General features: G+C 45.2%; 1 protein-coding gene across 3 annotated transcripts; it reads left to right on the forward strand.

Moving 5' to 3' along the window:
- The first annotated feature begins 30,713 nt into the window (after positions 1-30,713).
- CABP1 (calcium binding protein 1) lies at positions 30,714-60,295 on the forward strand. Of its 3 annotated transcripts, none has more exons than XM_051972948.1 (7): positions 30,714-30,834; positions 47,970-48,146; positions 53,100-53,130; positions 53,598-53,741; positions 54,311-54,420; positions 56,275-56,422; positions 57,781-60,295. In XM_051972948.1, the coding sequence occupies exons 1-7, from the start codon at positions 30,811-30,813 to the stop codon at positions 57,804-57,806; spliced, it is 660 nt and encodes a 219-aa protein (XP_051828908.1). In that variant the 5' UTR covers positions 30,714-30,810; the 3' UTR covers positions 57,807-60,295. The 3 variants fall into 3 exon arrangements, with proteins under 3 accessions (XP_051828908.1, XP_051828907.1, XP_051828909.1); XM_051972947.1 differs by lacking the exon at positions 30,714-30,834 and adding an exon at positions 41,108-41,368; XM_051972949.1 differs by lacking the exons at positions 30,714-30,834; positions 47,970-48,146 and adding an exon at positions 41,111-41,368.
- The last annotated feature ends 653 nt before the right edge of the window (positions 60,296-60,948 follow it).

Here is a 60,948-nt window from a genome sequence, read left to right on the forward strand (position 1 = left end):
TCAATTCTCTCATTTTACAGAAGAGGAAACATCTTGTTATGTCATTTAGTTAAATGTCTTTTGCTTTAAACTAATCTATGCTCTGATTGGTTTAATAAAAGTACATGCTGATGGGGGCTCATGAGCTTTGGAAAATGACCTGCCTTATGTAGCAGAACCAAGACTAGAACTAGGTCTCCAAGAATCCTAGGGTGGAGATCTTTCTAAAATACTTTCTGGACTTTCAGCTTCTTACTGGTTTCTGAGACATTGTGGCACACTGGGAAAAGCTTAGAGTCAGAAGAAGCCTGGGTTCAAATCCTAGCTCTGCTATTTGTTAGCTAGGTAGGCTTGGTCAAGTTCCTTAACTTTTGAACCTCAATTTTCTTATCTCTAAAATGAAAGAATTGGTCCAGATGGTACTTAAAGTCCTTTGCAACTCTTGGTGTGTTATAAGGGAGAAGGAAAGAGAATATGCATCTATATGGAGCCTACTGTGTGCTTACACTGTGTTAAGCCATCTTTACAAATTGTCCCATTTGATACTATTATTATTCTCCTTTTACAGATGAGGAAATTGAGATAAAGAGGTTTAAGTAACTTTTTGAGATTCACACAACTGGTAAGTAGCTGAGGCAAGATTTGAATCCAGATCTTCCTAATATAGGTATCCATTATACTACCAGCTGCCTCTAAGTTTGTTGTCATTATTTAGTCATTTCAATCATGTCCAACTCTTCGTGACCCTATTTGGTATTTCTTGGCAAAGATATTAGCTTGCCATCTCCTTCTCCAGTTCATTTTACAGTTGAGGAAACCAAGGCAAACAGGGTGAAATGACTTGCCCAAAGTCAAACAGCTAGTAAGTATTTGAGGCTGAATTTAAACTCAGGTAGATGTGTCTTCCTGACTCCAAGCTTCTAATCCATTTCCCCACTCAGCTGCTATTATAAACTGGTATAAATCATTTCAGGTCTCTCACTTTAGATCCAGCCTTTACTTACAACTGGGTTATCCCTCTAACCTTAAGTCCTGAAATTCCCCTCTGGGATAATATTTTCCTGCCCTTCCATATGTCCTCCTGCCTCATCCCTAAATGTATTCTTTGTCCTATTCCTTTCTCCTTGTTCTTCCAGTTCATCACCTTTGTTCTGACCTCATTTCCTTTAATGATCTTGATTCTAGTTCAGCAGTGCATTTTCTTGTTCTCTTGGGTCCCTTGCCTCTTCTTATTCTATAATTTGTGCTTTGCTAATTCTCTGCCTCACGTAAATCCTTCCCCAACCTGCTTTCATTGCTTCTTCTCTTGAACCATTAAAAGATGCTACTATATGTTAGCCTTCAGCTGATAGCATCTACTACAAGTTGTTGTTTTTTCCTAATGTCAAATGGGCCCTCACTGTTGTAGGTAATGTTTTTATTCTTTCCTGATTGACTTTGTCTTTTCCAAACTATCTCCCCCTTCCCATTTTCTGCCTAACTCATATCACCTTGTTTCCTGTTTTACTGAGATATGATCATCAATTGTGACTTTCCCTATCTACTTTACACTTTAAAATCTCTTTACACCTTTATTCATCTTTTCTTCCCTTCTCCGCTTTCTTTCTGAGATAGAGGTAGCTCTCTCTTTGCCAAGATTAATCCTTCTCTTTTCTTGTGCCCTTAATTCTATCATCTGTCTTCTTCCTGAAATTACAATTTCATTAATTTATTTTTTCTCATTATTTAATCTTTCCCTATTTACTAACTTCTTCCTAGGCAGCTACCAGATCAAGTATCATGTAGTCTCAAAAATCATTCATTAGTCCACTCAATTCTCTCAATTTATAATCCTAAATCTCTTTCCCATGGCCAAACTCCTAAAAAGAGTCCCAGATATTAGTTGCCTTCATTTCCTTATTACATACAATCTGGCTTCCCATCTAAAATGATTTCCTCAAAAATTTCCCATGATCTACCTGTTCATTCCAATGGCTTATTCTCAGACTTTCCCTTTCTTTGTCCAGATTTTGATCTGGAAGTTGAACACTCTCCTCCTGGAGAATCTTCCTTGATTTCCATGATTTCTCTCTCTCTTGGTTCTTCTCCTTATCTAATCACTCTAGCTGGTTCATTATGCATTCTGCCTCATAAATGTGGGTATCCCCCAAGGGCTCTTTCCTTATCCTGCTTCTTTCTCTAAATTCTGTTCCTTAGAGATCTCATCATTTCCCATCCATCTTTATGCAGATGAATCCATCTATCTAATCTTTCATATCTCTTAAGAATTCTAGTCTACCACCTACATCAGTACGTCTGATTGGCATCTCATACTCAACATGTTCAAAATGGAACCTGTAATTTCCCTACTACCATCCCCCTCTTCCAAACCTCCCTATTTCTGTTGAGGGCATCATTATTTCCTAGTCACCTAAGTCATAACCTTAGAGTCATTCTCAACTCCTTCCTCCAGTTTTTCCCAGTTAATTTCTAAATCTAGTCAGCTCTATATCAATAATATCTCTTGGATAAATTCCCTTCTCTTCACCCTATCGCTCAAACAACAAACATTTATTAAATACTATATGCCAGGTAAGGAGCTAGGTAGCATAGAATGCCCGATCTAGGGTCAGGAAAATTAATTTTCCTGAGTTTGAATCTGGTCTCAGATACTACCTGAGTAAGTCATTTAACCCTATTTACCTTAGTTTCTTCATCTCTAAAATGAGCTGGAGAAGGAAATGAAAAACTACTCCATTATCTTTGCAAAAACACACACACACAGACACAACCCCCAAAGGCCCCCCCAAAAAAACCCCCCAAACTCAAACAGGATAGCAAAGAGTTGGACATGGTTGAAAATAACCGAACCACATATACCAGGTAGCTTCTTGCATGTTGGTATTTCAAAGACAAAAATGAAATGGTTTCTATTTTCAATGAGTTTACCTCCCTATTAAGGAGACAACATGTGTGTGTGTGTGTGTCTGGGACCTCATCTTACCTGAATAATCACAATAATAACTTTCTACTTCATCTTCCTGTCACTGATCACTTCACTTTCCAATCCATTCTTCACACAGCTGCCAAAATGTCACTCTGATCTGACTCTTGGAAATCTTTACCCGAAGGAAGCATTGTACATCTCTAGGTTTAGATTTTTGTCTTTTAGGAGGCAGGCATCTTATTGAGGGGAACTGGTTTTCTAGTCTTCTCTCCTTACTTTTCTCCATCCCTTACCACCTGTTTCTAGACACCATTTTCTTCCTACTCCTCTTTAGCCTTAACAGGGTCAGGATCTGAAATATATTACAAGGTAGGACAAAGAATGGGTTGAATCATAAGTAAATGTATTTTTGTTTTTGTTGTGGTCTCTACTGAATAGTAAAATAACAACTAGGAGAGCTTATTGACTAATAAATTCATAAAAACTCATTGTTAGCTGTGATAGTGTAAGTGGCTCAAGGGCAAAACTGTTTCCTATTTCTCTTTGCCTCACTGGCACTGGGCACAATGTCTTGCACATAGTAGGTGAATGAAATCGAACAAAATGAAATTGAAGAAAGATAAATGAAAAGTCTGTAATTTGGGTAAAAAAATCCCCATCACTAGTACAATATGAAGAAAGGCGTGGCTAAGGCGCATTTTGTTTTGGGGTTCTAGTGGATTGTAATCTCAATGTGGGTAACCAAGGTAGCATGGGAACCAAAAGAACTGATACCGCCCATGTCAGGCTGTTTTAGGAGCGAGAACAGAGCATTGCTAGTCCTATTGTCTCTGTCCTGTTCACACCACATCTGGAGCATCTGCTCAGTTCTTTTTAGGAAAAAAACAGATAACCCACCAATGTCTAGATGGGAGGCAACCAACATGGCCCCGTGAGGAATGGTTAGAGAACCTGGGAGTATTTACTGGAAAAGAGCAGACTCACTGGGGTATGTGTGCGGGCAACACCATAGGACTTGATGGACTGACATAGGGAAAAGGGAATTATCTTTGTTCTATTTGGTCCCAATGGACAGAACCAGGAGAAATGAATGCGTGGGAACTGCGAGAAGGCAAATCTGGGTTTGATGTCATGAAAAACTTCCTAAATATTGCTTCTTGAATAAAATACAAATCCCTCTCCTTGGTCTTTGATGTTTTTACAAGCTGGTTCCAGTCTCTAGGCTTCCGTTACTGTACTTCCTGCTCTTTTCATCCTGGTCAAATCCTGTTGCTCTTGTATGATCTTCCTTCTCCCTCTCCTCCTTTGGACTGATCAATCCCTTTCTACTTACAGTATCAAATGTTTCTCACGGCTCAGGAGTCAGCAAGTAAGCATTTGTATAGTATCTACTGTAAGCCAGACTAATGCTAAGTGCTTTATATTACCTCATGTAATGTTCACGATCATCTTAGCAAATAGGTGGATTATTATCCCCATTTTACAGTTGAGAAAACCGGGGCAGGCAGACATGAAGTGACTTGCTCAGGGTCACACAGCTAGTGAATGTCTGAGCCTGGATTTGCACTCAGGTTCTCCTGACTCCAGTATTCTATTCACTGTATCCCCTTGCTCAGTCCAAAAGTCATCTCTAAAAGGATGACTGTCCTCATTGCAGCTTGCTGAATAACCCTCTTCACAACTTTGCATGATTCATATGTATATATGTATAGAAATATACATATATATGTATGCAAATAAATATTATATAAAATTTCACATATTTTATATATATTTTATACATATACATGTATATATATATAGACCCTCACACATACATAAATGTTTCCCTCCATTCCACTCCAGACTGATCCCAAAGTGAGCTCCTGAGCACCTTGAGGACATCCCCTATCTTAAGGCCCCCTCCCAGCCCTGATATCCCCTGTTCTAAGGCCCCCTCCTAACTCTGACATCCCCTGTTCTAAGCCTCCTCTCAGTTCTGACATCTCCTAATTCTAAATCTTGTCATTTTATTAGCTCTCTACTCTGCGCAGCCCCCTTATCCTCCCTGCCTGCAAGTAGAGATAAAATGTCTATGTCTTAAGTCCCCAGATGTGAACTTCCCCTCCAGTTCTACCCAGTCCATCTGTGAGGAGCCTTATTTGGACCCTCTCCTTTGGGCTCCTGCCCATCTACTGTCTGACCTCCTCTGAGAAGCGCTCTCTCTATCTCTCTCACTCTCTATCTCTCTCTCCCCCTTCCTCTCTCTCTCCCTCTGTCTCTCCTTCTCCCCCCCCCTTCTCTCTCCTCTCTCTCTCCTTCCTCTTTCTCCTCTCTCTCTGTCTCTCTCTCTTCTCTCTCTCTCTCTCTCCTCTCTCTCTCTTCTCTCTCTCTCTCTCTCTGTCTGTCTCTCCTTCTCTCCTTCTCTCTCTCTCTCTCTCTCTCTCTCTCTCTCTCTCTCTCTCTCTCTCTCTCTCTCTCTCTCTCTCTCTCTCAGCTGTTTTGAGCCAGCTGGGATGAAACATAACAGAAATCTGACCATCCAATCATACGGTTTACAGAATCGCAGGCTTTTTTCAGGATTGAGAGGGACCTCAGTGACAATCTAGTCCTTGGTCAAGAACCCCCTCTGTATTGTCCAGAACAGTAGTCATCCAGTCTCTTCCTGAAAACCTCCACGGAGAATCCCCCGTTCCCATCTTTCCCCCTCCGCTCCCTCACCCTCCACCCTCCCGCCCCCCGCAAGCTGTGATTTTACTTTTGGCTAATTCTCCCTGCCAGGGATTTTATGACCATGAAATGACAAATGAAGATGTTGCAGCACATTTTCCATGGAAACCAATGGGATGAGAATCACTGCTATCATACCCCAAACTAATAGGACAACTAATACTAATGGAATTTTAATTAGATAACACAGAGTAGAAAATGGATGCTGCTTTTCTCTGAATGTCCTTACAAGTTTGTTTGCCTTTATATAAAGTATCGTTAGCCTCCATACTTATAAAAAACTTAGACAAAGAGTTCTAAATTTTTAAAGAACTCACTGCAAAAATAATAATAAATTATAACTAGCATTTATGTAGCTCTTACTTATAAGCCTAGAACAGTTCTAAGTGTTTTATAAATATCTCATTTGATCCTCACAAAAACCTATCATTATCCTCATTTTACATATGATGAAACTGAGGCAAGTAAGCAGAGGTTGTCACCTGCCTAAGGTCACACAGTAAATGTAAATGTCTAAGCTCAAATGTAAACTCAGGTCTTCCCATCTCTAGGGCCAGCATTCGTGTCAGGATTGCAGGGTTCAGAGCTGGACTATCATATTTTTTCTTTAACCCCTGTATTTTATTTTTTTGAAATTTATATTTTTCTATAATAATAACTTTATTTTTTAAAGTTCATGCAAAGATAGTTTTCCACACTGACCCCTCTGAAACCTTGTTTTTTCAAACTTCTCTCTCTCCCTCTCCACTTTCCCCCTCCCCTAGATAGCAAGCAATCCAATATAAGTTAAACATGTGAAATTCTTCTATACATATTTTTATATCTGTCATGCTGCACAAGAAAATCAGATCAAAAAGGAAAAAATACGAGGAAGAAAAAACAAGCAAACATCAATAAAAAAAGTGATGATATCATGCTTTGATCCACATTCAGTCCCCATAGTCCTATTTCTGGATGCGGATGGCTCTCTCCGTCACAAGTCTATTGGAATTGGCCTGAATCACCTCATTGTTGAAAAGGGTCATGAAAGATTTTATATTCTTCTGGAGATACAGAACAGGATTCAAGAAAGAAGCTTCAATACACAAGGTGGTAGAAAGATGCTCATTTTATAATTAGAAAATCTGGGTTCAAATCCCAGATCTAAAACTTGCTAGCCTGACTCGGCCTCAGTTTCCCTTGCTGTAAAATAAGAATAGATGTTTTCTAAGGTCTCTTTCAGTTCTGAATTTAATTATGGATAACACACACACACACACACACACACACACACACACACACACACACCCCTACCTGTCCTTTGAGTGAAAGAAAGGTAAATTATTTTCTTTAATCCTAAAACATAATTTTCCTGCCTTTGTCTACATGCCTTCATTGTCTCCTCCATTATTCTGCTTCTACTGTCTGACCCCACTTAAGAGATTTTCTCCTTATTATAGGCACATTGACTGGGGTGAGGCAGTTCTGTGGTGAAGACTATAGGAACTTACTTTTTCAAGAATATGAGTCTTCCTCTCTAGGTCAAAAATTCTGAGTGCAAATCCCAATGGGTATGTGACCGTGGATTTTGTAAATAAGGCTATTGAGTCCCTTTCTGGCTGTAAACCTTCAGATCTGATGCCCCCAAGGCAGGCCCAGTGCATCCTGGTGCCTCAGAAGTCAAGACCACTCAGCTTTGCAATGTCTTTGAGAGACTACCAGATTGGGGCAGCTAGGGGGCTCAGTGGGTAGAGCACCAGCCCTGAAGTCAGGAGAACCTGAGTTCAAATGTGACCTCAGACACTTAACACTTCCCAGCTGTGTGACCCTGGGCAAGTCACTTAACCCCAATTGCCTCAGCAAAAAATAATAATGATAATTATAAAAGACTATCATATTTGGAGTTAAGAGGGCTGAGATATAAAATTGGGCTCATGTCATAGCCATGTTCTAGTTCTAGGTGGATAAAGTGCTGGGCCTGGAAAAGTACTGAGTTCATATCTAGCCTCAGACATTTATTAGTATGTGACCCTGGCCAAGTCACTTAACTCTGCCTCAGTTTCCTCATCTGATCTGGAGAAATAAATGGCAAAACCACTCCAGTATCTTTGCCCCAAAAGAAAGCCCCAAATGGGGTCAGAAAGAATTTGACATGACTGAAAGGATTGAACAGCAGCAGCAAGATAGAGATTAAAAAAAAAAAAAAAAAAAAAAAAAAAAAACTTGGGCAATCTACCTCACAAAATCATTATGAGGGAAAGAGCTTTGTAAACCTTTAAATTAAAATGTTATAGAAATTGGTTTTGTTGTTTTTTTTTTTTCTTTTTAATCCAACATACCCCAGCTTCAGGATCATAATTTAAAAAAAAAATAAAACTACATGAAAAGAAAATAGGGCACCTTCCCAAATTAGTAAATACTTAGCTTTTTTTTTTTTTTTTTAATTCAGCAAATGTTTCCTATACAGATGTACTAATTCTCAGGGGAAATCTAGCTTTCTGGCAACGCCACTTTTAATTTTAAGCACAGTTGATTTGGAGCATGGTGAGACAATTCAGTCATAATATAATCCAACTCACGGCGAGTGCTTACTGTGTGTAGTGCCCAGCTTGTTGTCATGGGTGATAGGGAAAGAAAGGATTTATTGCGGGCTTACTATGTGCTAGGCACTTGGAGACAAAGACCTGTCCTCCAAGCTATTTATATACTAATGGAGGATGACAACAAAAGTATTAGGGAAAGCTGGAAAGGAGAGAGAGGGGAGCGTGACGATGGGCCAGGAGTGATGGAGAAGCCAGAGTTAGGGCCAGATAATGCAAAATGTCATCTCTTAGAACCAACTGGAGGAACCCAAGGTAGAATCCAAGATGGCAGTGGAAGTACAGGGAAGGACATGGTGAAGAAGATGACTGAGAAGATAAAAATTCATCCGTGACACATTCTCTGCCCTCGTAGAAACCATAACTGAAAATATTAGTCATGTCATTGTTCTGGAGAAGATGGGGAGATGAAGGGCAGCAAGGATTAGTGCATTTGTAACTGAAGGCCTATTGAATGACTGGAATGATACCGACTTGGAGAAAGGACTCAAGTGGGGAGCCCTCAGGGACTGTGCTATATTTACTGCTGGTGCTTCCATCTCAAGGAAGACTAATGACATCACAGGGTGATATATTGGATTTAAGGGAAGTGAAATTTCACAAAGTTGTGGCTAACGTGTATGTCTGATCCAGCTCTGAGTGCTCCATACCTGCTTTAGCTGCCTTCAAAGCCACTGGAACAAATTGTTCTCCCCCATCCATTCTACCAGGGAAAGTCTTTGTATAGTGGGTTAGACACTCGCCTAACTCATCGATGGGGCTGAGATCTTTGGGATCTCTTGGTTATCCTCAACTTGATTCAGTCCATCTGCCATGGCAGTTTTAAACCAGATTTGAACTCAGGTCCTCCTGATTTCAGGGTTGGTGCTCTATCCACTGAGCCACCTAGCTGCCCTTACATTTTATTTTCTCAACTACTCGAAGGCATGTGAATTTCTCCTTTTGCCCAGTCCCCACTTTGAACCGTCACACTGGCCCCCACTTTGAATCGTTTCATCCTGGTTTCCAGCAGTAAGCTTTTCAAATTTTCAGATAACTTAGTGGAGTCACTTGCTTTTTAGATGATGATCAAGATTTTAAGATCTCAGCAAGAAAATAAAACATATTGAGTTAAATAATTCAATAATTTAATTGGGATAAATATAAAATCACACACTTGGTTTTAAAAAATCAACTTTCCAAAAGCAAGATGGAGACCTAAAGGCTAGGTAGCAAGCAATTCATCTGAAAAATATATGGAAATTTTAGTTGGTTCAAATTCAATGTAAACTAACAGAATAATAATTAGGCTGCATTGAGAGGTCAGATGTTCAGAAGGAGGGAGGTGATAGCCCCATTGTATTCTGTCCCACCCAGATCACATTAGAGTTTTATGTTTACTTCCAGGTATCATGATTTAAGAAAGTCATTGTTAAGTTGAGAGTATTCAATGAAAGGCTGTCCAAGAGAGGATAATCAGGATGGGGAAGGGCACAGATATCATTCCATGTTGTCTTAAAAAACCTGGGGATATTTAGATTAGAGAAGAAATGAATCAGAGAGCTGATAATAGACTATAGAGCTAATGTGGACATGAGAGTGATAGGTTCTCAGCCTTTGCCCCCAGAATTTCCTCTTCCCAAAAGACAAAAGGGGGAGGTGATGGATTAGAGTCCAGGATTTATTCAAAACTGCATATCTAGCTAAGGAATGTAGAGCAATATAACCTAAAAGATATCCCGGCTCCTTCCTTACCTCTCTTTTACAATTCACAATCTTATAGGGTGTTAACCCACAGAGCAGAGCCCCACATTTTCAGGATAAAAAGCTCTCTAAATGCTAAACTCTTTCTAAAGACTAATCCATCAACTATGGCGTAAATAAACTATTGTGACTAAAAGATAATCTCTCTGTGGGCTTTCAAACGATGAACCATAAATCTCACACACTTTAGGAAGTCACAAAAAGTATCTTGTACCAAAATGTTTTCTTGTGTTGAGGGGGATACAAGGATTCTGCATTTGAAATCCAAAAGCCTGGCCTGAAATCGTGGCTCTCCCTGTGGCATTTTCTTTTGTAAGTAGTTAGGCCAAGATCTTTTTAATGAGCATGGACCTCACTTGGGAGGCCCTGCAGGATACTAGGGCTCAAGACAGTCAGTGCATTGTCATCCACAAACAGGAGCCTGGATGGAACCTCACCTTCCCCTGGGGAATCCCACCTTGCACTCTACAATGAGCCAGATCTTCTCCATGACAAGACTCGAGTGTCTCACCTGCTATTCATGACTACAGGATAGTCTCAATTATTATTTCAATAGCATGCCCTCTGGAACCACTTTCCTATCTTCTACCAGCACTGAGGAGGTGGATGATTCCTTTTCCCCTCAAAGTTCTAGAAGTAATCCCGAAGTGTTAGAGAGTTATCTAAAGTGGTAGCTCATGAGCCCCCACCCATATGTCATCCTCCCCCCTTAATTGTCATTTGGTCAGCCAGGTTTAATTAACTTTTAAATAAGAGCATTTAGTAAGGTGGTAGTGCAAAAACACTGGTTACAAAGAACGATTTCTCCCAAATCTGGGAAACATGCTTCCATAAGCTTTTGGAAAAAGTGGGCTCAAACCTGGAGCACAATGTTGAATATACAGGTGACAAAAGGATGACTCCCAGATTTAAGTTACTGAAATCCCTTTGTGGGGTCCTTATCAAGTTCTCTTGGGTAGAAGGTGAAGAACTCCAATGTGAGGGTCTCTTCTACCTCTTCCAATACAAATGGAAATAAAATATTTCATTGTTATTTTGGGAAATTTGGAATAAGAAAATCCACTTTAATGATGGTGGTCTGTATCTTCTTGTCAACTTGACTAAAGCATTAGTAAATTAAGCATATTGCTCAAGGTCATAGGCTAGTTGTATAAAAGGCAAGACTTGAAGATTTCTCTGACTTCAAGGTCAACTCTATGCTTTATTTTAGGCTATTTCCTTATCAATAGAAATAAGATTATTAAAAAAAGAACCACATAACACATGAACACACAAAACAAATTAGAGACTCTCTTGCTTCCCTCCAATTCTTTCTAATAAAGACACTAGTGATGGGGACAAGTAGAAAGAAGGATGAAAATGTGTCTACTGGACTATTGGAACTAATACTGTAATAGCGATTCAATTTGATATTAAAAGAAAGTGATAGTTCATAGTGATGGACTTTTGTGGAACATGGTCATTCAGCTGGAATACAGCTAGGCTCTAATTAGAGCAAATAGTGGATCCAAAGAGCAGTCCCAGATTCTGAAAGGTATAATTATAGCAAATATGGTAATTGGTTCTGGGCCAATGGAGATACTGTATACAGTGTGAACTTGAATAATGCTACCGCTTCATGGAATTCATTAGTCCCACTAATTGAGAATAATGGGAATAAATGGGAATTACAATTCCCACTGTAGATATTTTGCGAAGAGGGCCCCTTTGGAATACATGGAGAACACAGATCTCTCGAGAAGAGTGAAAATTTTCCAAGTTGTTCAGAGAAAAACATGCTGTTCTTTTCTTTCTCACAGCTTAACCTATTTACAATGAATTATTTAATTTTTATCAATATCCTCATAAATAGAGCAATCTAATGGGCAGTTCATCTCACCCGAGTATTTGAAGCTTCTATCTAAAAGCTGAAGACATTGGTGAGGGCACCTTGTTGGTATAGTGGATAGAGTTCCTGGCCTGAAGTCAGGAAAACATCTAAGTTCCAATCTGACCAAGGACACTTATTAATCTATGATCCTGGGCAAGTCACTTAACTAACTTTGTTTGCTTCAGTTTCCTTATCTCTGAAATGAGCTGGAGAAGGAGAATTTTTGCCAAGAAAATCACGAATGGGGTCAAGAAGAGTGTAAAATAACTTAAAAACAACAACAAAGATTATACAGTATCTTGTATCATCTACATGTGTACTGGGGGTTCTCGCCAAAAACAATATGTTGTCCTAAGTTTAAACTAAAATATTCAATATAAGGGACAGAATTAACTTCTTCGAATTTTCTTTAGTTACACATCTAATGTTAGCCAAGTTTTCTAATTTAAGAAATAATTTCTACTTCTAATTCTACACCTGTACCTCAAGCTACTTAAAAAAAAAAAAAAAAAGCAGATTTTTGTAATGTGTGGGCCCCACCACAGTATTTTTAATTCACAAAGAAGTTAGGACTTTCCTAATTTATTGTATTTTCACAAATGGTAATGAAAATAGCAGAGTCCTACATTCTTACACGTATGCAATCATTAGTTTTCCAATAGACACTGTTCCCTGAGGGGATACTTATGCAGAGCCTTAGCAACCAGAATTAGGTCTCTCCCATCATCTTCCTGCTTCTCCTCCTCTCTGCTTTGTATTGGGCTGTCATATTGGAAGGAATGCCCTATCCTAGAAGATTCAGGTCATTAGGGAAATATGTTGGGCTGGAGGTATAGGATTTTCAGAAATGGAAAATCAAGGACTAACAAAATTCTTATTTATTCCCTTTTCCGTGTTATAGTTTCCTTTCTTCTAGCCTCACAGCTGTAAGCATATCATTCTCTTAAATATTAAGGAACACAGGTGAATCTAGTTTTGAACAAGCCCATTCTATGAAAGCCGCATTAAAAAAAAATAAGTTAAATAATATCTTTCCTATTTTAAAAAGTCATTGTCTGTTTAATAAGGTTCACTAAATAATTCTTTATATAGCAATGCTCTGGTTTTAATCTTGCACAACAATGACAGCTACATTTTCCTACCGGGTTTTAGTGTCTTTTGAATGAATCTCAGTTCCAATTCTTGTTTTTTTTTTTTTTTTTTTAATAATAGCTTTTTATTTTCAAAACATATGCAAAGATCATTTTCAATATTTAATACCCCTTAATACCGGAACATCTTTTTCAAACATGTTTTGATGGCTCAAGCATCCATAACTGCACGGTGTGCGTCCCCCACACACTTTTTTTTTTTTTCCCCCACACACTTTTAATTATCAGTGACTAGTGCCCTAATTCCATGTAACTAATGAACACAAAATAGTTTCTACAAAGAGATATCTTTCAAAGATACAGCAATAGCAGAGATTAGAAATATTTTACCCAGAGCCTGGGGCATACTCTCCCCTATACCAGCTCAGTCCTTGAAGAGACTGGCTCAGATTTAACAAAGTTTCTACAAGGCTTTTGCCCCACCAAATTCACTTCCAAATAGGATATAACCAGTGGAGAGTTGAATCTACATCTCGGCTACTGCTCTTAGGTCCTAAAGATTGTTCTTGGGGGTATCAGGGCTAGCTAGGCTCATTGGCCAATAAACCAAGCATGGATTCAGCTACCAGTTCTGGTGGCTTGATCTCTTTAAAGCTCACAAAGTCAGTCATTTTAATTTTCCTTCCCTTAAAAGGAGGGTGGGAGTGGCAGTAAAGAATAGAGGCTCATGACATCTTGGGTTTGGAATTAGAATGAGGGGTGCCTGAGATTTCTTATCTTTCTTGCCAGACTGGGAAGCATTTAGATAGAGAGCAAGGAGATTAGAACAAAAGAACAGGTTCTGGGTGATTAGTGTCTTTTGAATGAATCTTAGTTGCAATTCTTGTTTTTGTTTTTTTTAAAATAATAGCTTTTTATTGTCAAAATATATGCAAAGATAATTTTCAACATTTAGCTTTGAAAACCCTTGTGTTCCCAAAATTTTTCCCTCCTTTCCCCCCACCCCCTCTTCTAGACAGCAAGTTATCCAATATATGTTAAACATATGCAATACTTTTCTGCATATTTCCCCATTTATCATGCTGCACAAGAAAAATCAGATCCAACAGGAAAAAGATAAGAAAATAAAAAGCAAGCAATCAGTTCCAGCTTTTTAACCAATCAATTCGGCTCCCATAATTCTCATTTATCTTTTAAACCACTTGAGAACAGTTTGTTGTGGCTTCCTGTTTTCCTCATAATCTCCAGAGTCCTCTGCCTCATTAAGTGTTGAATTGCTTTCCTTTGTTTTGTGGGATTTATCCATAGATACCTGAAATGTATTTACTAGAACTGGAGGACATGGTTCTTTTTGATGTTAATATTTTTTTGGTTGAGATATCTGCTTATATTCAAGGTCTTTGAGTTTTCTTCTTCCTTGAGTTCTTAGGGGATCCTGGGTTATTTCCCCATATTGTTCACTTTCTGACTCCTTCCCTTCTCATGGGGGTTCCCTTGGAGGTAAGATCTCAAAGCAACTCACTCTGTTTTCATGTTAGATAATCCAGGTGACTTTTGAGGGGAATAGAATTAGTGGCAGCTGGATCTTGGGCTATTTCCCCCAGGCTCAATGGGGTGCCCTCCCCACGATGTCTTGTCCCGTTCCCTCTATTTTTCGGTTCTCTGGCCTGACAGTTCAGAGCCCTGCCACACTGGTGCCATTACAGCCCGGAGTGATTTCTGTCATTTGGAGTTTGGATTTCCAAAGATTAAGGAAGCACAGGATGCTGCCTCAGCACCGACTGTCTTGGTCTCAGTAAATCTCTGTATCCTGGAGTCTGTATCTCCCCAGCCTAGGAAGACAGGATGGGAGGGTGGACGGGAGAGCTGAAGTGCCAGGTTAGGTTTTGTTTGGAAGCACAAGGATCAAGTTTTTGGGTCTCAAAAACTAGTGTATCCTTCCTGCTAGTAGTTTAGCAGCAATGGGGGTGGAAAGTGCTGAGTGAGTCAAATTCATACCGTTGGGTTTTTTTTAACCTTCTTATGAGTTCTGAGTGTCCTAGACCACGGAGACAGCTGAAGTTGCTTTATTTTTGGTGCATAATTTCTGTTTTGGAGAGGTTTGAGAGGTTGTCAGGATTAGGGAAAATAGCGATGGCCACACGAACCAGAAGTCTCCTTAGCCACTCAAAATTGTTGAAATCAGTCAGCAAGCATTTATTAAGCATCTGCTACATGCCATGTATCGTCCTAAGTGATGGGGATATAAAGAAAGGCGAAAGACAGACCCTAATTTTTTCAGTCTTTCAATTTTTTAATAATAGCTTTCCATTTTCAAAATACGTGCAAAGATGGCCTTCAATATGCACTCCTGCAAAGCCTCAAGCTCCAAATCCTTCTCCCTCTCCTTCCCCCATTCCACTCCCCCAAACAGCAAGCAATCCAACATAGACCAAACATGTGCAATTCTTCCAAATGCATTTCCATATTTATCATTCTGCGTAAGAAACATTAGATCAAAAAGGAAAAAATGAGGAAAACAAGCAAGCAAACAACAAAAAAAGGTGAAAGTGCTATGTTGTAATCCACATTCAGTTCCCACAGTCCTCTCTGGGTGCAGATGGCTCTCTCCATCACAACTCTACTGGAACTGGTCTGAATTACCTCATTGTTAAAAAGAGCCACATCCATCAGAGTTGATCATCACACAGTTTTGCTGTTGCTTGCAGTGTTCTCTTGGTTCTACTCATTTCACTCAGCATTAGTTCATGTCAGTCTCCTCAGATCTCTCTGAAATCCTCCTGCTGGTCATTTCTTACAGAACAATAATATTCCATAACATTCATATCCCATAACTCATTCAGCCATTCTCCAGCTGATGGGCATCCACTCAGTTTCCAGTTCCTTACCACTACAAAAAGGGCTGCTGCATTTTTTTGTACATGTGGGTCTTTTTTCTTTTTTTATGATCTCTGCAGGATACAGACCCAGTAGTGATACTGCTGGATCAAAGGGTAAGCACAGTTTTATAGCCCTTTGGGTGTAGTTCCAAATTGTGCTCCAGAATGGTTGGATCAGTTCACAACTCCACCAACAATGCATCAGTGTCCCAATTTTCCTAGATTCATCATTATCCTTTCCTGTCATTTTAGCCAATCTGAGAGGTGTGTAGTGGTACCTCAGAGTTGCCTTAATTTGCATTTCTCTAATCAAGAGTGATTTAGAACATTTTCCTACATGAATAGAAATGGCTTTAATTTCTTCACCAGACAGACCATATTCTTGAGGAGTTCACACTCTGATGAGAGAGACAACATGCAAGCAGCTATGTACCCATGAGATATATACAAGATACAGTAGAGGGAAAGGACTAGCATTAATGGAAATTGGGAAGGGATTTTTGTGGAATATGGGATTTTAACTGGAACTTGAAGAAATCCAGGACATCCGGGAAGTAGAAATAAGGAAGGAGAGAGTTCCAGACTCAGGGACAGCAAATGAAAATTCCCAGAGTTGGAGTATTTTGTCCAAGGAACAGAAAGGAGGTTAGTGTCATCGGATTATAGCTTACATGGAACACTAAAGGTGAAGGAGTAATGCATAAGAAGTCTGAAGAGGTAGGAGGGGCAGGTTGTAAAAGGTTTTGAATGTCAAGCAGAGGATTTTATATTTGATCCTTAGAGGCACTGAATAGGGCTAAGGGCACCATGTTCTCATCTGTGCATTAGAAAACTGAATGGAGGTTGGTCTGGAGTGTCAGTGAGCCCCACCAGCAGCTATTTCATTAGGGGAATGAGGACCACCGGAGCAGCATCAGAGGAGAGAAGGAAGCACTTTGGAAAGATATCATAAAGGTAAAAACGATAAGCTGAGCAACAGATCGGAAGTGATGGCGTGAGAGAGAGAAAAATCAAAAATGACGCAGGATGGACGCCTAGGTGGTTGGAAGGCTGGTGGTACCTTTGACAGCAGTAGCCAAGTTTGGAAGTGGGAGAGTTTCAAGACAATGAATTCAATTTTAGACCCATTGAGGTTGGATTTCTATGGGACATTCAGCTTGAATTGTCCAAGAGCAGCTGGAAATGTGAATCTTAGGAGAGAGGTTAGGGCTGGATAAAGAGATCTGAGAGTCACCAACACAGATAAACGAATCCATGCGAGCTGAGGCAATCACCAAGTGAAATAAGATCAAGGAAGTCGAAGGCTCAGGACAACGCTCTGAGGAACATACATTATCACTGGCCATGACCTGGAGGAAGATCTGGCAAAGGAGACTAAGAAGGATTGGTCAGAGGGGTAGGAGAATCAACAAGGAATCGTGCTGTGAAAATCTAGAGAGAAGTGAGGACCAAGGAGAAAAGGATGATCAACAGAGATAAGAGTTTTCAGAGAGCTCAAAAAGTGATATTTTTAAAGATATTTTTAAAAAAGATATTAGATTGGACAGTTAAGAGAACATTAGTAACTTTGGAGATTAAGGATGAATGTAGAAACCAGACTAGAGAGAGTTCCAAAAGAGAGGAGGAGTCTGTAGAGAAGGACGCCTTTTGTAGATGGTCTTCTCATGGAGTTTGGCCACAAAAGAGAGAGGAATGGAATAACTAATGGGTGTAAATAGATCAAATGAAGAGTTTTGGAGAATGAGGAGATGGGGCATGTTTATAAGTAGGGGAGAAGCCAGTTCACAGGGAGAGATTGAAGATAAATGAAAGAGGGACAGGGAGGTGATGCAGTGGGTAGAGGATCAGCCCTGAAGTCAGGAAGACCTGGGTTCAAATTTGACCCCAAAACATAACACTTCCTGGCTGTGTGACCCTGGGCAAGTCACTTAACCCCAATTGCCTCAGGGGGAAAAAAGATAAGGAAAGAATGGAGATGATAGGATAAAGAGGGATCAGCTCTGGCAAGAAAGCCCACCTCATCTTGAGAAACAAAGTGAAAGCAGAGATAGTAGAGTGATTGGTAATGAAGAGGAGGAGAGAAGAGAGAGCTTGTGAAGAACGGCCTTCACTTTTTTCAGTGAAATGTGTGGTAAGATTCTCAGCTGAGAGGGTGGGAAGAGGGGTAACCATGGGAGATTTAAGGAGGAATAAAAAGTTTTGGATAAGCTACTCTGGTGAGTGGGATGGCAAGTCAATTAGGGAGATGTAAAAGGATTGCCTCTTCCCCCCTTCTTCAATAGTATTTTATTTTTTCTAAATTACATGTAAAAATAGTTTTTAACATTTGTTTTTTATTTTTTTTATTATAGCTTTTTATTTACAAGATATACGCATGGGTAATTTTTCAGCATTGACCCTTGCAAAACCTTTTGTTCCAAATTTTCCCCTCCTTCCCCCCACCCCTTCCCCTAGATGGCAGGTAGTCCAATACGTGTTGAAAATGTTAAAGTATATAACATTCATTTTTGTAAAACTTTTTGTATTCTAAATTTTTCTCCCTTCTCCCTTACCTCCCCCCTCCCCAAGACAGCAAGCAATTGAATATAGGTTAAATATATGCAAAAGGCTTGCCTTTTAAATCAAGCTCACTTCTATATGCATTATCTTTATAGTTAAAAAGATGGTATCACTAACTATGATGGACTTAGCTCTTCTCAGCTTCTTAGCATCTTAGCTCGATGATCCAAGGCAATTCCAATAAAATTTGGATAGAAAATGCCATCCTCATCCAGAGAGGAACTATGAAGACTGAATGTGGCTCAAAGCTTACTGTTTTCACTTTTTTTCTTTCTCATGTTTTTTCCCCTTTTGTTCTGATTTTTCTCTCCCAACATAACTCATAGAGAAATATGTAAGAAATGAATGTACATGTATAAACTACAATTTTTTTTAAAGGAAAAAAAAGGGGGCAGCTAGGGGTGCAGTGGATAGAGCACCAGCCCTGAAGGCAGGAAGACCTGAGTTCAAATCTGATCTCAGACACTTAACACTTCCTAGCTGTGTGACCTTGGGCAACTCACTTAATCCCAGTTGCCTCAGTAAATTAAAAAAAAAAAAAAAGATGATATCACAAAAACCCCACTGAGTTTAAAGTCATAGATTCTGGATTCAAATCTAGACTACTACGTATTAGCTGTACAATCTTGGGGATGCCATTAAACCTTTAGTAGCCTCTGTAAACTTATTTGCAGAATAAAAGGGTTGGACTGTAGTGATTCTTCAAAACCATTTCTGGCTTTATTCAAAAATGATCCTGAAATTAATCTCACTTGTATGAAAATCTACATCCCAAAGATAAATGTTGGAGGGGAAAACTGAGACACTAATGCATGTTTGGTGGAGTTGTGAACCATTCTGGAGAGCAATTTGGAACTATGCCCAAAGAGCTATCAAACTGCCATACTCTTTGATCCAGCAGTGAATCTACTGGGTCTCTACTCCAAAGAAATCATAAAAGTAGAGAAGGACCCACATGTGCCAAAAAATGTTTGTAGCAGCTAGTTTTGTGGTGGTAAAGAATTGGAAAACGAGTAGATATCCATCAATTGGGAAATGGCTCAATAAATTATGGTATATGAAAGTAATGGGATATTATTGTTCTATAAAAAATGATGAACAGGCAGATTTTAGAAAGGCCTGGAAAGATTTACAAGAACTGATGCTGAGGGAAACAAGCAGAACCAGAACTACAACATACACAGTAACAGCAAGATGGTGCAATGATCAACTCTGAAAGACTTGGTTCTTTTCAGTGGCTCGGTGATCCAAGGCAATCCCAATAAATTTTGGATAGAAAAAGTCATCTATATCCAGAAAGAAAACATGGAGATTGAATGTAAATCGATACATGCTATGTTCACTTTTTTTTCTCTTGTGATTTTTTTCCCTTTTGTTGTGATTTTTCTCTCCCAATATGATTCATAAATGCATATTTAAAATTAATGTACATGTATAACCAAAAAATAATAAAACAATTAAGAAAAGAAACTCTACAGCTCAGATTTGATCATTACCAAAACAGGTTTTACAAATCTGAATTAGATCAGATCTCTAAAGTGCTATGATGGCCTTTGAAAAGGGAAATGAAAAGGAATGAGTATTATTGCAATATTAAACAACCAATTTTTAAAAATCAGCAGGGATGCCTAGAACAATAGTGAGCACATAGTAGGTGCCAAATGCTTGTTGAATTAATGAATTACTCTTTTTTCTATAGTTGTTATATATATGTTATATAGTTGTTTCTATAGTTGATTTAATGGCTAGAACCTATAGACCTCAGTCACTTATGATAGAGTTCATAAATTATAGAGTAAAGAATCTCATAGCTACAATAATCTGACTTTCTCAATTAGAGTAAAATTTGTTTTATAGTACATGTAAAATATCTAGCACCTACTTAGAGCTCTAGGCTGTGGGAAAGACTACTTTGAGTTTCAAAACAGTGTTTCCCTTCTTTAAATTCAAGTTAGTACTCTGGATAGGTGACCCATATCCTAGAACAGCAGCTCTGGAGTTACACCATTAAAGGTCAATCATGGGATCATTTCTCCTAAGTCACTCTCTTTAGCTCCTTTCCCCACCTAAGATGCTTGAGAACAATAGAATATTGTTTATGTCTAGTTTCTGACAGAAAAAGTTAAAGGATATTCAGATCTCTTGTATAAACACTTAGACTAACAGTATAATGAATATGGTAGGCTTTATTTAAAAATACAACTCAGGAAGAACTTAGCATCTGAACCCATATATAGTTAAAAAAAACAACCCAAAAAACTGCTTCATCTCCCCAGGAACCTACACATTCATTGTAGGAGAGGGCAATAACATTGATATAATGACTACTGTGTGCCAGACACTTTAGAAATCTTTTCTCCTTTGATCCTCAGAACAATCCTGAGAGGTAGGTGCAGCTAGCCCCACTTTACAGTTGAGGGAACTGAGGCAGATAGAGGGTGAGTGTGTTGCCCAGCTAGCGAGTGTCTGAGTCCAAATTTGGACTCAGCAGAACAAAGAGAACATTGTACACAGTAACAGCCAGATTATGAGATGATCAATGTGATGGACTTGGCTCTTCTCAGCACTGCAGTGATTCGAGACAATTCCAATAGACTTGGATGGAAAATGCCATCCACCTCCAGAGAGAGGACTATGCAGACTGGTTGTGGATCAAATATTTTTCACCTTTTTTGTTTGTTTGCTTTTTCTTTCTTGTGTTTTTTTCCCCCTTTTGGTCTGATTCTTCTTGCACAACATGACAAATATTAAAATATGTTTAAAAGGATTGTACGTGTATAACCTATATCAGATTGCCTGCTGTCTTGGGGAGGGGAGGTAAAGGAGAGAGAGAGAAATTTGGAAAACCAAGGCTTACAAAGATAACTGTTGGAAATTAAAAAATAAACAAACAAATGAATAAATAAAGAAAAACTGGGATTCAGGACTTTCTGATGCCGACTCCATCACTTAGGTGTCCCTGATAAAACTCAAGGAAGAGCAAGGACTGAGTTTATACTTCCACGTACTGCCTTCATCTCTTGTTCCTCGGCTTCTTTTAGCTCAGAACTTCTTGCCTTGGTCCACACACTTAGCACTGCCTTTTTAATCTCGGAGATATCCAACTCTTATCTATCACAGTATCAGCCTCTGGACTTGCAGTCACATCAGGCTCCTCTTCAGGGACTCAGACTCTGTGCTTCTGATAGACTTACACCTCTCTTTTTTCCTGGCTTTTTGTGAGAGAGAAATAATTCATTTGGACTCCTACTCTATTCCAATCAGTATTAAGCAATTTGATAGAATCCTATCAAAGTTCTGCATCTAAGGCCCCAGAAGACCCTCCACTGTTGTTTTGCCTTGTCATGGCGACCAAGCCCAGCGGGGAAGAGCTCACAAGCTAGGAAGTCCACCTGAATATTTTTCAACCTATGGTTTAATTACCTGTCCAGTAGGACCAGATGACCATTTTATGACCACTTAAGTCACTGATAGCTTGTATCATTTCCTCCTGCCCAAATTAAGGAGAAACCTATCCATCTTATATGGAAATATTCCTTACTTCACCTAACTTGTGACTCTGTTGAAATAATTTTGTTTATTTTAGCTTATGTATCACAGGTCAATCAGTAGAATTATCTTGAATTTGATATAGTTTTTCTGAAATAATTGGATATCTAGCTCTATAAAATTAGGGCCCCGGGAGGAGGAGGCCTCTCAGATTATGAGCAAGATCTGAGATTCCCTTCATTAGAAAGGACTGTGGAGCCTTTAATAAAGTGGCTCAGAGCTGTCTCAGTTTCTTTTAATGTAGGTTTTAATCTTCACATTTTCATCCTCAGAATCTCTCTGAATTCTGCTCCTGGGCTCCCTTTTAAAATGGGACTCCCAGAGTGCATGATTGCTACCACCCCCACCATTTACTACTGCTGCTGCTATCACTGCTCCAACTACCACCACAACTAAATGATCTCTAAGTTTTCTTTTAGGCCTAGAGCCTATTATCTGGCTTCGGATAGAATAACATCTTTATCATATCTTTCAATATTTAACTTAGGAATTCTTCATCTTTTTGGTGTCCTGGGACTCTTCAGTGAAGTTTTCTCAGAATAATGGTTTTAAATGCATGCAATAAAATACAAAGGATTACAAAGGAGACCAATTATATTCAAGTAGAATTATTAAAATACATATTTAAAAATTCATGGAGCTTATGGTATGAATCCTTGTGCAATCTATCTTTATTTTTGTTTCTTTTTGCTGAGGCAATTGGGGTTGTGACTGGTCCAGAGTCATACAGGTAGGAAGTATGAAGTGTCTGAGGCCAGATTTGAACTCAGGTCCTCCTAACTTCAGGGCTGGTGCCCTCTCCACTGCACCATCTTGCTGCTGCCATTTACCTTTATTTCTTTTTTTCCTTTTCAATAATCTTATGCTCTGGATAGGGTGGATGACTCAACAAGTAGAAAGAGTGATGAACTGGGAATCAAAAAATCTGGACTCAGCTTCCAGTTTTGCTGTATATTATCTGTATGATCTTAGGAAAGTTGCTTCCCCACTTCTGGATCTTAATATCCCCCTCTTAAAATGAAAAGCTTGGACTAGGTAATCTCGAAGATCCCCTCCACCATAAATCCTGTGTTCTTCACTGGTCATTCCCAGGCATCCTACTATGACACAACACTCTCTTTTGTCTTCTCAGTCCTTTGTTTACTGATCCTCTGCCAAGGATTCTACACTCTACTTCCTATCGAAAGTCAACATTATGGGTGTGAGGCAATGGGAAGGGGAAGGAAAAAATAGATTTTCATTGATTGGATTTTGTTTAAATAAATAAAAGCACTTGGATGAGTTGGGAGTCACCTACTACAATCTTTTGGTAAGATGAAGTACTTCTATTCTATTAGCTATCTTGCCTGACAGAGCTATGGCACTTCCATGTAACCTATCTCTGCCTACTAAGGGCCTCCGGGATCTGCCACCCACTCCAGTGCTTCACCCTTAGAATCTGCAAACATTTTCATCTGCTCCATAGCAGATGTACTTTTCCCTCCTCCCTCTCTTAAAAGTACCTTTCTTGAGAAAAATATTTCCATCTTTCATTTTAGGTCCAGATCTGAAGCCAATTCTCTGTTTCCCTTAGTTGGAAACTGATTGTATCTAACATTCAGTTATTTGTGCAGAACTAGAGGGCAAATATAAGAAGCAATAGAGAAAACAAAGAACCATAGAGAAAAGGCCCAAAGGAATAAATTTAAATTTGATAAACAGAAAAACTTCCTCATGTCTGAGTCTGGGGGACTGGACTGTCCCCCAGAAAGAGTGTCTCCCTATTACTGGTCATCTTCAAGCAAAGACTGGACATACCCTTGTCAGGCGTACTGATTATTTTTCGGTTATGGATTGTACTGAATCAGGTTCTGGAGGTCTGTATGAATTTTCACTGCATCCGTGCATCTTATATCCTGGATTAGATTGTAAGCCCCTGAGGTCAGCCCTTTTATTTATTTATTTTTTTATCTTATTTCTCTAAATATGAAAGAAATCCCTCATCTCCCTAGGCACAGCGCCTTGCCTGGGAAGAGTACGTTATATATTCACTACATGTTTGTGGAATCAAAGCATCACTTAACAAGCATTTTATTAAAAGTGGGAAGTGGTAGCCATAATGGAGAAATTAATGACGAGAATGGCTAACATTTATATAACACTTTAAGATTTGCTAAATGCTTTATTCATGTCTTCTCGTTTTATCCTTACAACAACCTCGGGAGATTAGATATTATTTTTATCCCCATTTAACAAATGGAGCCGCAGCAAGGCAGGTTAACTAGAAGGACCGTTGATACAAAACACACACATCTGTAGACATAAACACACACACACATAGATATGGAAATAGGCCCACTTTTATGTACACATTAATTTTACTTGGGAGTGAGCGTTTTTATTCTATTATCTCTATTTTCTTTGCCTTGTGGATTAAAAAAATAACTACACTGGGCCAAAGGAGTGCACGTGCTCAAAGCTGGGTCTTCTGAGGGATTCCTTCCTTCTGGTCCCTCTGTCCGGTGTCACATTTTAACTGATCCTGCGGGGTGACTTCCCGCACTCTCGGGGAGGACTGGATGCACCGGCCGGGACACGGGATTGGGAACAGCGCCTGCGTCCGCTCCCCAAGGTAGCATTGCCACGAGGAACTGAATGGAATGTCACGTGCACGTCCTCTATTCCCGGGCTAATGAGGTCCTCCCGGAGCAGCCAGGGACAGGTCTCCGTTTGTGACTTGTTTCTGACACCGAACTGAGCAGATCAATGTGTTCCATTTGTTTTCTCTGGGAAAACAACCCTTAAGGATGTTACATAATCTCATCTTCGTGCCTCGCTGGTTTGTTCTGTCCTCCCGAGGAATCGGCAGATGGTGTCGGTGCAGAGGCTCGCGGAAGGGGTTGGGGGCCCTCCGGAGAGGGGGCGCTGGCTGGGGCCCCTCAGCTTCAGGACGCATGCGGGGAGCGGGAGGCTGAGGGCCGAGGGCCGACGCTGGAGCTGGGGGGAACGAGGCTCTGTGCGTCCCCTCCTCGTGGCTCCCCAGGTCTTAGCCCCCCTCGTTTCCTTGTTGCTGGGTTACACGCAGCAGTCTCGGGGCTGAGGATCCCCGAGCCAATTTCCCGAGCAGGTCCCTTGATCCCTTGCGGTCCACAAGGTGAGTCACACACCTGCAGGATGACTGGCCCCGGGGCAGAGCTGTACATTTCACCGGGCCGCACCTTTAGGTCAGTGATGTCACTCCTGCGGGAGAACGGGAGTCCATTCCAAGGACTTGCTAATGAGGAGCCAGCGTCCTAGCAGCAGAGCCCCAGGACTGCAGCCCAGACAAATGAAGCGCCCTGCCTGGGATGGAGGAAGGCTGGCTCATAAATAAACAGCGCTCGGCTAATAATAATAGCTAGCATTTATACAGAGTGCTTAATAATGCATTAGGTTCTCATAACAACCCCGTGAGGTAGGTGCTATTATTATCCTCATTTACAGATAGAAATTATCCAAATGGCTCCATTTCTAGAGTGCTTACTATGTGTCAGGTACTCTGCTAAGTGCTTTACAATTATTATCTCATCTGATCCTTAGAACAACCCCGGCTTGGAAGGGATGTTTTAATCCCTATTTTACAGACAAGGAAAACTGAGGCAAACTGGGATTAAATGATGTGGCCCGGGATTACCCGCTAGGGAGTGTCTGAGGTAGAACTGGAACAGAAATCTTCATTTCTTCAAGCCCGAGACAATAACCACTGTACGGACTCCCGACTCTACCCAGAACCCTCAGAGATCAAGCGCTAAGATTTGTCATGAATCCCACAGCCTTAAACTAATGGCTGTTGCAAATGCCCTGTTGCGAGTTCTCACTCTAATATTTCTCCCTCCACTCCCCGAGCAGGCAGGGAGAGCTTCATCTGCAGTACCCACTCAGTTTCTGACAGCGCCGTACTCAGTAGGTCTGCTCAGTATAGGGCCGGGCAGAGCTCCAACTGCCACAGATGTAACCGCCCTGCTCACAGACTGCATTGTTGGCTGACTCTAATTTTGGATGAAGTCTACAGTCAATTACACACAGAACCCTCTTGCCTATGGAAATAAGATGGCTGGGTTCGAGGGGTGAAGTGCAGGCTTGGACACTCAGTGTTCATTTAGGGATCCAAAGGACGGTGTCCATTTGGCAGGGTTGGAAATAATCTAAGGAAAAACACATCTCAAGGTTCAGCTAAGCTGATGATCGTTTTGCCAGATCAAAAGAGAAGCCTGGGATTTGTGATTTTGGGATTTTTTTTCCTATTATGATAACAGTATTTCAATATAGTTGTTTTTCTTTCTAATATTCTCTCTTTTACGTGTTCTTTTAAGAAGAGGTAGGTAGACTTCACCAGATTGTCAAAGGAGTCCATAGCAAAAAAAAAAAAAAAAAAAAAAAAAAAAAAAAAAAAAAAGGTGAACAATTCCTGACAGAGGATGTGTCTATGAAATTTAAGATTTTTTTGCTATTTTTAATTCATCTGAACATTAGGGGAAGGCGGGAAGTCAAGGAAACTGGAGAAGCCTGAGAGACACAGATACTTCCCTTTTCTAGGCTCCTTGCTACTTTGCTGTGTGACCTTGGAAAGCTCACAGATGCTCTGAGCTGCCTTCTCCTCATCTCTATAAAGGAGGCACCAAGGCAAGAAGCCTTTCAGTTTTAGCTCTGCAAATTTTTAGTTGTCTCTCATCGAATAGAAATTGTTTATGAATGTGTGTATGTTTTTTGTTGCGTTGTGTACTGCCCGTCTGAACGTGGGCATGTGTGGAGTTGGGAACATTAAAAGGGTGGGAGTTAGGTGGGTGCACATGAAAGCAGAATTCTAGAAATTTGAGAATCTGTCAACTTTTTGCTAAGGAAATCTAAATTTGTCGCTTTGGATGCCATCCTGCCCAGCTGCTAGCACAAAGCCTGGAAGATGACCATTTTCCCCCTTTCATCGCGACCTCAGGAAGCTAGAAAATTCAATCCAGATTAGGAAAAGAGAGGGAGACTTTGAGGGAAGATAGCTGTGAGGTAAGGAGAAGGACTCTGTAAGCATCCCAGCATTCTGTCCTCATGGGGAAAACTGAGCTGTACCTGGGAGGACCCATATTCTAAGAGACCTTTGGATTCTGGACTTCCTGAAAGCAAGGATTGTGTGTTTTTTTCCTCTTCACATCCCCAACACTGAATCTGATATCATCTAAATCACAGGAGTCAGGAAGACCTGTGTTCAAGTCTCACCTCAGATACTTACTAGCTGTGTCACGGACTTTACCCTATTTGCCTCAGTTTCCTCATCTGTAAAAAATGAGCTGGAGAAGGGAATGGCAAACCACTCCAACGTCTTAGCCAAGAAAACCCCAAATGGAATCTTTAAAAATTGAACAGGCCTAAAAAAACAACTGAACCACAACAAAGAATAAATGGTGGGTGAATTTATTTTGAATTTCTTTTTTCAGTAGTGGTGAGTGGCTGTGGTTAGGGCAACTCTCCTTACAGTTAAAGAAACTGTGGAAACCAATGGAGTTCAAATCACAACTCTACTATTTACTTTCTATGTGACCCTGGGCACTTCACTTAAATCTCTGTGGGTCCCCATTTCCTCAAAACCAGGGGTTTTAAACCTGGGGTTTCATGAATCTATTCACAATCTTTGCCTATTACAGAAAAAGATATAGTTAGGGGTGAGATTCATATTCACAAAACACAGCAAAACTATTGGGCCATATTGGAAATCAATCTATAACCTTAAACTTAATAGTAACATAAGGCCAATTGAACCACTACTCTGAGATAATTGTATCCTTAATGGAGTCTCAGTCTTTGCTTCTTAGTTCTTGCCAGTATCAAGACTTCATGTTTCAGAAGAAATCAAGTTTGTTTGTTTGTTTTCTATTTGCCTGACATACTTTATTTTAAAAGCTACAAAAACCTCCTTTAGGTGGCACAGTGGATAGAGCACCAGCCCTGAAGTCAGGAGGACCTGAGTTCAAATCTAACCTCAGACACTTAAACACTTCTTAACTGTGTGATCCTGGGCAAGTCATTTTAGCCCCAGTTGCCTCAGGAAAGAGGGAAAAAACCCTCCTTCAGGAAAGTCTCTGCAAAGAGGTCCCTCTCTAGTTTACCATCCACAGAAACATTCTTGCGGACCTCCATCACTGCTTCATCTTTAGAAACACTAAATGATGCCAGTTTTCTTAAATTAAATAATCTCTATCTCCTTATAAAGTGAGGAGAGGAGAAATTAAGGTTAGAATCTGATCCTGAGGAGAGGAGAATATGGCAGGGAAAAAAAATGACCTAGACAAGAAAGACTGGAGAGTGAATTAATTTAGATTCCATCAAAGAAATGCTCAATTCTTTGTATATCCTGGGCTTTTAAAGGGATCTGTGCTGATTAGGGAATATGGCAAATGCTTGATTAGTAGCAGTAGCAAAGGAGAATTAGTGTTTAAATGAACTTAACAAGCTAGGTAGTCTTGGATAAAAGTAAGCATTTGAAAATTTTTGCCTTTAATCCTCTATTGCTCCTTCTGGGGGGAGGAAAGGTTCTTTTGAAAATGAGAAAGCCAGCCAGCCAAATATGACCTTATTCCTGGTAAACCTGATCATCTCAAAACAACCCATGCCCTTTCAAATGCCCATATGTGCCAGGCACACTTTCTAGACCGCCAGTCTCGTTTGGCATTGGAGCTATCGTAAGTCATGTGTTGTCGGGTTCATAATGGCAGGGCGTTTTTGCAGTAACCTTATTTTCCTTAGTGATCCCTCTTTTTGTGAGGTAACTCCCCCGTTTCCCTGTTGAAGTTCCTGGGGAAGTGGGGGGGGGACGACATGGTACAGACCAGGCAACTGGACTCTCGTTCATTAGTCCCAATGGGGACAAAATGATATTCCAATATTTCCAAACGAAGGGACAAGATTCTTGCCTCTTTACAGAAATTAAAACAGCCAACTGTGCCTAGGGAATCTTGACCAAGGTCATTCAGGGAGTTGGAGAAAGCAGGGAGTAAAGCACCCATTTAGCCCATCCAAACTCCTGAGGGATTGGAGCAAGATATTTTATAGAGAATGTACATTTGTTGTTAATCCTGACAGACTGATCACAACGGTGCTGCAGGCGGAACATTGATTGCTCCATCCATCCCCTGGGGTGAAGGGACTCTGTCCACCCTGCCTATTAGAAGCGACAGAACAGCCAGTGACCAGGGCAGTTAAGCTACAAGTCTGCTTTCCTCCTTTCTCTTCAGAGGGATTGAATTGCTATGACATGCAATTCAATCCCTCGCAACAGAAAGGGATGGTGAGTGGTGGAACAATTTCCCACACTTCCCTGCTCATTTAGCCCTAGAGGTAGCTAGTTTCCTAGGCCACTGTGCATTCAACTGAGCTGAACAGCTAGGAACAAACTACAATATTACTACTGGAGGGTTTCTTAGAGAATTTTAAGATCAGCTTCCTTTATTTTGAAGAGGAAGAGACCTGTGAACCGAGACAAATCATTTACCCTCTGTTTCCTTACCTGGGGAAGTTGACAGAGATGAACCCATTTGTCCAAGGTCATGCAGCCCAGGGAGAGCAGAGGCCTCCCACAAGGCTCCTGACTTTCCACTCTGATGCCCTATCAAGTCCCGGGTGCACAGGGTGAAAGGGTTTGGAGTTTCGAAATCACCTCTTCTAGCCTTGCTTGCATGTGACAACTGAAGAAGCCTCTGGCCCCGGAGGTGTAAGGGGGCCTGCCCGGGTCACACATGGGAAATACAAATCATAGGTAGCTGAAGTGGAATTCGAATCCGGCTCTTCAGAGCCAGCGCCTGCCCAGTTGGGCGCTAAAGGGCTCTCTGGCCGGCCAGAAGGCTACATTTGCAGGCTTGGCTCAGGGTTCGGGGGCAGAGCAGGGATGAGGCAGGGAAAGGGGTGGGGATGCCGCAGATGCCGCTGCCCGGGATGGGGCAGAGGAGGCACGACATATTCCTTCGTCAGGTCCGAGCCAGGGGCCCTGACCCAAGCGGACCGAGCTCCTTGGGCTGGGCTCGCGGCAGTTAAAGAGCCCGCTCTGCCTGCAGGGGCAGTCCCAAAGTAGGTGCCCTCCCTTCAGTGGGTGGGGAGGGGCCACCTGGGAGGGCATAAGGAGGGGGCGGCGGGGGCGGGGGAAGGCGGAGGGGGGAGTGCCACCTCCAGCCCCAGGCCCCTCCCTCCCCCCTCCCGCCCGGGCCCCCAGCCCGGAGCTGGGCTCTGCAAGCTGGGAGCCCGGGGCTCGGGGCGCAGAGGCTGCGCTGTCACATGGGCGGCGGCGGCGGTGGCGGCGGCGGCGGGGCGGCATTTAAGCGGCTGGGGGACGGCGCCCGCCTCCAGCGCGTCCTCTGGCTCGGCTCCCGCCGGGCGCCCCGGGCTCCGCCTGCGGGGGGTCCGCGCCGCGCCGCCCCCGCCCCTGCCGGGCCATGCGAGCGCGGGCACCGCCGCGATGAGCTCGTCCATTGCCAAGAGCGAGTCCAAAACGTCGCTGCTGAAGGCGGCGGCGGCGGGCGGGGGCAGCCGGGCTCCCCAGCGCTCCGCGGCGGCGGCGGGCGCGGAGCCCCGCCAGGGCCCGGCCCGGGAGCTGGGGCCGCACGGCCGCCGCCCCCAGCGCCTACAGCCCGGCTGCCCCGGGACGCCGCCGCCGCCGCCGCCCGGGGACCCCAGCTCGCGGAGGCCCCTGTGCAGACCGGGGCCGCGGGAGGACGGGACTCGGGGGAGCTGGCGGCGCCCCCCGGCCACGGGCAGCCGGGAGTCTCCGCCGCTGCCGCCACCGCAACCCCTCGGGCGGGATGGGGAGGAACGGGGGCTGTCCCCGGCGCTTGGCCTCCGGCAGCGCTCCCGGGAGTCCCTGCGGGCGGCCGGAGCCCGAGCCGGAGCCGCGGTGCCCGAGGCAGACCCGTTCCTCCACCAGCTGCGCCCCATGCTCAGTTCCGCCTTCGGCCAGGTAAGGGCCGCGCCCTGCACTCCGCCCCCAGCCCCGGGGTCGGGCAACGCTCCCCGCCCCCCACCTCCAGCCCGGGGTCACCCGGCCAGCCGGGCTTCAGCAACTCGCCGAGCGGGGGACCCGGGGGAGGGCAGGCTGGGGAGAGAGGGCTGGCGTCTCGGGGGGCAGAGACGCTGGAAACCGGCTGGCTCCGTCTCCGCGGCTTCGGGCGCGAGCGCCTCCCTGGCCCCTTGACGGTCCCCATCAGCTTTCCTGACCCGGCTAGACGTCCGGCGCTCTGGCCAGCTGTCCCCTCTTACTAATCGCGTCCGCTCGCCGTGCTTACTTCCCTCCCCTGGCCCGCGCTCCCTCCGGTCCCCCTCTCCCCTCCGCTGCGTCCCTTCCCAAACAGATTCAGCACCATCTGCGCTGTCCACTGCTCGGCTCGGAGCTGGCACAAAGCACCCGGCTCTCGGTTCTTGCCCTGCAGTGGAGTTGCCGCTCTCGTCCACTTCGTTTGAGGGTACCGAGACCCCTCGGTTGGCACTGGAGGGCTTCATCATGACTGCCAGCCCTGGAAACGGGACTTCGGGGTTCTGAGCATGCCTGGAGAAGCCGAGAGAAAGGGGGCCGACGCGAGAAAGGGGGACCGGGGTCAGAACCATGGCTGCTGGACTGTGTGGGACCTAGGGTCCGAGGCGGCGTCCAGGACAGGGTGAAAATAAAATTCCCTGGAGGAAGGGATTCCAGTCCCTCCGCCGGCCCGTCCACCTCACGCTATCGTAACCCAAAGGGACCGAGAGTTCGAATCAGTCTGGGAACTAACTGGGGGGCAAGTCTGGAAAAAGTGTCAAAGACAAGCAACTTAGACTGAGTTAGAATTTGTCGTCACAGAGTCTGGTGGCGGTGAGCACTGAAAAGCCAGAGCAAATGCAGCCAGGGAGAAAGAAGGGAAGGGAGAACGTCTGTCCGAGTATCCAGGAATATGGGCTCTGATAGGAGAGGTGGCAATAACTGGGCATCGTAGTGGTGGAGGGGGCTCAGGGAGGCGTTTGTGGGAGAATGGAAGGGAAACTCAGAAGCTTGGGCTTCGAAATTGTCTAGAAACGATGTCGGGGCTGGAGCTGGGGGAATATTGAAGGAACTGCAGCTTGACATATTGGATATCCCATTGGGACTGCAGCTAGGTCATTGGTTTTGAAGTGGCTTGTGGCAACATTGAATCCTAGCCCCATCTCCACTTGGATGAAGTCTGAATCCTAGGGTTGAAAAGGCCCTTTAGAGGTCATCTCAGCCATTGTCCTGCCTCTGAGCAGGACTACCGGGCAAAAAAGGTGTCCGTCTTTTGAAAATAGATCACCGGCATTAGCAGGGTGCAGTGGGAGGTCAATAGAATGGAGTGAGGTGTTGGGGGAGAAAGGAACAACTGAACTTCCCAGCAATCCTTGGGTTTTCTTTTTATTTTAAATGACTTTTTTTTTTTTGGTGGGGGGAGGGCTTTCTTTCAATCCTCTGAGTTTTGACTCAGGCAAAACTCTCACTGGTGCAGTAGTGAGATAGGATGCTGCTACAGTCAGGGGCAGGTTTGGGGATGCTGTCATCTGATGGCAGCATCCTGCCTGGGAGGGCATTCACTGGAGCTTGGATAAACCTTAGAGAGTGGTCTGAGAACAAGCTTTATCTCCAGCGTCCTAATGGTTTCATTTGAACTAAACCAAACGGGCTAGTTTCAGCTTCCCAGGTTCAGGTTCTACGACATATGGAAGTATCACTGGGACAGCAGGCTGGGCCGTGATATTGCACAACCCTTCTCCAAATGCTATTATGCAGCAGCTGATTATTGCAGAGATCTGACATTAATGCAGTAACACATTTCCCCAGATTGCAGCAGTGGCCCTTCACTTGGCTTTGGAGCGCAGTGGTGTGTTGATATATTCTTGCAGGGAGTTCTCTGGGTCATCAGGCTGCAAATGGCTCTCTGGGATGGTTATCTTGAGGGCAGGCTATGAAAGCTTCTGTGGTGATGGGCTGGCTCCAGGGAGAACCTTGCTGCAGTTAATTAATATGTCAGTGCAGGGGAAGTTTGTACGCCGCTAGTGCAGGATGTTGTGGGGGCAGGCTGTGATATCGGCGCATCAGGATATCAGGATCTCAGGGGCCGGGATGTGAGGATGTGGCCGAACAAGGATGCGGCATCCCAGAACCCCCCGGTTGTGCGGTTCTCTGCGGACCACTGACGCTGCTGTCGGTCTGGCTGTGTTTATTGACATGGAGTTCTATCTACAGTGGCTGTTCAGGGAAGCTCAGCTGGGTGATCACGATCTGCTTTCTGCTTTCTTAGCCCATAAACGAGGAGATTAATCCAGTGCAGTACCCTGCCAACCTTTCAGAAATGCCATGGGGGTCACTGGAGTCAGTGAAGCAAGAGCGCGTCCCATCAAATATTTAATACCTCCCTCTGGGAGCCTCTCTTGTTAACTGGGCTGTGGGCTTCAAAGTCTAGTTAATTTAAGGTTTACACCCTTAGGAGAATTCTTTTTTATAGAAAAAAATCATTTTTATAGAAAAAAAAAACCTTATTTGTTTGTTTCAGACCCTCCAGATCCCGGTCATAAAGAGAGCAATTATTCTTTCCTAACCTCTATTTGCCCTGGCCATTTCTCAGTGTCTATAGATGGAGCAGGGGCTCGGCAAAGTCAGGTTTGGATGAAATTCTGCGGAGGTGAATAAAGGAGGTAGAAAATATACTACCAAGTCTAACTCTATGGATTCCAGTTGGGAGGCAGGATGCTGATGGAAGCTTTTAACATCGACCTCTCCCTTTTACCTATTCATAATTACAGAGCCAGGGGGTTGCAATGAAGGGCCAACAATGAAAGTTAATAATAATGATGATGATAATAGCTAGCACTTAGGTTTGCAAGGTGCCTTACAAATATTATTTCATTTTATCCTGATAAGAGCCCTTGGAGTGCTATTATTATATCCATTTTCCAAGTGAGTAAATGGAGGCCGAAAGAAAGTGACTTACTCGGAATATATTGAACTCAGTCTTCTGAGGACATCTGCAAGATCTATCTTTTTACTTTTCTGGTTGTCAGTTTACTCATCTGTAAAATGGAAGTACAATATGGTATAATGAATACAGAACTGACTTCCTAGTCTCAGGAAGACCCACATCCAAAACCTGCCTTTAACAAACACTGGTAATGTCACGCTGGGAAAAACTGCTTACATTTTCCTTGCTTTAGGCTAGAGATACACACATAGCCTGCCTATGGGGAAAGACTGTGACATCGGAGCATCCTTGGGGCTAAGACTCCAGGACCAAGATATGGAGGACGCGGCCCCTCAAAATGGTTCCTGTTGGTAGGATTCAGAGAAGGTTCTTCCCTGGGGAGTTCTTTACCTGGATGAAATTATTGGTCTATCTCTATCTCTGCCCTTAAATGGGAATGACTGTCAACCCAGTATAGTGAACAGAATGTTGCAATTGGAGTCAGGAAGACTCAGTTTAAGATCTCGACTCAGATCCAAGGACTTTAGGGTCCCCTCTTTGATTTCAATTTCCTAATGGAAAAAGGGCTTGAATTCAAAGGCCTTCGAGGTCCCTTCCAGATTTCAATCTATGACTCTGAAAACTTGTCCTCATGGGGAATCAGTGTACTAATTATTCTAAGATGTGCATCCCACTGCAGCCAGATTCACAGCAGTGAAGGAACAAGCTCATCTACTTCAATAAGTCTTGTAAAGAGTGGGCTGTAATGGGGAGAGGAGACTGCCTAGCTCCTATTGTACTATCTCTCCTACCCTTGCTGGGGAAGGAGGCAGAGGAAGCTAGGTGGCAGAGTGGATAGTGCTCTGGGCCTAACTGGGGTTAGGAAGGTCCCAGTTCAAATTCTGTCTCTGATACTAACTGGGCAAATTGATAATTTATCTTCAGTTTACTCAGCTGTGCAATGGGAAAATAACAGGTACCTTCCTCTCAGGGTGTTGTGAGGATCAGATGAAATATTTGTAAAGCACTTAGGCCCAGAGGCTTACAAAGTAAACACTCATTCCCTTCTTCCTCCGACCTCCCCTAAAGGGAGCTGGCCTTCCATCCCTGCTGTAGGGATAGTGATGGGGTGAATCAAGGAAAAAGGCCAATCTCCTTTCTAATCAGTGGTGGATTTATCCTTCTAATCTCTCTGATCCAATTATTCATTTCTGATGTTCCTTAAACCTAATGGTTACTTATTGCCACAAATTGGGAGGAATTGGTTTCCCCCCTCAGCTAAAGACCTGCCCTTTCCCTTATCTGCTTTAAATAAATTCATTTCAATTTTATTCAATACACATTAGTGTAATGTATAGAATGCTGGATCTGGAGTCAGAAAGGACTGAATTAAAATCTTGTCTCAAATATTTATTAATTGTGTAATTTGTGGCGAGTCATTTTAACTTATCACTTTAATCATCTATAAAATAGGTATTAAGAGCACTTGCCTCACAGAATCATTATGAGAACCCCAAAAGATAACTTATGTAAAACTTGCTTTGCAAACCTTAAAGTGTCATCTAAATAATAGTTATTATTATTAGCCTTTCTACTTCAGCTTCCTTATTTGTAAAATTGGGGAGTCGAATCATATGGTTCCGAGATCTTTTCAAGCTCAAAACCTGTGATTTGTGATGTGAGCACCATTAGTAGCAAGCACAATGGGAAGCTCTAGAGTGAGGAGATCTGGGTTTAAGTTTAGCCATAAGCTTGATCTTGGACAAATCATCATCTCCTTTTTCTTCAACTATTAGAAAAAGAAAGAATGGGAGACAAGCTGCCTTCAGCTCTATAATGGGCTCCTGATCTTTAAAGCCAACTTTCCCTCCCTCCCCTTCACACACACACACACACACACACACACACACACATCCCTGAGCATCGGTTCTAGTAGCATGAGGTAATCTGGGTCTTTTTCCCACTTTTATCCCAACTTATCACCAGTGCTTTACTGACGAGGCTTAGCTGTTCTGTAGGGTTTTTCCTCCAGAGAAGCCTCCACAGCTCATGATTGGCCACTTTGTGCTTGAGTCACTTGGCACTGGGCCCCTTTTCTCCCCAAGGACAGAGGTACTTCCCCCAAGGTCAGCGAGCCGGTGTCTGGCTCAGGTCTGGCCTCCAGGGGGCAGGATCTACTGCAGTGGAGCTGGCCTGGGAGGGCCAAGAATGGTTTTGATGATTCTAAAGGAGGTGAGCCTTGGGGCCCTGAGGAGGACAGCAAGCTCACACTGGACCTGCCCTGTGGGATTAGGACAGAGTTTAGGAAGAGAAATGCTGCGGAGAGCAGGCAACACTCAGGCGAGCTACCAGAATCTTTTCTCCCTATAAAATGCACCTTAGGATTAAAAAAAAAAGTGAAAATACCATTTCTTTTCTTTCTTTCTTTCTTTCTTTCTTTCTTTCTTTCTTTCTTTCTTTCTTTCTTTCTTTCTTTCTTTCTTTCTTTCTTTCTTTCTTTCTTCTTTCTTCTTTCTTTCTTTCTTCCTTTTTCCTTCCTTCCTTCCTTCCTTTCTTTATCTCTCTTTATTTCTCTTTCTTTCTTTCTTTCTCTCTTTCTTTCTCTCTCTCTTTCTTTCTTCTTTCTTCCTTCTTCCTTCCTTCTTTCTCTTTCTCTCTCTTTTTTCTCTTTCTTTCTTTCTTTCTTTCTTTCTTTCTTCCCTTCTTCCCTTCTTCCTTCCTTCTTCCTTCCTTCCTTCCTTCCTTCCTTCCTTCCTTTCTTTATCTCTCTCTCTCTTTATTTCTCTCTCTTTCTTTCTTTCTCTCTCTTTCTTTCTTCCCTTCTTCCTTCCTTCCTTCCTTTCTTTATCTCTCTCTCTCTTTATTTCTCTCTCTTTCTTTCTTTCTCTCTCTTTCTTTCTTTCTCTCTTTCTTCCCTTCTTCCTTCCTTCCTTCCTTCCTTCCTTTCTCTCTCTCTCTTTCTTTCTTTCTTTTTCTTTCTCCTTCCTTCCTTCCTTTTCTCCCTCTCTCCCTTCTTCCTTCCTTCCTTCTTTCTCTCTCTCCCTCTTTCTATCCTTCCTTCCTTTCTTCCCTTCTTCCCTTCCTTTTTTTCTTCCTTCCTTCCTTCCTTCCTTCTTTCTTTTTCCTTCCTTTTATTATTTTTTAATAAATTAGATAGAGCACTATCTAAAATTTACAATTCTCAGGACCCTCATTTCCCTTTTTGGGAACTATATGATTTTAGGGCAGGTAGGCAACACTATAGTGCATAGGATGCCAAGTCTGAGTCAGGAAAACTTGAGTTCAAATCCAGCCTCAGACACTTACTACCTGTGTAACACTGAGTAGGTCACTTCACTCTGTTTACCCCAATTTCCTCATCTGTAAAATGAGCTGGAGAGAGAAATGGGAAAACCATTCCATTATTATTGCCAAGAAAGCCTTACTAGGTCCAGAAAGAGTCAGACACAATAAAAAAAAAAAGATTGACTTGTGATTGAAGCATCATAGGAAAGTTCATGTGGGGAAATTCTCTGTTCCACTGAAGACCTTGTTATTGGTTCTCCTCATTATCTGTTCTGCAATTTATAGCATTAAAGTTACCTAATTTGCTCAGGGCCACGGATCAATGAGTTGGATTTTAAACCCAGCTTTTTCTGACTCTTAGCCTGGTTTTCCACCCATGGTGCCAGAGAACTTAAATGATATGTTCAAAGTCATACTACCATAAGTGGTGAAGTCAGGATTTGAACTTAGATCCACCAAGTCCAAATCCATTTTCTGTCATTCCCTAAGGGCACCGTGCAACAAGAGAGCCATTTAATCATTTTTCTGTTGTTGTTTAAGGGATGTCCCATGGGATGGGAAAGAATTTGCCTTTCATAAATGCTTCCCTAGATTGATCCATGGTCCTTCATAAGTGTTTGCTCCACTAGAACAGTCTTCAAGAGCTTGGTTTGGCAGCCAGGAGATCTGAATTCAGAGGTCAACCCTGCCTGTTAGTAGCTTTGTGATCTCGGGCAAATCTTTTTGGGTCTCAGTTTCTCCTTCCGTAAAATGAGAGCGTGAGACTTGATGGTCTCTGAAGCCACATCCAGCCCTACCTCTAAATTCCTTCCAGTTGCTCCCTACTTTGATGACAAGATAAGATGGATCCCGGATTCATTGTTGTAAGTACTATGAGATGAGCCTCAGACCCCATGTCTCTAGACTTTTCAGTCACAATTATTAAGCACTTATTGAGTTCAAGACCTAGTATTAGTTTAGACTGAATAAAGGACAGAATTTCCAATTTTGGCAATAAGTTATTGAGCACCAAATCCAGCCAGGCACGCTGGCAAGCCGTAGTTTTACTTTCCAAGTGGAAAAACACTGGATTTGGGTTGAGGAACCGGTTTCAGGTTCAACTCTGATCCCTGATGCCTGTGAGACCCTGAACATCTTTGCCTAAGTATAATTATCCATCTGTCTGGCTTATTGAGGTTTGCAGAGTGGTTTACGATTAGACAATCAATCTTTTCATGGGCCAAAATGAACGGAGGTTGTGATATGTGAAGTGATGGGCCTCCGAGGTACCTCCGGTCCTAAATCCTGCAGAAGCTTGAGCTGGAGACCTTCACTTCTCCCCAGCCCGGTTCTCCTGGCAGGTGTTTCCCCTCTCTGCTTGGTTCCCTCTTCTGTCAGAGGAGTGATGGAGAGGGAGTACAAAGGACCCATCCAGACTAGCCTCTCTGCTCTTTTGTCATCCTCAGGACTTTCAACCACTAGGGAAGCTTTCCTCTCATTCTGAGCCTGTCGGCTTCTGATTCAGTCATTTTTCTGTTAGGGCGACCCAGCGCCTCCCCCTCTCAGGGGCTGGCTGAAACACTGAAGCCGAGGAACTCTCTTGATGAATGTCTCTGCTGTGACAGGGACCGAGCTCCCTAGAGCTGCCTCCTCACTTCCCACTCAGCTGCCAATGGTTCCTGGAGAGGTAGTGGGGAGGGGGGGCATTTTTCCTGGACCAGCTTCCATGGCGGCAGGGCCTCTGAGGAATCGCTGTGGATGTCTCCCTGTTTGACATTAATCTTAGCTGATGACAGCTGGTCGATATCCTCCAGGACCTTAAAGGCTCTGGGACCAGAGACATTGAAAGCTTGTTACCCTGCCCTTCCGGGCCCTCTGGGACAGCAGGTGGAACCCCAACCAATCCCATTCATCTTCAGGTACAAAGTGCTTGAGGAACAATTTATGTTCTACCATCAGAGCCGTGGTCCAGAGGAGCTGGACGCTTCCCTACAACATTTAGCCTGCCTGCTAAGGAGGCCTTGAAGAGGCAGGCAGGTGATTTACTCATTTAACCTTGGCCTGGCCCTGTGGTATCATAAGCCCTAATACGTGCTTTGGAACCAGCCAAAGGATCTTGATTTGACTTCTGGAGCCAACCCACTTGAAATAACCGTAAACCAAAGCAGGAAGGGACTGGGAGTAAGTAGTTTACCAACCCAAACACTCCCATCTCCATCGAGGTTAGAGCTGAGCAGACCAATCTGAAGAGCAGCTGGGCTCCAGCAGCCAGCTCCTCCGGAATCTCAGGGAGGAAGGAGTGCAGCAAGATGCGGACCTGGTTCTAGCTTCTTTGCCAGGGACAAGCACTCTGGGACATCCCTCTGTTTCCCTTGGTGACCACCAGGACACCCTGATGATTTGACTCCAGGTTTTACCTTCTGGCTGTACCAGCTTAATAAGAGCAAAACGAAATGAATGTGAATAAGAGGGAAGGAGGAAAATTGGATTCCAAGACACAGGACGTGGGCTCTGCCATGAGGAGATTATCCGGAAGAGTCACCAGCCTTTGCTTATAATGAGCTCACGGCTCATTGCAGGCTTTCTATTTTTTTTCTGTGTGCATGAGTGCTTGTGTTGTTGTACGTGCATGTACAAGCTCAGAAACTGGGTGATATGTTGGCTTTGGGGGCAGCGGGGACCTAAAGTAGCCAGATTCTGGAGGCTCCCTGTAGCACTGTTGTCCTAATTCCCATCTGCAGCTGCCATTCCAGATCCCTAGCACAGAGACAATCTCCCTGCAGATTTGTGGGGGGAGGGGGAGGGGAAGGGATGCAGCATTAATCTGATGTATATTATCCATCTACCTTCTCCAGCTTTCTCTGCTCTCACTCACTCAGTGGTTTTCTGAGCTAACTCCTCCCTCCTTCCTTTCAGTCTCATCAAGAAAGTGTACAGAAAGTAAAACACAAAAATAAAAACAAAAACCAGCCTTTAGAAAAGCACAAATCAGAAAGCAGGGAGAGAGAGAGAGAGAGAGAGAGAGAGAGAGAGAGAGAGAGAGAGAGAGCGAGAGCGCACAGACAAAGAGAGAGAGAGAAAAAGGAAAGGGGGAGAGAGGTGGGAGAGAGAAAGGAGAAGATACAGGGATAGAAGAGAGAAAAGAGAGTGACAGGGAGAGAGACAAAGAGGAAGAGGGAGAGAAGAGGGAAAGTGAAAAAGAAGAGCAGGGGAGAGAGGGGAAAAGGGAGAGAGAAAGAAAAAGAAGGAGAAGAGAAGATACAGGGATAGAAGAGGGAAAGGAGAGTGGCAGAGAGAGAAAGAGAGCCAAAGAGAGGAAGAGAGAGAGGGAATGAGAAAAAGAAGAGCAGAGGAAAGAGGGGGAAAGGGGGAGAGAAAGAAAAAGGAGAAGATACAGGGATAGAAAAGAAATAGGAAAGTAATAGAAGAGATACAAAGAGAGGAAGAGGGATAGAGGGAATGGGACAAAGAGAAAAAGGGGAGACAGAAAAAAGGGAGAAATGAGGAGAAAATATAGGCATACAAGGGAAACAAAGAGAGGAAAAGGGAGAGAGGGAATGAGAAAAAGAAAAGAAGAGAGGAGAAAGAGGAAAAAGAGAAAGGAGAAGAAACAGGGATAGAAGAGAGAAAGGAGAGTAACAGGGAGAGAGACAAAGAGAGAAAGAAGGAGAGAGGAAACAAGAAAAAACCGAAGAGAGAGGAAAACAGGAAAGGAAGGAAAGAAAGAAAAACGATAAAGAGAAGAGAGAAAGAAGAGAGTGAGAGAAAAAGGGGGAAAAGGGAGGGAGGGCGAAAAAAGTATTGAGAAAGGAGAGGAGGGAAGAGAGATTTGGAAAGAAGAGAGGAAGGGAGAGAGAAGAACAGGGGAGAGAGAAAGAGAAAGAAGATTCAGAGTAGAAGAGAGAGGAGAGAGACAGAGACAAAGAGAGTAAGAGAAAAAGGGAGGGCGGGAGAAAGAAAGATATTGAAGAGGGGGAGGGAGGGAGAAAGAGAGAGAGAGAGAGAGAGAGAGAGAGAGAGAAGAGAGAGAGAGAGAGAGAGGAGAGAGATGAGACGGAGAAGGAGCAGGCGCAGGAGAATACATAAGTGAGCCCTGGTGGGAAGAGGCTCGGCTAAGTTGGAGCAGGAGGCTGGGAGGGCTGGCTGTGACCACTTGATCCCCCATCCCCTCCAAGAATCTCCTTCATGGATTCTGGTACCTCCAGACCCTTGTGATCCAGTGCCCCGGGGAGGCAGTCTCAGCATATTATGGGCAACTGTGTGAAGTCTCCCCTGAGAAACCTCTCCAGAAAGGTAGGTGTGGAGTCGAGGAGATCCGGGGTTCCCCCGGCCGGCCACCTCAGAGGCTGAGGAGAGATGGGATGCGAAGGGAGGAGGATCCAAGTCTCGCTAAACCCCGGTTCTCCATCCCACCCCCGACTTCCTTTGGAAGCGTTTTTGGCCTCGCTGGGGGGAGCTCAGCTCTGGGACCGAAGCCCTAGAAGAGAGCGTGTCTGTGTTCATGATTCTGTGCATGGAGACTTTTAGGAGGGAGCTGGCTGGGAACACACCTCCTTGTTTGGGTTTCTGGATAACATCCCTGTGCATGTGCTAGCAGGCAGGTGATGGGCTTTGGCAATGGCTGCACTGGGGTGGGGCGATGAGAGGCTCTGTCCATATTTTGCCTAACCCCCACTTGTGTGGGGAAACACTGATGGCTCCATAGGTGTTGCTTTGAATAAGGGAATTGTTTTTTTCTTTGCTGTAAATCCTTCTCTCGGGCACACAGAGAGAGTGGAGGCAGTTCTGGCTTTGGAGAGAATCTAAGTTCAAACCTGTGATGTTTCAAAAGTTCAAGAGCCGTAATTCATCTTTTATTAATGCTAGGATTTGAGGATTCCCCTCTTTTAGTCTCTGCTTCTTAATCTACAAAGGCACCGGGTTGGACTCATCGATCCCTTCCAGTTGTAGATCTCTGTTTAAATGGGTCTGGATCTTCCACCAAACCCAGACAGATGAGGCGGGTGGGCCATCCCAGCGCGGAGGGTCTGCAGAGCCTATTTTCCGTCTTGGGTCCTGGCTCTTTCCCTTCTGGTTTTATTCCCATTCTTCAAAAGAGTGAGATTGGAAATGGCTACCTAGAGCTTGGATGGGGACTGACGATCTTAGCCATGGGCTCAAGCCAGGTCTTGAGCTCTCAAGTAATCAGGCTGGGAGCCAGATCCTTCTGAGACCAGGCCAGGCCCGTACAGTGTGATGGACTCGGAGGAACTCTGGCTCTGAAGTCTGCAGACCTTCTTACTGCCTCTGTCATCAAGTCCGTTCTTTTCCGTGGACCTCAGTTTCCCCATCTATTGGGGATTGGACCAGGTGGTCTCCGAGTAACCTTTCAACTCTAAATCATATGATCCTCGCAAAGCATATGCTCTTTAAAAGCAGGGAGGAAACCAGTTTCCATAAATCGACTGGGTTTCGATGTTTTAGGAAAATTCACTCCCGTAAGAAATCATCTCCTGAGCCCTTTTGCAAAGCAAATAACTATGGGCCAAATTATTCCGTGTGCCCATCTGGAGTTTTTGTTTCTTAGGCCCATTTAAAGGGGAATGCTTCCCCCTCCCCCTATATTTTCCCCCCTCAATCCTAACCTTCATACCACAGTCAGTTTGATGGACATTTTTTTCCCCTGGCTCACATTTGCAAGTATCTCTGTCCCTCTTGTTCCTTATTTAGCTAAGCAGCTCATATCAAAACCCTCTTAATCTTCCCTCTTCCTCCGGCTCCCTTGGCGGACTGATTGTTTTCCTTAAGCTCCCCTTCCCTCCCCCCACCTCTCCTCAGCCTGTCATCTTCTTGGGGCTCAGAATCAGAAGCTGTGTCCTAGTCCGTGGGAGAGCCGGCCCAGTGCCCCCAGGCTTGAAGTCAGTCTGATTCAAACTGAAATCCCACAGCCAGGCAAATTCATTCTGGGTCCTGGATGAGGGAAGCAGCACACAGGGTGTTTTCCCGGACTACCAACTTCTCTCTGCCCGTCTCCATCCTGCCGTCTGCCATTTTGAGTTTGGGAGAAGGGGAAAGGGGAGAAAGCTTATCAGATCGTAGATTTAGGATTGGAAAATACTTTAGAGGCCCCTCCAGCCCAAACCCCTCATTTTACAGAGGAGGAAACTGAGGCAGACAGCAGGTAAGTGACTTGTCTAGAGTCACATCTCTGGGAAGTAAGTGAGGCAAGATTTGAATTCTCGCCTTCTTGATTTCTAAGCCTCATGCTCTCTCCACAAGAAAATAGGAAGGAAATTGGGTGGGAAGGAACCTCAGGAAATACAGAAGGGTTTCCATAATGTGACTTGTAGCTACTAAGATAAAGAGAGGAAAGAAAGCACCCAGAAGTGTTTTGGGGGAAAGACCACTACATCTGGAAGGAGTTGATCTCAGCTGAATCTTAGCTCTATTGTCAGCCAACCAATGAGCATTTATTAAGCACCTACTCTATGCTAGGCAATATGCTAAGTGCTGGGGATACAGATAAAGGCAAAACAAACAAACAAATAAATAAAAGATTCTGTCTTCAAGGGGAGACAACCTGTAAACAACTATGGACAAACAAGATTTAGACAAGATAAATTGGAGATCATCCCAGAGAGACAGTGATGCTATTTACTATCTCTGTCTCTCTGGACAGGTTGCTGCTCTTAAGCCTCAGTTTCCCCCTCTGTATAAAAGGAAGGCTTTGGACTCCACAGTCCATCATTCTCTCTTGCCTTCCCTCCTATTTCAAGTACTGGTCGTTTGCCCCTCCTTCCCTCTGCCCCAGAAGAGGAGCACAAAGGAGCTGAGTGGGGGCAGGGCTGAGGACCCAAACAAGTTGAGAATGAGAATGTTAGTGATATTCCATAGCACGGGGCCAGAAGGTCACTTCCTGCAGAGGCAGAGGAATAATACTTTCTCATTGCTAGCCTAGGAGAGAGCCCTTTTTTGCTGCCAGAGATAGGGAGTTGGTGTGTGGGAAACTGTGCTTGGCTCTCTGGGGTGAAAAGGATGGTCTTGGGAGAGGGGCACTGGGCCGGGGATGCTGAGTGGGCTGTTCAGTCTCTGTTAGGTGTTATTTTTGGCTGGGGAATTACAGAAGCTCTGGATCAGAGGAAATGGGATTGGATTCCAGCCCTGCCACTTTGGGCAAATTCTCAGCCCTTCGTCCCCGAGTTTCCTCACCTTCAAAGTAAAGGGGATTGGATTAAATGATATCTAAGGGTTCTTTCCCTTTTAGAGTTAGGGGCGTTAGATCATAATGTTTGTCCTCTTCCGTATTGATCTGGGAATCATCCCCCCCAGCCTCCAAAATGTCTTGAAAGTAGACATATATTGGTCAAAAGTGAGCAGAGTGCTGCCTTCTGGGATCTGACTGCTTTAGCTTAGAGTCAAGTGCTTCTTTGTCCAGTGGAGCAAGCCCTCAGATATCTCCCTCCCCTTGGAATGGGCTGCTTTTGATCCAGGCTCACAGAAGTTTAAACCGACAGATAATTCAATATAGGAGAAATAACATTTTGAGCCTTGTATGATTGAAGCCAGGTAAATTTGCCACTGGCCAGTTATTTCCCACCAGGTAAATTTGCCACCGGCCACTTATTTCCCACCAGGTAAATTTGCCACCGACAAGTTATTTCCCACCAGGTAAATTTGCCACTGGCCACTTATTTCCCACCAGATAAATTTGCCACTGGCCACTTATTTCCCACCAGATAAACTTGCCACTGGCCACTTATTTCCCACCTTATTTCTACAGTTTACTCACCTATAAAAAGAGGGGTGCGTTTCAACCATTACTATGTCTCTTCCATCCCTAAATTGCTAATCTTCAAGAAGCCCCGGGATGATCTCTACAATCAGCTTTGGTTGCCTGATCTTATACTTGGGCTGATATTTGTCCAGCAGCCCCTGAAATTGCAGTTGGAGTCAAGGTTAAGTGTATACAAATTTACTAGGTCTCTAGTTTGTGTCAAGAAGCACCTGCCTTCAGAGAGTACCCCTAGCCCCTTTCTGCCTCTCCCTGCCATCCTGAACTCACAGGAGTGTAGATGTGAGCTTCTTCCTCTTTGGGGACTTCCTTTGGAAAATCTGCTTCCTTTTGTTGAGGTTGGGAAGAGGAAACCCCAAAAGTTCCCTGGACCGGTATCCCCGAGGTGTCTCAAAAGAATTTGCAGGCTTGAACCCAACTCCTAGTCAAGGATCAAAGTTTTATTGCAGGAGTTTGATCTGTGGGAGTTTCCTGAGACCAGAAGCTGTCTGATTAAGCAGTGGTCAGACAGATTGGGTGGGTGGGTGGGGTTTCCTGAGGCAGATTCTAAAGCTAGAAGATTAAGGACTACTGACTTTATTAGAACAGAAGCCCCCCAGGGTCAGGGGGCACAGAATCATATTACATCACTTTGACTTGGATATATTTGCCCGATGTAATGGAATCCTTTGAGTATCTGATTATTAGGACTGACCATACTTATCCCTCCTTACTCCAGTCACCTAAACTGGTAGGAAACCCAGCCTTTTCTCTCTGAGACTGTTGGGGCCAGGGATTATGAGAGAGAGCTCTAAGGATGGAAGTGACAGCCTGAGATCATTTGATCCAACACCTTTATTTTTTACACAGGAGGAAACTGAGGCCAGAGAAATTCTGTGGCTTGCCCAAAGTTCCACAAGGAATAATTGCCATAAGTAAGGTTTGAATTTGAATCGCTTCAAAGGGAGTGTTCTTTCCGTTCTACCAAGATGCCTCTTGTGTCTCTCTTCTCCCTTTCCCCACATATACATACACATATGTATGGATGGATATACATATCTATCTATCTATACATACATAAAAAGAGACAGAGGGAGAGAGAAAGAGAGTGAAAGAGAAAAGGAAGAAACAGAGAAAGGGAGAAGAGGGAGTGAGAGTTAGGAGGAGAGAGAAAAAGAAAGAGAACTTGTGTCTAGAAATCTTACCTATTTTTTCTTAGAGCATTTTTGGGGGCAGATTGATGAAATCTGTGGATTCCTTCTTCAAATAATGTTTTTAATTTATCAAACAAAGTAATAAGATTACAAAGGAAACCAGTTCTCCTGGCAGGTAGTTATCAAAAATGGTTTAAAGCATAATTTCACAGACCCCTTTAAAATATTTTCAAGAACCTCTAAGACAGATAATAAATAAAGAATTTATTAAGCAGTCGCTGTCTAGCAGACTTTGTGCAAAGGGCTGGGGGTACAAAAGAAAGACTTTCTGCCACTTTAGAGAATCTCACTCATTTGTAGGAAGCAGTTGGAGAAGTGAGCTCACTGGAGTTTGGGGTGGAGAGTAACTGGGGGGGGTCATGACCAGTTAGGGTGCAGCATCCTTCCTGGTGGATGCTACCGGAGAGCTAGAAGTCCCTGAGGGGCATTAGCTGCAGGGAGGTCAGGGGCTCTGTCTGAAAGGGTGCCTGTGGGGCGCTAGGATGAGGGCACCTCCTCAGTACCTGAAAGGATCTGATTAATGCCAGCAGCAGAAGCCGAGCAAGAAGGGGGTGAAGGTCAGTCCCGAGCCTCTCGAGTGATTCTGTTGAGAGCACTGCCTTCTGGGAGGATGCTCGGCATTCTGGGGACGGCTGGAACGTGGTGTTTAGATGTTACTGCATAAGGGGGAAGGCCCAGTGGGCAGTTCTGACTTTTTATAGCTGCATGGGAACGATAGGAGAGAAGGAGTCATCCCAGGCCCCGGAGCACTGCTATATACGGCAAAGACGGGCTTTGTTGCCAGCTGGGAGCTCCAGCCGCACAGACCCTTGAGGTCCGGCCTGCTGGCTTGGGCTGGAGTGGTCCGAGTGAGGAGGAAACCACCAGAGTCGGAGGGGCAGGAGAAGTCCAGAAAGCGAGTCAGGCAGGGTCCAAGTGCATTTGTGGCAGCTTCTCAGGCAGCTGTTGTGTGAAGGTCACGGACAGGGCTGGTCCAGAGGGCTTGGGCCACCCAGGGAGGGTTCTGACGGGAGCACTGGGGCCGGTCAGTGAGCAAGGAGGTGGGGGACAAAGGGAGGCTACTCTCCAGCCTCAGGCACCGGGCTGTGGAGGTGATGAGTCTCCCACCCAGGACAGATTCTCCTGGGCCTCTCAGTGAAAAGAGACAGAAGCCAAGGAGACCTGGATTCAACTCCCGCCATACCGGCCGTGGAGTCTGGGCAAATCTCCAAACCTCTCACTGGTCCCAAGCAGCTGCAGCCTGCAGAGAGAGGGCTTCCCTTACCTGGGAGTTCCTTGTCCCAATGAGATCGCATGTCTGCTGCTTATCCGATTCCCTCAGAGAAAGGTTGCCAGTCTATCCATGGACCCGTGAATACATGGATATATATATATATACATACACGGTCTTGGAGATCTGGGCCTTTTATATACACATTCTGTGGACCCAGACAATCCAGCTAATCCAATGCTCTCTAGGCAGCTCTCCGAGAAAAGTAACAGAGAAGGTGCAACCTACATTGATAGAGGGAGTTTCCTTCCCTGGGAGTTCCTTATATCAATGAAATCATAGATCATTCACTCCCTTCACCCCTCAGTGCCTGCAACAGGATCGCTCCTCTCTGTCTGTACATGCACATGGATGTGTGTGTGTGTGTCTGGGTACACGTGTGTGTCTGGGTGTGTGTGTGGACTTTCTCTAGCTGCACCGGGCTGTACCTGGGGCAGATGTGGAGGGCTCCTTCCCTGCCCAGGGCTAGGCGGAGGTCCCCGAGTGCTGCGTCCCGGGCAGTGGGGCTGGGCTGCTTCCCCCCGGCCGGAGCGGGCCCGCCCCAGCTCCGAGTTGTGGGGTCGCCGGCCCTTCTCCCTACCAGAGCGACCTGGGGAAGGACTCCCACGAGCCGGGGAGGTAATTTCCTCTCTTGTGTTGTTTGCTTGGTGCTGAATGAAGATCCACCAGGAGGAGAAGACGTGCTATACAGCCGTTCAGACGAATGAGGAAGGGCTGGTGGCCGCCGAGTGCCCGGGGCCCCTCATGATGCTGGCTCAGAACTGTGCGGTCATGCACAATCTCCTGGGCCCCGCTTGTATCTTCCTGCGCAAGGGTTTCGCCGAAAACAGGCAGCCTGTACGTAAGTTCTCCTGGCGGTGGGGCGAGGTCAGGCCTGGCCAACTCCCAGGGCTCCGAGGAAAAAGGGGGGAGCCCCAAACTGCACCGACACACCCCAACTCCCCCCCACAGCCGGGCCTCCCCGCCGTCCGGCAGAGTTACCTCCCTACCTCACCCCCTCTCATCCCCGTGGCACCTCTGAACTACTCCCTGCTACACATACCCAGCCTGCTGGGCCGTGAAGACCATGCTCAGTACACAGCTCCCAAAGACATTTGACTGGAGATCTCCATTTGTATTTGAGTAGAGAAGAAGTGACTCTCCGACATTTACTAGTTGGATGAATTTTGGCAAGACCATCCAACTATTCATCCACCCACCCACCCACCCATCCATCCATCCTTCCATATATTCATCCATTTATCTTCCCAGCCATCTACCCATCTATCCATTCATCCTTCCATCCATCCATCCATCCATCCATCCATTTATCCATCCATCCAACCATTTATCCATTCATCCTTCCATCTATCCATCCATCCATTTATCCATCCATCCTTCCATCTTTCCATCCATATCTGCATGCATCCACACATCAACACATATTCAGTAAGCAACCGGTGCTGTAACCGTGGCAAGGCTACATGTTTACAGATATACATCCAGTGACTATTGGGGTGGATGAAAAGTGATCATAATATTGACTAGTTGGGTGACCTTGGGCAAATCCATTCGTCCATTCATCCATCCCATCAATCAACAGATATTCAGTAAGCATCCGGTGCTGTATCTCCCTGGAAAAGCTATGTGCTTACAAATATCCATTGATTGTTTGGGTAGAAGGAAAGAGACTTCCCGACATTGACTATTACAAAATATTTATTTATTTGTTACTTTATTTATTAGTTTATTTTAATTTAATATTTATTTATTTAAATTTATTAGTTTATTATATAATTATATATATATTATAAATTTATTAGTTATTTATTAGATTTTGAGGTTGCTAGGTGACACTGAGAGTTAGGAAGACCTGGCCTCAGATACCAGCTGTGTGACCCTGAACAAGTCATTTAACTGCTATTTGCCTCAGTTTCCTCTGTTGTAAAATATGGATAATAGTATTTACCCCCATGGGGTTGTTGTGAAGATCCCATGAGATAATTGTAATCACTTAGTACAGTGCCTGATACATAATAGGTACTTAATAAATGCTTATTCCCTTCCTCCATTCTGTTAGATACTGGGATAAAAATGAAAATATCTCTCTTGTCAGAGAATTTATGTTCTACTGAGGGGACAACATGTATACGTGTGGGGATATGGACTAGAATGTGATTTGATAGGGATTTCCCCAATGGGGATACTTCCTCAATGCAAATAAACACCCTCTTTGCAATTTATCTTGTCGGGTGCCCAGAACAGTGAGAAGTGAATTAACTTGCCCAGGGTCGCACAGCTACCTTGTATCAGAAACAGGATTTGAACCCAGGTCTTCTTATGCTGTGAACATAATGAACCTGTCCCAGCCGTGAAGGAGGGAAAAATCTCAGCCTCAGTTTCCCTAGTGGTAAAACAGGGCTAACAACACTCTCACTAACTACCTCAAAGCATTACACAAATGAGTTATTGTTAGCAACTCCCTCACAGGGCTGTTATGAGAAAAGTGCTTTTGTAAACCCTTGAGAACGATGGGTTACTATAATTATTTTGAACAATTTCCATTAAACCCCTCCCTCCCCCCCTCCTCTGGCCCCAACATGGCAGCCCATGGATTTCCACCCTGTATTTGTGTATGTGGTTGGTCTCCTTCCAAGAGCAGCCCCTGGACTCTTCTCCCTCTAGAAAACTTCAAAGCACAGTGGGAGATCATAGGGCTGGGATCAATGCCCAGCTGGTTCGGTTTATGCCCCGCGCTTGCCCAGCCCAGATGCTCTGAGGAAACCTGAGAGGGAAGGAACAACGTGGACGCTGTCGCCGGCAGCATCCTGTTCCTCCGCAAATGAGTTAATCCCGGTGACGGCTTAGCACAGGGCCCGTGACCCGGGAGGTGCGTAATAGCGCTTGTTCCCTTACTCCGTCCCCTGCCTCTCTAGCACAGACTGCGGGGGGCTGTTTAGGGAAGAATTTGGACTTGAAGTACATAATCACTTAATGTGACACACGCAAGCTCTCTCTGCCCCTCTTACGGGAGAGGAAGAAGAGAGGGCAACGACCGGCAAGCATTTATCGAGCACCTACTATGGGTTGGGCACTGGGCTAAGCCCTAGGGATTCAGAGAAAGGCAAAAGACAGTCCCCGATCCAAAAAATTCACAGCCTATTGATGGAAGAGAAGGAAGGAGCATTTATTATGTGCCAATTGAGTGCCAGGCACTGTGCTAAGTGCTTGAGAATACAGTATCTTTGGGGATCTTTATTTGATCCAATGGGATGGGGGCTGCAAACTACTATGTACAAACAAGCTCTTTATGGGTTAAATTGGAACTAATTAACAGGCACTGGAATAAGGGGCATGGAAAAAGGAAAAATACGATCCCGTTCGCAGGGATACTACAGGGGGAGACTACAACGGAAAAGATTTGGACTGGACATTGGTCTAGAGAGCTTCCAGGAGAGGAACTTCTCTTTACCAGTGTGGGTCAGTGCCTCCTCTGCAGCTAAGAGTCTTGGAAAGTTGCTATTCAGAAACACCACTTTTCCCCCCAGAGGTGTCCACTGCCAGACTCAGTTACTCAAAGGTCCATATAAATGACCTCTCTCATCTATATGTGAACCCAAGATGTCCATTCTAGTCATCACTCAAAGGTCCATATTAATCATGTCTCATCTATATGTGAACCCAAGATGTCCCTTATATTCCTCACTTAAAGAGCCATATAAGTGGATCCTTTTCATCTATAGGTGAACCCAAGATGTCCATTGATGATGAATACATCACTCAAAGGTCCATATAAATTATGTTTCAACTATATGTGAACCCAAGATGTCCCTTATCTTTATCACTTAAAGATGCATATAAATGGATCCTTCTCATCTATATGTAAACCCAAGATGTCCCTTATATTCCTCACTTAAAGATCCATATAAATGGATCCTTCTCATCTATATGTGAATCCAAGATGTCCCTTGTATTCATCACTCAAAGGTCCACATAAATCATGTCTCAACTCTATGTAAACCCAAGATGTCCCTTATGTTCATTAAGCACGAATACACGTATGACATTGGCCCTCATGGCTTCATACACTTGTCTGTGTTTGGGGTCTATGACACCCACAGGGGCAGAAATCCCATCCCACCTATGGCTTAGTGTTTCCTCCAGATCTGAATCCCTGTGCTGGACATCTGTGCTCCCCGATGCTGGGGCCCATCTGGGGTGAGTGGTCAGCCTTGCCCACACCTGGCTGAGTTGTGGCTATCCACCCGATCCGTGTTCCAGTTGCGCCCCCTCTCCTAATTGCATAGCCCCGTGGATTGTCAAGGACTCATAGAATGTCCATCCCGATAAGATGCCCACTACATGTGCATGAAACCTGGCAGGGAGACATTCTCCCCTTAACTTCATCCCCGGTGTATTGATATCTGCACTTTCTGGAAACTTGGGCTCTCTCCCAAAGGTACGAATTTTTAATGCCCCTCCCTCCTCTCCAAAGACCCCAGTATCGATGCCTTCTCCCTGCTATGGCCCCTTCCCATTGATGTGGTACAATTGCCCCGGCGGTGGGGGAGAGGAGCTTACTGAGAACTAGAGTCTCTGCCCTGCAGAGATGCCTTGTGCAGTGAGGGTTCCTGGGCCGAGTCTGTTGTGCTGTCCCATATTTTCACCGCTCCCTGGGTGGAGGCGGGTGCTGAGGAGTTTGGAAGAACATCTTTCAAGGCACTGGGGACTGGAGACAGATGTCCACTCGCCCTTGATGTCATCTGGCACTCTGACACCCCAAATTGCGTAGGAGCATGAGGCGGGGGTTGAGGGAGGCTGGAAGGAAGATGGGGTCTCTGGGCAAGAGATCGAGAGAAGGGGCCGGGCTTCCCAAGTTTCCCGGGCATAGATGGCACTGCCCCCAGGAAGCAGTGCATTTTCTGAGTCCCCGAGCTCATCCATGCCTCTGTCACCTTCCTCTAGCCCCTGGCCTCCCACCACCATCCCATTACCCTTTCAACTTCCCCTTCCCCTTCTTTCTTTCCTCTTATCCCGTCCATTCCTTCTTTCTCTTCTCTCCTAATCACGGGTCCTTTCCTCTTCATTGGAGGCAACCTGCTAGAGGGGAAAGAGATCTAGGATTAGACTCAGAACACGTGACCTTAGGGAAACTGCTCAGCTTGTCTGGTCCTAACTGAGGAAGTTGGACAAGACGCCCTCCCAGGTCCTCTCCGAGCCCGAGACTACGCCCTTTGAGGCGTTCCATGGGCTGCAGTTTCTGCTCAGGATGAGGAGCTCAGAGTCAGTGGCTTCTGAGGTTCCTTCTTGTTCCAGATCTCTTGTCCTGTGTCCCCTCTCCCCTTCCTCCTGGGGAGGGGCTGCTCTCTTCTCTCTGAGTTGTGACTCTTCTCCCCATCCTGTTTTCCTTGCAGGTGCTCTGCCTCTGGATGCTCTCTGGTCCCTGCAAACCTGCGGAGCTCCAACTCCCAGTGTCTGGGATAGGAGGGTCACGGCAGTACCCGCGCCTGTCTGTCCCGGCAGGAGGGGCTGGGCCAGAGCTGGGAGTGGTGGTGGAGGTCTTGTGCATCACCCTTCCAGAGGAGGGCTGGGAAATGCGCCCTCGGCTCTTGGGTGACTCAGAGAAGGAGATCTCTGGGAGGGGGGGGGTTGGGGGTCTCCGACATTTCCCTTCTCCAACTTCTCTCTCTTCTGCTCTCTGCCACCGGCTGGGGCTCTGTGGCCCCAGGAAACCGAGGAACTCTAGGATCCTTGTTGTTGGCTCTTCTAGGCCACTGGCAACTGCTAACAGGGAGTGTTCTCTTGTTGCAGGACAGAGAGCTTCGACCAGAGGAGATTGAAGGTAAAACTTGGCCCCTTGGGTGAAAACTGCTGCCAAGTCCTCCAGGATTGCCTGGGTGGGGACACTGGTGGGGAGAGGCAGAGATGTTCCCAGCCTCCTGAGCACAGTGCCTTGCACATAGTAGGCGCTTAATCAATATTTGTCAAGTGAATGAATGAATGTGGATGGATGGATGGATGAGCAGAAGCCATTGAAATTTAGCACTTGCTATGGAACAAGTATCTAGGGACTGACTGGACAGCTCCAGACTCTGTCAGCAGCAGAGGGGCCGGAGGGGAGGGACTCCAGGGTGGGAGAATTGTCCGAGATGGCAACGAGTGCTTTTCTTGATCCAGGGCAAATCCTCATTAACAGGGTGAGAAGGAGGGGGTCTGAGCTCTTGGGCTGTTTTTTGGTTCTCAGATGTTGTTACCGGTCACTGAGGGTCAGGGTAACTAACGGTGTCCCTCTTGGCTTCCCGCTTCTAGAACTACGAGAAGCCTTCAAAGAATTCGACAAAGACAAGGACGGCTACATCAACTGCAGGGACCTGGGCAACTGTATGAGAACAATGGGCTACATGCCTACCGAGATGGAACTGATTGAACTCTCTCAGCAAATCAATATGAACTGTGAGCCTCCTCTCACACGCTCCTTTTCTTCCAGCCTCCCTTTTCTTCTTCCTCCAGTTTTTCTCTCTTTTCACCCTCCTTCTTTGCCTTTTTTTCATTAATTGACGCAGATATACTCTATTAAACTAATCACCCACTCACCCATCCACTCATCCATCCATCCACGAATGCATTAATCCACCCATCCACCCAACCACCCAACCATCTACTTCTCATTAATTCAACCATCCATGCATCTGTCTGTCCACCCATCCGCCCAACCATCCAACCATCTACCCCTCCATCAATTCAATCATCCATGCATCCATCTATCCATTTACCCACCCATCTATCCATCATCTCCCCATCCATCCATCTAATTATCCATTCGTGTGTATGTCCATACAACCGTCCATCCATCTAGCTCTGTCAAATTGACTGACTCTTCTCTTTTCTGAACCAGAGACAACCTCTCACTTGTTCTTCAACTCTTGGGCACAGTATGTGCTCTGGGGAGTTTGGGAGTTTTGGGTTGGCTATTCCCAGGGGGGATGGAAGTTTTTCACTTCAACTTTTACCTCTCTTCCCAGTGGGAGGCCATGTGGATTTTGATGACTTTGTAGAGCTGATGGGGCCAAAACTCCTGGCGGAAACAGCAGATATGATTGGAGTAAAGGAACTTCGAGATGCTTTCCGGGAGGTGAGTGATTCCCAATCCAGTGCTTATTAAGCACTTATTACATTCCAAGTACTGTGCTGGATATTGGAGGTACAAAGACAATAGAACTGCTCTTGCCTTCAAGGAGTTTAAACTCTACTGAGAGACACAATTAAAAAAAATTTAATAGTATTTTATTCTCCTCCCCCCAGTTACATGTAAAGCAAATTTTTACCATTTTTTTGGTGGTCCATGTAATAGTTTATTTTTTATCTATAAAGCCTTTTATTTTCAAAACACATGCATAGAGAGTTTTCAACATTCACCCCTGCAAAAACCTTGTGTTCTAATTTTTTCTTCCTTCCCCTCTCCCTCCTCCCCTAGACAGTGAGTAATCCAATATACATTAAGCATGAGCAGTTCTTCTGTACATATTTCCATAAATAACATGCTGTACAAGAGGAATCAGATCAAAAAGTTTCCCTTCAAGGAGTTTATATATAGTTTTATATGTCGTTTAAAAAAACGACAAACAAAATGCAGGGGAACAACCACAAAAAAAAAAAAAAAGCCATGTTGTGACCCACGCTCAGTCCCCACAGTCCCCTCTCTGGGTTCTCTCCCCATGGAGTGAGAGACATGGGTGAGAGACAGACGGAGCCTGAATCCTAAGGAATAAAGGGGTGGCAAAATAGAGAGGGGAGAAGGGAAAGTGCGGGAGAGCGCGGGAAGCCCAAGGAGAGGAGCAGGGAAAGTGCAGGAGAGCGCGGGAAGCCCAAGGAGAGGAGAAGGGAAAGTGCGGGAGAGCGCGGGAAGCCCAAGGAGAGGAGCAGGGAAAGTGCGGGAGAGCGCGGGAAGCCCAAGGAGGGGACAAGGAAAAGTGCGGGAGAGCGCGGGAAGCCCAAGGAGAGGACAAGGGAAAGTGCGGGAGAGCGCGGGAAGCCCGAGGAGGGGAGAAGGGAAAGTGCGGGAGAGCGCGGGAAGCCCAAGGAGGGGAGAAGGGAAAGTGCGGGAGAGAGCGGGAAGCCCAAGGAGGGGACAAGGGAAAGTGCGGGAGAGCGCGGGAAGCCCAAGGAGGGAAGAAGGGAAAGTGCGAGAGAGCGGGGGAAACCTATGAGCCTAAGGAGGGGAGAAGGGAAAGTGCGGGAGAGCGCGGGAAGTCTATGAGCCCAAGGAGGGGAGAAGGGAAAGTGCGGGAGAGCACAGGAAGCCCAAGGAGGGGAGAAGGGAAAGTGCGGGAGAGAGCGGGAAGCCCAAGGAGGGGAGAAGGGAAAGTGCGGGAGAGCGCGGGAAGTCTATGAGCCCAAGGAGGGGAGAAGGGAAAGTGCGGGAGAGCGCGGGAAGTCTATGAGCCCAAGGAGGGGAGAAGGGAAAGTGCGGGAGAGCGCGGGAAGCCCAAGGAGAGGAGAAGGGAAAGTGCGGGAGAGCGCGGGAAGCCCAAGGAGAGGAGAAGGGAAAGTGCGGGAGAGCGCGGGAAGCCCAAGGAGGGGACAAGGGAAAGTGCGGGAGAGCGCGGGAAGCCCAAGAAGGGGAGCAGGGAAAGTGCGGGAGAGCGCGGGAAGCCCAAGGAGAGGAGCAGGGAAAGTGCGGGAGAGAGCGGGAAGCCCAAGGAGAGGAGAAGGGAAAGTGCGGGAGAGAGCGGGAAGCCCAAGGAGAGGAGCAGGGAAAGTGCGGGAGAGCGCGGGAAGCCCAAGGAGGGGACAAGGGAAAGTGCGGGAGAGCGCGGGAAGCCCAAGAAGGGGAGCAGGGAAAGTGCGGGAGAGAGCGGGAAGTCTATGAGCCCAAGGAGGGGAGAAGGGAAAGTGCGAGAGAGCGCGGGAAACCTATGAGCCTAAGGAGGGGGAGCCCGCCCCCCTGACTTGGGGATTCCTCTCCTTCCCCCTCCCCTGTCCCCAGTTTGACACCAATGGAGACGGGGAGATCAGCACCAACGAGCTCCGAGAGGCCATGAGGAAGCTCCTGGGCCACCAAGTGGGTCATCGAGACATCGAGGAAATCATTCGGGACGTGGATCTGAACGGGGATGGGCGCGTAGATTTCGAAGGTGAGCTGCTTCAGGTGGGGAAGGGGGCGGGGCTTCCTGTGGCGCTGGGAGGGAGGGGCCCAGAGTCCCATCCACTCATTGGCTAGCGGAATATTGGCGGAGCCCCCGCGGGGGCGGTAACTCCGGGGCTTTTAGGGTCTGCAGAATTCTTCCTCGAGCCCTCACGTGACTAGGTCCCGAGGCTATCATTAGGTCCATTTTGCAGATGAGACACAAAGAAATAAAGTCCTTGGTCCTCTGTTGTACTGTAGAACACATCGCAAGCGGGATGTGTACATCTAACAGCTGTTTTTCTCCTGGACTTTACCCTGAAGAAGAGTCATTATTAAGCACCCGTAGGACAGACCGTCTGTGAGATGGTTTGTGGTAGAGAATATTGTGGACGTTCTTGGGCGGTTCTTTTTGTGTTCCCGTCCGGGGTTTCCCTGGCAAAGATCCCGGAGTGGTTGGCTATTTCCTTCTCCGGATCATTTTGCAGATGAGGAAACTGAGGCAGAGTGACACAGAACTGTTTAGATTTGAACTCAGGTCGTCCTGAGTTCCAGTACTCTTGTTATCCCTCAAGTTTCCCGGGTAAGCCATTTAACCTTTGTCTACCTCACCTGCAAAATGGGATAATAATTGCACCTCCCTCACAGGTTTGTGTGAGAATTTGTTTGTTTCTCAAGCATTTAGCAGAGTGCCTGTCACACGCACTTAAACTTTTCCCTTATCCCTTCTCATTTCATCTCTTTTAGCCTCATTTATAAAATGGGAATAATAGGTGCAGGAGACAACCCAAGAGTGTTGTGTGGATTAAAATGAGAAAATTTTTACAAAGCGTTTTGCAAATCTTAAGGCGCTTTATAAGTTCTAGTTTTCATCATTGCCAAAATAAATGATCTCATTTTGTTTGAGGAAACTGAGGCTGACAGAAGTTGATCTGCCCAGACATAGCCAATGAGTGTTGGAGGCTAGGTCTGATCTCAGATCTTCCTGATTTCAAGTCCAACACTATCAGCCCTCAAGTATCTAAGCTTATCGGATTAATTTCCTTGAGAGCAAAGGTTCCCAGAATTCACGTTTTGTCTCAGTCTAAACCACTGGAGGCTAGGGAGGGAGAGGAGCACCCCGCCACAGAGATGAGGAGTGGGAGAAGCTGCTCACCCTCCTCTCCTCCTCACCTTCCTCTGCTCCTCACCCTCCTCTCCTCCTCACCCTCCTCTGCTCCTCACCCTCCTCTCCTCCTCACCCTCCTCTCTTCCTCATCCTCCTCACCCTCCTCTCCTCCTCACCCTCCTCACCCTCCTCACCCTCCTCTCCTCCTCATCCTCCTCTCCTCCTCATCCTCCTCCCCTCTGTCTGTTCTCGTTCCCCAGAATTTGTGCGGATGATGTCCCGCTGAGGGTCCAGGGACCCGCAAGGGCTGACAAGATGGCAGAGGGAGAAGGAAGAGAGCACCTCATCCCACCGTTCCTATGGACAGGACGTCCAGACTGAGCCCGTCCAAGCTCACGAGAGGTGCCCCGTCCCGGAGCCCCCCACCCTTCTGCACTGTGAAAGACTCACAATCTCCTGCAACTGGAAGTGGCAGTGCCCGTGGATGAGGTGGCAGTGCCAAGGCAGCGGAAGCCATGCAGGCCCCGGGGACCCCTCACCCCGTTGTTGCTGATGGTGGTTGGGCCAGGGCCATTCTGCCAGCCGATCCCCCACATGGCATGTCTCACCCGGAGCCGAAACCTCCCGCATCCTCTCCCCAACCTCCTCACCCTACGTTAGCTCCTCTCGACCCCATTACCAATAAATATTTCAGAGACAAGACCCTGGAGGCGTTTCCCCTGGTGTGGATGGGGCTGCTACCTCCCCTAGTCTGTCCTGGCAGGATGCCCATTATTCCCCACTGGGATGCCCGGGCACAGGTGTGGATGGTGAGTGGCGAGTCCTGTAATCGTAGTGGGCTGTCATAGTAGAGATGCCCCATTCTCCAAAGAGCCAAAAAATCAGGGGAGCCCAACTCTGAGGAGGGGGCTGCAGGCCTACCCGGAAGCCCTGGTCACGGGGTCTGGGGAGCAGAGCAAAAGAGCCAGCAGCATCTGAGTTTCCATCAGAAGCCCCATCCTGACTGGGACCCCACGAGTGACTTTCAGAACTTTCAGGCTCTGAAGAACAGGACTGTTCCCTTCTCTTCCCCCCCTCCCCCCTCCAGGGCCACTTAGAGGCTGAGGTAATCCTCATGTTTGCCATGTCCCTGTGGGGAGTGGACTCTGAGTACGATCTTTGCTAGAATAATCCAATTCCAAGGTTAAGTCCTTGGCTTCTGGCCATCCTGGGCTGCCATCCAGGGGGCGGTCCCGGCTTCGGCTCTTCCAGCGGCTGAACCCATCCTGCTCTAGGAGAGCTTTGCCCTCAGTCCCTGAATTCCCAGTCCAGGAAAAGTTGTGATCCTCCTTCACAGCAGCTCAAGGTCTCAGAGTTGGAAGGGAGCCAGTTTGTCCAAGCCCAGGCTGAACAGGAATCCTTTCTCTGACCTCCCTGAAAAAAAGGGCCATCCAGCTTCTGCTGGGGGAAACAGAGAGACAGAGACAGAGACAGAGAGAGAAAAAGGGAGGGAGGAAGGGAAAGAGAGAGAGAGAGGGAGGGAGGAAGGGAAAGAGAGAAAGAAAGAAAGACTGACAGAGGGAGGGAGGGAGAGACAGAAAGGGAGGGAAGAAAAGGGGGAGAGAGAGAGAGAAGGAGGGAAGAAAAGAGAGAGAGAGAGAGAAACAGAGGGAGAGAGGAAGGTAGAGAGAGACAGAGACAGAGTGAGAGACAAAGTGACAGAAAGACAAGAGACAGACACACAGAGACAAGAGACAAGACAGACATACACACACACATATACAAAGAGACAAGAGAAAGAAAAAGTAAAACTTTAAAAAACAAAGCCCAACTTTTGCCTACGTGTTAGGAATTGTCTTAACTGGAGACAAAGATTTGTGACTCAACTAAGAACTTTTCATCCAAAATAAACTCCTGAAGGTAAAAGATGAGAGAACCAAGCAGACCCTGATTCATTGCATTGTCCTATACACTTAGATCGAGCTAATTATTGTCAGGGTGTTACTCAGCCCTTGGGTCCACTTAGCCTGGGAAATTTTGTGGTAGTTGAGTCTTTCAGGCCTGATTTGGTGGCCTAGAGCTGGGTGGGAAGAAGGGACGGAGCAACTTCTGTATACCACCCAGTCCACCCCTCAGCGCCTTCTGGCTCTAGTAGAAAGCACCTGTTCAGGTACTCCTCCTAAAAGCCTCCTAAAAGATTTTCCCGCTTCTCAGTCAGACTGTCTCTTGGGCAACTGTGTCAGAATGCTGGGACCTTGCTGACCCTCTAAGCTCAGGGCAACCGAAGACCCTCTTGTCCCAGGGAGAAAGAGTCTGAGCCTTGGTCACCAATGAGACTTTTTGCACTGCCTCAGAAAAAAGCCCAGTTTTTTCTCCCCACTTCTGACCGCTCTCTTTCCACACCTTGTTTTGCACTTGGATTAACTAAATAGAAGGATGGGAGGGATGGGGGCTCAGCGATGGCTCCAGTAGGATACACTACTCAGCCACCTCCAAGCCTTTTCCCGCCACGACTCCACTCCAGCCTTTGTCCCTGTCTCCTCTCCACCAGAAACTAGGACTCCGCCCCTGAAGCCCCCACGGGCTCCGATGGATGAGCCATCACCAGATTCAGGACTCCCCCCATCACCAAATCACCCCTTCTCTGCATGTCCTCCCCTCCTACTTTTCAACTGTCTTCCCCCATTAGAATGCAAGCTGCTTGAGGACAGAGCCACAATTTTTCCTTTCTTTGTATCCCCAGCATTTAGCAATAGCATCTGCCACATAGTAATTAATAAATAATCTCTCTCTGTGTCTCCGTCTCTTCCGGTCTCTTCTGCTTCTGTCTCTATTTCAGCCTCTGCTTCTGTCCCTCCCTATCTCCACCGTCTCTCTCTGTCTCTGTCTGTCTGTCCCCTTTCTCCCCTCCCCCTGCCATAACTGGCAAGATAATCACAGTTTAAACAAGGGCTCAGGGGTTATTAAAAGGGATTGACTCTAATCTGTATCAATCAGAGAAGCTTCAGTCATGAAATCCTGGGTGAGAAATTTCTCGACCACAGCTTACCATACTGAGGACCGTTTATTGATGGTGGCAATAAAATTACTTTTATTATAAAATTAGCAGCAAGTGTTTCAGTCAGTCAATCAACTAAGATTTATTCATTGCCTACCATGTGCCAGACATCGTGCTAAGTTCTGGGGATACGAGAATGGTAACCAAAAAAAAAAAAAATCTCTGTTCTTCAGAAGCCCACAGCCTCATGGGAGAGCCAGAGCATACATTGCAGCTATTGCCAGGAGAGAAGCAATTGACTCCCAGCAGCGTCTTTCCTAAAAGCATTGAAAATACTCATTTTGGATGAAAATTCTGGGATTCTGGGTAGAGAACGACATTCTATAAACCCGAATGCTGGCCTTGGAGGGTCTTGGGTAAAATGTTCATCAGGCAATGAGAACAAATGAGT

The sequence above is a fragment of the Antechinus flavipes genome, chromosome 1 (assembly GCF_016432865.1).
Source record: "Antechinus flavipes isolate AdamAnt ecotype Samford, QLD, Australia chromosome 1, AdamAnt_v2, whole genome shotgun sequence".
Lineage (NCBI taxonomy): Eukaryota > Metazoa > Chordata > Mammalia > Dasyuromorphia > Dasyuridae > Antechinus > Antechinus flavipes.

Bases quoted from the DNA above. Each gene is read 5' to 3' on its own strand.
- CABP1 (XM_051972947.1), top strand. From the start codon at position 41,324: ATGGGCAACTGTGTGAAGTCTCCCCTGAGAAACCTCTCCAGAAAG. The intron at 48,147-53,099 runs GTACGTAAGTTC...CTCTTGTTGCAG, and splicing joins TCGCCGAAAACAGGCAGCCT to GACAGAGAGCTTCGACCAGA. The intron at 54,421-56,274 runs GTGAGTGATTCC...CCCTGTCCCCAG, and splicing joins TTCGAGATGCTTTCCGGGAG to TTTGACACCAATGGAGACGG.